The sequence below is a fragment of the Aphelocoma coerulescens genome, chromosome 1A (genome assembly GCF_041296385.1).
Source record: "Aphelocoma coerulescens isolate FSJ_1873_10779 chromosome 1A, UR_Acoe_1.0, whole genome shotgun sequence".
Lineage (NCBI taxonomy): Eukaryota > Metazoa > Chordata > Aves > Passeriformes > Corvidae > Aphelocoma > Aphelocoma coerulescens.
This window is the reverse complement of record NC_091014.1, coordinates 4,563,808-4,635,896: the sequence shown is the minus strand read 5'-3', so window position 1 is coordinate 4,635,896 and position 72,089 is coordinate 4,563,808. Positions and strand designations below refer to the sequence as shown.

Genomic DNA, 72,089 nt, shown 5'->3' with positions numbered 1-72,089 from the left:
GAAGGGCAGTGCATAGATGCTCTCCAAAGCCGGCTGGGCACCTGCCTTACCACAATATATACTGTCCTATATACATATATGGGACACTGTGTCCCAGTGGGAAAAAAAATTCACATTTTCACTCCTTTTTACTTGTCCTTTACTTTTTATGCTAAGTATAGATCAACACCTTGGCCTAAAGTGTATGAGCTTTCCTAAAGAATGGACGTTTATATCAAAAAAGCACTACCAAAACCATCCAGTTACAGCTGTTTCTCCAGAAGATGCTATAGGAATTGGTGGATTATAAACTGGACCAATCTGCAAAGGTCTGGAATTTAGCTTTTCCATGGTACAACCAAGAAATTGTGGTTTACCACCTCAGGTTCCCTATACATTAAATTTAAGATCACAAAACCTCTTTGAACAGTGCTAGGGGATCTATAGAAAGTCTGTTGTTGTTGTTGTCATTATTATTTTATTATTACTGTTATTGTTATTATTACTGCTATTGTTATTATTACTGTTATATGAATAATGCAGTAACCATGTAGTGCATGAAACCACAAGCTGTGGATGGTGGAGACAGAATATTTTCCTGATCTTCCCAGTCCCATTAAACACAAAACATGACACCAGACCTAGCAACCTCCTCCATGGTGGATGACAACATGGACGACTTGGATGAAGAGAAACAGCTTCCACCCCTGTGAAGCATCACACAAGAACAAAAATAATGACAACTGCTGAAAAATTCCTTTGGCTGGGAACAGCTGAGATGTGGCTTTGTCCAGTTCTCATTTCAAGGATAGTGACCATTTCTCTCCTCTCTTTCCCATAGTCACATTCTTAGTTTGAAAAAGTATCTCAAGAAATAAACATGGGGAGGAGATGGAGGTGTGGCATGCAGAGGAGGGGAACATTCAGCATTCTTTGTCTCAGCCCCAGCTGGATAAATGACATTAACACATCTGGAACAGCAGAGAGAAAATCAGCATTACCAGGGAGGCTTTGCTGGTTAAGAAACAGGAAGCAGCCCCGGAGAAGATGTATGGAGCAATAAGAGATTATTTACTTGCACAGCTTTTATTGTTTGAATACGCACACTCCCCCCATCTATTCTCGTTTGCCCCAGCACGCGTGGCTGTCCTCCCCGGTGGAGGATGACAGTGTTGCATTTGTCGGCATTCCCACCAATATATCACGAGGAAAAGCTGCTCCTGGGCCTGGATGGAGAAAAGCAATCCACTCCCCATGCTAGGCCTGGTAATGGGAGCTCTCCATCATGCTGCCAGCTCAGGAACGGGGTGCAAGGCTTGCAGAGCAGGAGCTCATTCGAAGCGGTTTTGCTACGAATGTCATCATAAAGCCCAAAACAAACAAACGCTTCCCAAATAACTCTGTTCTCCTTGTGTGCTCTCATATCGTGCCACGAGCAGCCTCATTCTGAGGAAAACAAGCAGAGAAAAACACACAGGATCTGTGATGAGCAGTGGTGTCGCCAAGATTTTGGTACGATGTGGACGACTCAGAGGGTGGCCATGGCTGGGGATGTGATTCTCCTTTTCTGAGAAGAATCTTCCATTGATGAGTCTGGCTTGGTATTTAGTGAACCAGGGGTTAACCTCAGCTTAGTCCTACTCAGGCAGGTGCTGGGAGAGAAGAGGACCCAAGTGTGGCTGATGACTTTAATGGGGAGAGCCTGAGATCATTAATGGCTTTTAGGTGAGAGAGGGTAGGGTTAGATAAGATATTGGGAAGAAAATCTTGGCTGTGAAGGTGGTAAGGCCCTGGCACAGGTTGCCCAGAGAAGCTGTAGCAGCCCCATTCCTGGAAATGTTCAAGGTCAGGATGGATGGGACTTGGAGCAGCCCAGGATAGTGGAAGGTGTCCCTGCTCATCAAAATGGGGGTGGAGCGAGATGATCTTTAAGGTCCTTTCCAACCCAAAGCATTCTATGATTGCATGACTACATTTTAAAACCCAAATGATACTTTAAAAGCTCTAAATCATTAATTAGGGAGCCATGAACTTGGCACACCTTCCTACAGCCGAGCTATATGTGAAATAAGTGACATAAATGCTTATACAGATCGTGTGTGAGAGATCCCACCTGGTGTGTGCTATGGAGCAAGTGCCAGCACAGGGCTCTTTTAAATCTGGTCATCCTCTCCAATGCAGGAGTTGTTTGCAACTGCACTTTGCTCCACAGTGGGATCCAGACCATGCCAGGATAATCAGATGCCGTGGAGAAATGCAGATGGGGATGGGTGAGAAGGGAAGTGTTTGTATGACTGAAGAGGACTCTGATTTTGGAAAAGTGGGGGCAGTAAGGTGAGATGCAGGGAGTTGATGTTGGACCCGGGGGCTGGATGAAGCTGAGGTCCAGAGTGTCAGGTAGGGGTATAAATTAATCTTCTTAAAAACAAAATGCAAAACCCACCAGAGTTTCTATATATTTTCTTTGGAGTTTTCAGGCTTGAACTCTTGCTAGGAAGATAAAACTGAATTAAGTCCCACAAAAAGGCCTTGAATCTAATTTGAAGTCCATTACAATGACTTTGGATTAGGATTTTTATGGGTTTTTTACATGATTTTACCTCCATAGTACAAACAGGCTCGGCAAGAAGAAATATTGCAAACTGTAATGGTGTGACTGATGGGTTTATTTTTTTCAGTTGTTTTATTGCCTTCCCCTAAAGGTATGTTTATATACATTAAGTTTTGAGGGGAGTCCTAAGTTATACAAACATCCTAGTACATTAATCTATGATCACAAAGGCAAGTTATGTAAAGAGAGGAAATAGCTGGGATTAGGAAGATAATGGAACAGCCAATTGGCTGTTGGGAAAATTATGCCTTTCCCTGCAATCCAAATAAAACACTCCTCACAGCTTTGGGGCCTAATTAGTTAATTATTATTTTAAATTATTTAAATTACTATTTAACTTTGAGAAGTTAAGTAACTTTTAGCTCATTACTGAACATGTGCAGAGGTTTCCTTCCTTTGCTTTGAAACTGTTCAGCCCATTCCACTGCTCTGATAGTGGCCACATGACATGATCCACTTTGAAAATGCTGAACCTCAGTGACACAAGGATGCAGAGAGTCTTGGGAATTATCCTGAGGAGTATTGAGATAAGCATAATAAAAATTCTGATGGCAACATCAATAACTGCTTCAGTGCTTAAAATACCTAGGAAAAAATACCCAGTGCTGAAAATCTACTCTAGAATTTTCTAGAAAGGAGAAAGGACTTCCTGGAGGCAAAGGGAAGGTGTGACTGCTCTCCCTGGCACATTATCTCTTTCAGGCTATATTCCCTTCCAAGAATTTTTTTACTGACTTTGCTTTTTACCATTAGTTGGCCAAATCTGTGAACAGTATAATTATGTCTTTGAAGAGATGTTTTGTTCTGTCATGGTGATGGCTTGGTCACAAAATCTTGCCTAGGGTTTGGTGAACCTCATTAATATCCTATTTAGCGCAAGGCATTTTCATCATCTATGCAAAATGGCAGAATTATTTTCCATTTGAGGTTGTGTCTCTGGTTTCAGTAAAGCTTCAGTTAGCCGCAGTTGCATTCCCTTTAGAAGTCCACAATCTTTCCAAACACTCTTTAAGCTTTCCAGGAGTCTTTCCAAAGGACCAGTCTCCAAGATGTTTAAAGTGTCAACCTTGCAAGGAGAGGCCCTAAAGCTGCAGTCAAGACAAAGTTCTTGGCCCATCCTGCCCAAAAGCCTGAAAGAGTTCAATTAAAAATGTTAGTTTGGTTCAGTCTTCTCAGATTGACAAAAAAAAGGATGATTCATCAACTGTTCATTTTTCCACCCAATTTGTTCCTTGTTATTTTTAATAAGCTTTTGAAAGCAAGCAAAAACATCAAGAGGAGATTAATTTCTGTATGACAAGAAAACATAACAAAACTCCAAGCACAAGAGCTGAAAGTTTACAGATTTTTGTAGCTAACAGAAAAAATAGAATGAAGAAACACTGAATCATCTTAAAAAGCAGTGGAAGGGAATTGTTGTTTTAGAAAAGCAACAGTCCCCTTGAAGTTGTTACAGCCAAGGCTCTGAAAGGATAAAATCACTTTTCCTCACCTCTACTCAAGGCTGTGCACTCATAAACCATTCCAGCAGATGCTTGTGCTGTTCTGCATGGGTTTGTCCTTGCAACCCTTCTGCATGACAAGGTGACAGCTCCAGCTGCTGCACAAAATTGTTTAGAAGAAGTTGTCACATTTAGAAGCCTTTCCTGGACTCCATGAAAAAATCTGCTCCTGGCCTCAGCAACCCCTTTATTTAGCTCAAGATTCAAGAAGGCCACCTGATTCCACCAAAAATTGGTATGATTTTTTTCATGGATCTCCATGTTTGGGAAGAAGTACCAGTGCTGGAAATCTTGAGTGGATGAAGTCTGGGGACACGTGAGGTTTTGTCTGGACTTTGTCTATTATAAAATTAGAGGTATGTAGCCAGTAGGAAGACTTCTGTGATACAAAATATCATTTCTCTTTCCTATCCTACACCTGCCTTGGAGTTTCCAGTTCTCAGATACAGATCTTCTAACCCCTTATTCTCTAATCATTTTTTCAGTGCACGTGAACAATTCAGTCTGTCTGAAAGACAAGGCACCCCAAATCAATAATTAATAGTTTTCCAAGTATCAAAATGGAGACATGGGAGTTGGTTTATATAAATTCTTCCCTGTGAGGATGGTGAGGCCCTGGCACAGGTTTCCCAAAGAAGCTGTGGCTGCCCCTGGATCCCTGGAAGTGTCCAAGGCCAGGTTGGTTGGGGCTTGGAGCAACCTGGGATGGTGGAAGGTGTCCCTGCCCATGGCAGGGGTTTGGAATGAGGTGATTTTAAAGACCCCTTCCAACCCAAACTAGTCCATGACTCTAGAAAATCATGGCTAACCTGGAAGGACCTGACTGACAAATTGGGGCCAGGTAATTCCTGCTAGAATGGCAATATTATTCTTGTAAGTGTATTTGTAGGCATTCAGAACTCCACAGAATGAAAGAACAGGAGGAAAAGTTGTGTTTGCCTACATTAAATACTGGGGTTTTTTGGTGTATTAGCCCATTTATTCTATCTGAAAGCAAAGTTAATGGTAGTGACATTATAATAATGTGCTGAGGGAGTAATATGGGAATCTGTGGCCACCCTATAATCACCTCATACAAAAACCTAAAAAGAAAATACTCTACTCAATCACTCCAGCTCACAAGCATCGTGGTGAGAAAAAGTGGCTTTGATAAGCCTGTCCCAAATTTGGTGCAAATCACCATAGTTACTGTAGTTTCAGTGAAAATTCCCTTATTTTACATCACTGGCAACATATTTCAGAGTGGAAACCCTAATACCCAAGGATCAAGACATCCAAGAGGAGTTTCCTCACCATGTCAGGATCTAGACAACCAAGAGCTTCAGTGAGGCTTGTGAGATTCGACGGCTCACTCAGAACATGCACTGTAATAGCCATGTAATTACAGGTATTTGTGCAGCATCTTATTCCTCTGCTTGTCAGTGGGAAAGAGAAGCTGCTAGGAAAATGGAATTTGTTTGTATTTATCTTTTCAGTGGGTGTCTTCTCTTTTCTGCCTCACTCCCGTTCTTTTCTTTCCAGGAAAAATGTAATTTATGGGATCATAACACAGAAAATTACTCACTGTAATTACATTACATTTTACTGTAAGTTAGTAGGTGAACCTTCAAGGATGTGTGTTCTTACATCATCACATTCACTCACTCGGTTGTCCTCTGTTGTTACCTGTAGCCCTTAATTCTATATATGTCATGAATAAATCCCTAAATAAATTTTATGTGCGTCCAATGCCTTGGGTTTCCCCCAACTCCTACGCATTTCTTTCCCTTTTCGACTTCTTGTTCTATGCCCCACCTAAACATTCACCTGTCCTTTGGAGAGCACCAACACAAAGAAAGGATATCTGCTTTCTCCTTGTACAGCAGCTGTGTTCTGGGTGTGATTTTACATTCCTGTTTATTTGTTTTATATTTACGTGTGTCTCACATTAACTCATGCAGCCTCCACAAGTGGATTGAACTGGTTTAACAGAGGAAAGGAAAGGGAAACAGATATTTCACCATCTCTTTTGACTGCCAGTTTTCCATTTGCCTTCCTGAAATTCCCTGGAAGGAGCATTTCTCTCATGCTGGATCCAGAACTGTGGTGCTCCCATTGCTTCCAGATTTGGGACCTAAAATCTTGATGCTAATTGTATTTCCTATTATCCATTCATCATCTTCCACCCAGAAGCCCTTAAAGCAGGGAATAAATGTTCCTAGGAGAAGGTGGGAAATGAGGTTCTGGATCATTCCACTATCTCCAAGTGGTGTTTGGAAATCAAGGGGCTTTTTATGGGCATCTGAGTCCTCTTACAGGGTTAGGTGTTCTCGGGATTTTAGAGGGCTTTTGAGGTCCTGTTGCAGCTCAGAGAATGTTTCCAGAGTAGGTCAGTGTCATAGATGGGGCTAACTCTAGACCCTAGTTAGGATTCCTAGATCCCAACTAATGGATTTTATCCATGGATTGTGTCCCTGCTGCTAGAGTAGTAATTGTACTCACAAATAAAATCATCCCCAAAAAATCCAGTGAGTGTCTTTGCTGATGCAGAGTGGCTGTTACCTTCCACCCCAATATCTGGTGAAGGATCTCTTTATTTACAGCTGAGGAAGCAGCTGGGAGTTTTTGCAGATGACTGACACCTCACAAATGTACATTATAATCATTGTCATTCAGACTGCTATCAGCTCTGTGGTGCTTTATGGTTTAGGGGTTTTTTTTAATATTATTTTTCTGTGTAGGAGGGCTGTTAAATAGTATATTCCATCATGTGGCTAAGTTAAAATTTTTTATTTTTTCTTTTTATTTTTTGTTGTCTGTCACCCTTAAAGCACTTCTTCTCCTGAAAACACTGAGCTTTATTCTACATGTCAGTTGTGAGGGCTGTGGCTTACCAGGATGGGGCCCAACATTTCTAATGACAGGTGAACAAGACCTTTCCAGTCTGAAAACTTTTCTATATATACCTAAATTTTTAAGGAAACATTTTGGGAGTTTTTTGAAATATTTCTATTTTCCTTTTGGGCTGCTCATAATGTGCTTCTTTTGGAAACAACTTAGCAAAGTGTTAAACTGCATTTTCCTGATGCTGTACAGCCTGATGGGACTGGTAGTTTTAGCCCCATTTTCACCAATAAAATAATCTCCTCAGAGGATTCTGCTTCCACTCAGGAACTGTGCTGACTTCCCACCAGCCAAGCAATGTGGTTTGTCATGGACATTACATTAACTTGTAATTAGCATGTAATTATCATGAGCAGGAAGCCTGCTCTAGGAGAGTGGGGGGAAATGTGACTGTTTCTGTTTTAACTACAGTTCCCACAAGACCACGTGCTGCTGTGAGAAAACAAAGTTGAATGTTGACATGACTCAAAACAAAACCCTTCAGCAACCCAAATGGAAAGGTTTTGATTTCAGGCATGTCGAAACGTTTCTCTTCAGCTGAAAATGTCAAAAAGAGCATTTGACATCTGTTGTGTTTTGACCTTTCCAAATTGAATTTCTTTGTCTCTCCCTCATCCATTCTGTAAAAAAGAAAACCACACATTTCTTTTGTTCTGGTGTGGGGGAAAACGCAGACCAGAAATATCTGGGGCATTTGCCATGAAGGGACATTTTTCAGTTTCACTTTTCTCTTCGTAAGAAAGCTTAGGCTGAAACAAAATACCCGTTTCTCCAATACCTGCAGAGGACTGGCACTGAGATGAGCCCTGCAGCACAGAGCAGGGCATAGAGCAGCAAGTGTGACCCTGGGGGGCTGTGATTCCTTCCTGGGCCCCCTTCCTCCCTGGGTGCACGATGCAGAGGTAAATAACTCTGCTCCCACCCTGTATGTTCCTGCAGCAGCTGTACAGATTCCATATATTCCTTCTTTTCAGTCTTTCCCTTGCTGCTATCTCCTGTGACACCCTGTCTGGTTTATTCTTTGTACATCTAGTATGAAATCGAATAAATGTCCTATAAGTTACTTTCATCTCAGCATCTTCATTATTTTCATGTCAGAAGTGTCTCAGCGAGGGAAATTCAAGTTTGGGTGAGCTCACAGACGTTTCTTTTCACTTGTAAGACGTGAACAAACCATCTGGCACAGTTAAGCCACTCAGCATGATCCTAAAACAAAGACAAATGCTGCTGCTGTTGTTTCATTGTTTAAAATAGACATTTTTGGAGCATGGATTATTTGAGTCCAAACCTTCCAGCTCCTTTCTGTTAAACCCATACGTGTTGGTACAGGCCCCTGTGTGTCTCCATATAGCCTTAAGGAATTGTCTCTTTATAAATGATGCAGATTAAATATATACAGCAACCATTTCCGTGGTGTGTATCTTAATTCTAAAATCCATTTAAAATAGTGAAATTAAATGGGGACCTCAGCACCCCATGGTTTTCTACTGCAGACTCAAGACAAGTGCTAAAGAATCATGAAATAATTGGGATTTCAAGGGACCCTAAAGATTATTTAGTTCCAACCCCCCTGCCGTAGGCAAGGACACCTTCCATGAGACCAAGTTGCCCAAGCCCCATCCAGCCTGGCCTTGAACAATTCCAGGGATGAGGTGTCACATTCCTACACCTCCTTGGGTTGAACACAACTGTTTGAGACTTTGTTTATGAACCATAAAGACACCCATGGAGGGAAAGAGGTCTGAGCCATCCTGAGGAGGAAACAGTCAAAGAACCAATATTCTGGGGAAAAGCTTGAGCTCAGTTTTCTCTTGGACTTCTTTTAATGCAGGAATTTTCAGCACTTTGTGTTCTCCAGAGGTGTACATAAGGACTGGGACAAAATATCCTGCTTTTGACTCCTTCTAGGAAGCCATTTCCAAATGTATAAAGACAATGAAGCACTTGAGAGAAGTCAGCATGGATTCATGAAGGTGAAACTGTGTCTGATCAAAGCTTTCTACAAGGAAATAATTAGTCAATGGGTGAGAGAAGAGCAGGGACTATTTCCATAATTTAACAAGGATTTTGATGCTGTTTGCCACAACATCCTCATTTCCAAGCTGGTGAAATACAGATTAGACAAGTGGACAGTGAGTTGGATTGAAAACTGAGTGAATTGCTGGACTCAGATGGTCTCAACTGGTGAGGATCAGCTGGAGATCAGGCAGGAGGGGTGAGCAGCAGAGGAGACCAACAAAGTTACATCCTTCTCAACGACCTGGTTGATAGGACAGGGACCTCTTTCAGCAAGTTTGTGGGTGATGCAAAACTTTGAAGAGTGATTAATACATAGAATGGTTGTGTTGCTTTCTAAAGTATCTTGATAGGCTGGAAAAATGGTCAGAGGGGCAAGCTGTGAAATTCAACAGAAATAAACGTGGAGTCCTGCATCTGGGAAGGAACAGCCCCACAGCCACTGAAGGGCCAGGCAGATGATTTAAGAATTTGCAGCATCTGTCAAAAAAGAAGCCGACAGAAGAGTGACTGTTCAGCCTGGAGGAGAGAAGTCTCAGGGGGATCTCAGCAGTATGTATAAATATGTGAAGGAGGGAAAGAAGAGGTTGGAGCTCAGTTTTCCTCAGAGCTGCCCAGTGACTGGACAAGAGACAAGGGGCACAAACTGGAAAACATGAAGTTGTTTGAACATAAGAAAAGTTTTTTGTTGTGAGGGTGATTAAAGACTGAAGCACGTTGTCCAGAGAGGTTGAGTCTCCATCTTCAGGGATATTCAAAGAACTACTGGATCTGGTGTGGGGCAAACCTGTGGAGGCTGACTCGGCTCTGAACAGGGCAGGTGGAATGGATGTCATCTTCTAGCCTCAATGGTTCTGTGATTATGAGGGTTGCAGAGCTTATCCCAAATGGACTGCACTGCTACCAAAACAGACCATTTTCTGGCATTGATAGACTTTTCCTTCAGCATAGAAAAGTTCTCTTCAATAATATTATCTCTCTGGGGACTCAGAAGAAAGTTTTGGCCATTTAAAATGTGCTTACAGGAAATGGAGCGATGCTTAAGGATTCTGTTGCCATCAGCTTTGTGTGTGCTGCAGTTCCACTTGCCTTCTTTGGGCATCTGCTCCTGTGTGATTGCATTTTTATTCTTTTTCAGAAGGGCAGATGGTATTTTTTTTTTCCCTGTGTGCATAATTAAACAAACACACAACAAACTCATCTAAAGATACTAATTAATTCCTTTTCCTAATAGATTTCAGGCAGTCTATTAATATTATTCACTCCTGGGACTGAGAGTCTGTTAGCAAGAGCTTCCTCATCTTGCTGCTTTTCCTTCTCCCATGGTGAGACTGGTGAATTGATCCACCACATCCCTTTAAACACAGCCAAGCTGGAAGGAGCTGTAGCTAATCCTGGGCTGGTCTTGCTGATAGGCTGAACACTTGATTTGTTAAATATTGTTCAACTTGAGCCCCCTCATCTTCCTTTCTTTGATGATCTGTGTCTGAGTGGCCGTGATGCTGCTTGGGTTCAGTGTCGGCTGAGGACTGGGTCATTCCTAGCTCTGCACAAATCCAGGGATTTTGGGCTCCCTGGTATTCTTGGAAAGGGTGTGACAAAGAAAAATAAGTTTAATTGTTCTTCTCTTAATATATAACTATATATACACATTTAAAAAAAAAAGGTGAGATCAAAAATGCCGTTGGATGGCACCAAGTGATTGTCAGCTCTATTATAATTACCCAATTAAAGAGGTGATAATGAACCCAGACTTGAAATGCTGGAGGGAGAAAAGGAGGGTGTCACCGGCAACTCAACATTTGTTTTATCCTAAATCTTTATTGTAAAGTAATCACCTGTCAGGAAGTCTGCTGAGGAGAGAGCAGCTACTCTGTGCAGTGCTGTGATCACAGAAACAGGGTGGGAACAAAAGCATCAGTGACAGATTCAGGTAAGGCAGCCTCCAGCCCAGGAAACCTGAGCAGCCCAAGGCTTTTTGAGGAACCCACCCATCCTGGGGACAAGGAGGTGCAGCCTGAGCTGAGGACATTAAGCAGAAGCTGTGCTCTCTCCAGGTGGTTTTAGTGCTTAGAGAGTTTGTCATAGTTTTATTAGCTCGGATAAAATAATCCAGGAGCTGTGTATTCATATCTTCAGTCTTAGCTACTCTGCTGAAAAAACTGTGCCAATCTACACTTGGTTCTGAAAAGAACCTGGGGTAGATGGTCACCTCCACAGCCTAAAGTGTGAATGGGATACTGGTTCATACTGCCATAAATACAGCCAGAAGTCCACAGGAAATAATCTCCTCTTTTTACTTGGCATTTGTTAGACCAAATCTGGATCCATGGCCCTGTTGATGAGGGTCATGGAGATTCTCTGAGGGATGGAACGAACACTCCCCCTGTGAAGACAGACTGAGAGAGCTGGGGGTGTTCAGGCTGGAGAAGAGAAGGCTCCAGGGAGAACTTAGGGCCCCTTCCAGGGCCTAAAGGGGCTCCAGGAGAGCTGGAGAGGGACTTGGAACAAGGACCTGGAGTGACAGGACAAGGGGGAACGGCTTCAAACTGACAGAGGGCAGGGTTAGATTTGTTATTAGGAAGAAATTCTTGGCTGTGAGGATGATGAAGCCCTGGTACAGGTTACCCAGAGAAGCTGTGGCTGCCCCATCCAGTAGCCAGCCTTTCATCTTCCCCCAGACTGATCCTTCCAGTTTATTTCTGTGATATTCTGCTTTCAGGACTACAAATCCCATCAGTCTTCATTGTTGCCCCAGTTTTGAGTGTGGTTGTGCTAGACTTCAGTGGCCCACATGAACAGCTAGACAAACCAGGTGAATGCTCCCTTCTGAGAGACAGAGGAAGGCATTTCATTAAATTCTTTCAGCTTTTAATGTGTGCAAAAATGTGTTTCTTTTCATATGATCCTCATTGCTGGATTTCAGTCGTGTTCAAAGATGACAAAATGAAAAAGATCAAATGATAAATCAAAACAAGAGTAACACAAAAGCCTGAGGGATACAGAGCTGACAACATGATCACAGAAGAAAGTGATAAAATTCTTGCTTATTACAGAAAACCCGTCCTTAACTAAACAATATTTCCTAGATATGTGTGTAAATGTCGCAAAAATTTTGGATCGATCATTTCTACCAGATATTGTATGACCAAAATTTCAGTTTATTAGAATTCTAACCAGCCAGTTCATCATTTTCAAGGCTGATTAGTACTAATATTCATATATAAATATTTTAAAATGCATCGAACAAGGCAAAGACCCAGCAACTAACAAATCAATTTCTTATGAGGTTACACCGGAAAATAGAGTGTCCAGAAGTGTGAGCCATTTGTAAATATTAGGTGCATCAATCTTGGTTCCTCCAAAGAATCAATTTCCCCGTGAAAGGAAGACAAACATTGACAAGAAACAGGAAAAAAGAAAAGAAAAAAAACCCAAACCTGAATCCAGCAATACCATAGCAGTCTAAATCTAAACCAGTGCTGTTTTACTGTGAAGAATACAGATACTCCCTTTTTTATTTCTATTTATGTTTGTTTGTTTGGTTGGTTTGTTTGTTTTTTTTTTTTTCCCCCTAACTTTTCGGGGGTCTTTTGTGCTGCTCTTGTAGCTCATTATAATGACAACTGGCTTAAAAGTGTTGAGAGGAAAAGACAAATCACTTCTGAAATGTTTTTTGTAGGGGGTTAGTTAATCCGAGGAGGCTTGCCACACTCACTGCAGTTATTTCCTGTGTGATGGATTGGTTCCAGCTCCTCTCTGGTATCCTGAGGGTACCAGATGAATATCCTGCTTCATGGCAGGTACCACCTGGAGTAGAACTCTAGTCTGTGCATATGAGGACAGATGGGCACTTTGCAGTTTTGTGTGGGCCAAGAGCACCTGATTTGGGTGCTGTGTCCACAGGGCTAAGAAGCACCACCTTAGGGCCACCCTACAGCCGTCACCTCAGCATGATGCTCTTCCTTTGTTGTTGAGTCCCATCTTAGCCTGAGGTATCTCTGTGTGCAGGTTAATATAGGTGCACTGTCTCCAGCTATGAATCCATTAAATTCTTTGGGATCTTCACACCCAGCTTTGTCTGGACACACTGTGCCCTTGAGTTCCCTTTATGACTCTGACACCTCATCCAAGGACCAGTCTGAGGTCCTCAGGCCAACTGGTAATGACTGGGTTGCGTCCTTGCTACTGAGGGAATACAAATGCTCGAGTTTTCTCCTTTTTATTTAGCACAGTAGACCTTCCCCACCACTGGGGTCCCTCCTGGCCTAAAAGGAAAGGTCTTTGTAACCAGCCTCTGAGATCTGTGAGGTCTTCAGACACCCCAGGGATGCTGCTGTGGGAAAGCCTATAGGATTACAGGGGGTTGCCTAAAGGTGCATCACAGATATGTTTTGCTTTCACAAGACTTTTATCATATTACTCCATTGCTGTTCAACTTTTATCCATTCCTTTTGCAAATACAGTCGTGAAAGTCATGTGTAGAGCACGGCAGAAACTCTGGGGTCTTCAAAATGCCCATGGTACATGGAGAGATTAAACTAGGATTATAAGAAGCCAAAGCAGGGAGGATTAAGAGACAGAGAAAGGCAGGGCTGCTGACTGTGGCACTGTGATCATTATAGCTGGAAAAGACCTCCAAGATCATCAAGTCCAACCTTGGCTTCTTGCATTTGCCAGCTTGTGAGGTGGTATTGGTACCTTGCTTATTTTAGTGCCCACTTCTCCAAATGTCCACTCAGGGTAAGAGTTGTGGCTGCTCAGCTTGACAAGCACAGTGTGGTTTATTCATGTCGATGTTATTTTTCCCCTCAGCTGCTGCAGCAAGCGCTCTCACGGGTCTCTGATGTAAATGCAGCAGAAATGTCATTGTGCAGTGGTCAGAGGTGAGTTTAAATAGCCAGGCTGTGCTCGCTTGTGTCAGGAAACAAAAGCTTCTTCCAGCTTTAACTGAAAACATACACTGGGCTTTCTTGGAGGGCTCGCCATGAAGGTGAAGGAAAAGGTGTACAAGGCACAATGGCCACTGGTGGGACAACCCTTCTCCTTTGCCCTCATTAAAAAGCACTGATTTGATTTCATGATTTTGCCACTCAGCCATTCATCTGGGATTTAGACATCCCCCCTGTCAGTGTGATGGAAGTCAGACTCCTGGGTATTGATTTAAAAAATGAGTTTAATCCAGATCCTCACACAAATTTGGGCATGATGACTGAATTTGAAGGACTTCCAAGTAACAACCTCCTGGCACACAACCACAGCTCTAAGTGATGCCTATATTTTTTTTAAACCCTGAAGAGGAACAGCTGGGAACCCAAAGAGGGGATTCCCAACTGATATGTATCCACTTAAACACAAAAAATATTCATTATTTTCAACAAAAACTACAGTCCATCCACATGGACACACACAGTACTTTACTTTTTATCCAATGTAGTGCATAATTTATTAAAAGGGTATATATTAAAGAGTTCTGCTTTCCGTGAGGGTTCAGGAAAGGGCAAATGTTATTGCTTGTCTTTAGTGAAATAAATTAAATTGAACACTACAGTTAAGCAAGACCATCACTTAAGAGCAGGTATGTACCACTGCAGTGATGAATAGCTTAATATAAATGACAGAGGTGTGCTAAGCCAGGGATAAAGCCCAAACAGGAGATCAGTAATTGCATCTCTCCATTAAAACTGAATTATCCCTGAGCTGCAGCTCCTACTGCTCTTGTCTAGTTGAGTCTAAAAATCCTCACTCTGGGGCCCTCACAAACTAATGCAGCTGCTGGGGCTGAAGGTGCTGTAGAGAAAAGCAGCAGAGCTCAGTGCCCAGGGCCAGAAATCCAGAGGGAATGAGGAGGGCCATAACACTCTATGAGGGACAGCTATGAGTCCAAAGGATGGGTGATCCCAATGTAGCTATGACCAAGAAGAGCTGATGTCTTTTCTCTCTTGGTCTTGGTATTCCTGCAAGAGGTTTGCTGGAATTTAGACCTGTTTTGCTTTGTAGTCTGCTCTTGCCTTGGTGCAGCATCTGAAATCCCCTTTGTGAGGGTGAGTGAGGGAGAGCTGAAGTGCCCTCTACGCTGGGAGTGAAACACTGGCCCTGTAGTTTAAATCCTTTGGTAAAGTTGTGGTTGTCCCTTCTCCTATTTCTTATATTCTCCACTTCTCTGAGACAAGTAATGCACGAATTTCCAAGTCTTTCTTTTCTCACCAACCCAGCCAGTTTCCAGGCCATTCCTCCACCTTCTTGGACCCTCTCCTTTTCATACCATGCATATCAGAGCACATCATGCATCCCATTCGTATGCCCCATTCCAGTGTTAAACCTCGCTGATGGGGTCCCAGATTTCCTTCCCACGTTGTTCTTCTTCAGTCTTTGTTTCCAGCTGATATTCCTAACATACTCCCTTCTTTTTACTTCTCTGCCCTCACTGCTGCTCCTCACTTTGGATATTAGCAGCACCTGTTATTTTCTTCAGTATTAACACAACAGAGACCAAATCTGCTGCTCTCCACCCCAATATCATCTCCTTTTAACTCCAGTCTTTGGTGACAAACATCGCCTTTTGTTTACAGACCTACAGCCAGAACTGTGCCTCCTCCTGAATTAATTCCAGTGAGTTTTGTTACAAGTAAGATTTCCCAGGAGATGCTGGGAAGTGCCTCTGGAACTGTGTCAGTATGTTGCAGTGAACGTGGCAGTGGCCACTGCAGCAGAGCATTCAGAGGACTGGCGGACAGGCCTCCAGAACACCAAGGTCTAATCCTCACCCCTTGGTTATGAGTTCCCATGTTCCTACTGGGTCCTAGTTTACATGTTTTAAGTTTATTAGTTTAGGAGTTCTCCACCCAGTTTTATGTATAAGCTCATGTTTATGTATTTCCCTTAATTGCTTATGTATTAGTTCAGGAAAGTTCTTCCTCCCTCAATGCCCCATTGGTTGACTCATCTAATTTCCTCCCTTAAGTTATCCCTATTGGCTATTCCTCTGTTGTCTCCTCCTCCTCAGTCAATCCCCATTGGTTGTTTCCCTTTGTACCACCCCTGTATAAAATACTGTGTTCTCCCTTATCCCTGGTCTTTATCCCTGGACTCTCCCCTGGCAATAAACCAGCTGGAACCTGTACAAAGACCTTTCTCTCATCCTTTGCCTCCACCGATGCTTTTCCATCATCTTTGTTTGGGACTCTCTCCTTGCAAAGGAGCCAGCTTTCCCTGCTTGCTGCAGCTGACACCAAGGACGTCTGCAGCTGGACACTGCTGCCTCAGGCAGCCTCAGCAGTGTCATCAGTGTGAAGAGATGCCCGTTCATCCAGGCACACACTGTGCTGTAACAACCACGGGCATCTCGTACTGTCTTGAGGGAAAATGTGTCTGCTGCAGCTTGAATGGAGCTTCAGATGGAGCTGGGAAACTGTGCACTAATTATTTAATTGGCTGAAGAACCCTGTATTGTATTGGATGGATTCGGTTTAAAAGATGACACTAATTTTTTTGGGGGGGGGGAAATATAAAGGTTTGCAAAGTCATAGACCTTGTTAATTCCAATTTTGCCTTCACTCATCCCACCATTATATGGGCGAGGGGCTGACTGATGTTACTTTGTACTCAAGAATACTGTTCAAGCATAAAATCAGGAGTGAAGTCTGAATCACATCCCTTTTCCACGCTTTGCTGTGACTTCAGTTTGCTTTGTTGTGGAAAGACAGAATGAGTCACTGACTCAAACAGAGGCAGTACAAGCATCCTTTTTTTTTTTTTTTTAACACCAGAAAAGCACATGTTTTTGGAGAAAATTAGAGAAATCTACACACAACCAAGAGGCTTGTGACTGGCCTATACACCTGAATCCAAGCCCATCCAGAAACTGCTCCTGGATGGGAGGACAGTGACCCATCCACTTTGTGGAGAGCTGTTCCTTCAGTCAAGCACATCTCATCTCTTTCAACTGCATGAAGCTGTGCCAGGGGACGTTTAGGTTGAATATTAGGAAAAGGGTTTTCACCCAGAGGGTGGCTGGGCACTGGAACAGGCTCCCCAGGGAATGGTCATAGCACCAAACCTGCCAGAGTTCAAAGACTGTTTGGACAATGCTCTCAAGCACAGGGTGGGATTGTTGGGGAGTCCTGTGCAGAACCAGTAGTTGGACTTGCTGATCCTTGTAGGTCCCTTCCAACTCAGGACATTCTATGATTCTATGATTCTTCTTGGCTTTACTCCCCCTACAACACACACACACACACATATTTCCCATAAAAAACTTCTCAGCGTAATCAAGACATATTCAAAGTTATTACTGTTTAGCTCTGAACTTTTGGGTAAAAATAAATAATTCTTGACATATGGGAAGAAAAACTTAGGAGCTGTTCTGGCATTTGGGGTTTTGAGATGTTTTCTGATAGCATGGTGCAGAGTGGAGGGGGGCTTCTGTGGTGTGAAGCAGAATAAAGATCACAATAATGAGGGCATGAAATTAGCTTTGCAGTATGAACTCCATGATACTGCGTAGGATTTTCAATTAGGATGAATTAAATTGTTGACAAAGTCAGAATGGATATAAGGATTGAGTAGGGTAGGAGGGAGGAAAAGGTGAGCCTTAAAGATAATGGCTCAGAGAATCTTCTGTACTTAGAGAATAGATCATTCATCTGAAAATGTGTAGAGAGAATCATGAAAATTACCTAGGAAATAAAATATGTGTATATATAGTAAGAGCAAGAATCTGAATTGATGTCAGGGAAATCGCAGCAGAAGAATAAGTGATGATTAGAGCCTCTCTCATTCTGCAGACCTGCCAATGCTGCGTCTTCCAAGAGCACAGCAATAATTTACACCATTGAAAAATATAAAGGACCAGATTTCTTCTGTGCATAATGCCAAGAAGGGTCAAACATGCCTAGGTATTAATGCTCTTCCGAGCAGCTCAGTCTCTGTGGTTCCGTACACAAAATGTCTGTAGGATTTAATCAGAGCAGAGGAGCAAGCTCATTATGTCTCATTTTATTTATGGCAAATTTCAGAGCCATTCAAGCAGTGCTTTGAGTTTTTGTGAAGAGTAAAAAAGCAACCATTTACCCAGAATGTTCTTCTGTTCAGTAAGAGTCTGATTTTTGAAGACACAGTCTTTCAAGAATGACAAACATTGAGCATCTTCCAACAACTGAGGTTCCAAAAGATCCCACATTGCAAATCCCAGCCATCCGTCTTTTTCTGTCTTCAGATGTAAAACATAGAGAAGTGCTTGAAAAGCTTCACAAGAAGTGCTAAGGCACCTGATTCCCACAGAAACACATTTGATGTTGAGTGCCACTCCCCTTCTGCATTTGCCCACTTTATCCTTCCTAAATAGATTATAATGAGCGATTTTAATATTCCAATCATGCAAATCTTCCCCCAAGATTTCAATAATGCCAACGAAGTCTGATGTATACTCATAAATGAGCTCCTCCAATTCCAGTTCTTGTTTATTACTCAGACTCCCAGCATTAGAGTATAGGCAATTAAAGAATTTCTTCTCTTCACGTCCCTTGGTGCCTTGATTAATTTTGTTCTTGACATCTTAATTTCGAGCTAAATGAATGCTCATTCATTCCTCCCTCTCTGCCTTCCATATTTCCCAGTTTAACACTCTCCTGACTACTCAGCCTGGCACCTTGAAGACTCTTCTGTGAAGATGTAGAGTGTTGGAACACTGTGGCTTTGTCTTCTCACCAAACAGGTCATTGTATTTCTTGCAGAACAAATATCTGCCTCACTCTACTTAAAACTAGAAGTCTCTCTTTTCCTGAGGTTTTTGCCTATGTCTCCTTGTTGGAAATAAGACTTCTGGATGGAATATCCATCTTTAGTATCCAGGAACTCTTCAGCCACCTTCAATCCTTCATATAAATCATAAAGAATGTCCACCACCATCAGTGGGAACCTTGGGCATCGTACGCATGTTCACCCTGGCTGTAGTAACCATGATGGGTTTTGGAAGAAAATGTCAAATGACTTCTTTGTCTCTGGGAAATTTAATTCCATTCTGAACACAGTGTCTTTGCCACAGTTGATGTGACCAAATGCTGACACGTAAGAGGTAAAATTCTCCATTTCCACCTTTATAGTCAGAGGAGAAAAATAGGGCTTTCTGGGGAGAAATTGGTCTGAACCAGTGCAGATGAATCATGCCTGGGAAATGTCCATTGCTCTCTATGGACTAGGAAAAGTACTTCATGATGTAGTTTTCTGTAATTGAGACCTGTAAAGCATTCCTGGGGTCATTTCTACTCCATGACACAGCATCAGAAACAGCATGCCAGGCTCTTGTAGTTTCACTTGGGACTCTCTGCTCTGTGTCCAGGGTTGTGGATGTGCATTCAGAGAGTGTATTATGTCAGGAACCATACAGAGACACGGTCAGAGGCAGACTGTTCTCTAGGGAAACGGTAATCTAAATGAAATCGTCTATTCCTGTCCCTCTCCTGGCCTGGCAAGTTGCAGGGTAACTTTTAAAACATTTAAACCTTTTCTTCAGGGGTTTTTGCAGATCGTGACTATTTCTCTGCCTGAGCATTTCAGATACTGAAAAACCGATGATATGCCATAAGGACATGCTGAGTTCAAAACAGACCATATTCCACAGCTGGCATGTAACAGCTTCACCTGTGTCCTTGTGCCAAATCAAGTCATGCTCCTGCAGCATCTCCAAGCCAGGCATTTGGAGTACAATTGGTAAAAAAATCTGTGGGGGAATGTGGGTGTTGCCTTTGGAGCTAATAAGTCTCTAGAGAAATACAGCTGGTAGAAGCAAAAGTTTTAAACTGCTTCAGCTGTGGACATACAAACATGTCCATAATAATTTGCTCTTTGGACTTAACCTTTTCTATTTTATCCTAATCCAATGCTCAGACTTCTATAGGTGAAGTTCAAACTGGAACCTGTCATTTTTGCTCCAAGGAGCACGGACTTGCAGATGAGTCTCTGGAGACTGAAGCAGAGCTCAGCTCATGGTGTTTCTTGCTCACGTTCCTGGAAATGCTGAGCTTGTTCCCGTGAGGTGGGATTCATCTCCTGTAGCTTTCAGTGGAGGCCTTACACTGCAAGTGTGCTAGTTTGAAAACAAACCAGTGGGAGGCACCAAGTCAGAGTAACAATTTAATGGAAATTAAAGGAAAGGAAAAGAAAGTAAAAGAAAACACTGACAGAGTCAAGATACAACCTGAGTCCCTGTTAGGCAGGGTGGTGGTAGCAGTCTGGTAGAATGGTGGCTGCAGTCCTCTGAAGTGATCCTGTAGTAGAAGGGGTCTGCTCTTCCTCAGAAAGTCCAGCGGTGGCTGTGTAGCTCCTGTCCTCTGGAAATCCAGTGGAAAGAGTGTCTCTGGTGCTCAGAGTCCCAGATTATATCCATGATGGGACATTTGGTTCCTCCCTCTGGGTGGAGCATCTCACAATGGGGTAATGAGTCATGAGGTCAAGTGTTGATTAGGCTCATTAACAGAAGATAGTCCGGAGGGAGTTATCTCTGAGTCATGGGGCAGGACAATGATGGGCCATTAACAGCAAGAGAGTCTGGGGGGAGGAGGCAAGGAAACACTGCCCCACCTGATTTCCACAGCTCATGAGGATGGTAATAGAATACACTTCAACCCAGGACAGCAAGTTAACACATCTGAGTCTCAGAGTCTCCATGGATGTGTTTCTTTTTAAGTTCTGATTGTAAATTCCCAAGATAATCAATGCAAATGTGTGATGGCATCCAGTTGTCTGAGCATGGGGTCTAATGGTGGTTTTGGTGGTCTAGGGTATCCTCCAGGCCTCCAGCAACACTCTGAGGGTGGGCACCTCCCCTAAATCTCAGCTTCATCTCTCAGTCTGACTCGGACACCTCTGATTCCCAGTAACATTTCAAATGGCACTGCATATCCATGGTTTGTGGTTAAATTAAGATTCAACAATTATCTAGAAAAATAGCTCTTTTGTTAGCTGTATGTTTTTACAAAAAGGGCAATGTTTGTTTTTTTTCCTGTTCCTTCTGTGTCTTGTTCCTCTTGTTGCATGGGGCTCATTAGAGTATTGGCATTCCCAGTGTGCTCAGATCTCACCCAGGGTCTGATCCTGGCTGGATCTATAAAGCACAAAGTTATTAGCAAGCCCTGTTATATCTGCATCTGTGTTCAGGGAAGAAAATCCTCTTGGGACCGGGCATGCAGCAGTTCTGCAACAGCTGAGAGAGATTATCATAAACACCGAGCAAAATCAGTGTGGGCAAAGGGAACATCTGAACCTTTCCTAAACCTGTTCCTCCACCTTCACCAGTTAGAACTGCTTTGACAGTGTAACACTGGTGCCTTGCAGTGGCTACCTGAAAACAGAGACTAGACAAGAATAAGAGAATTGTTGCAGTGGCCCAGCCCATCAATGGGCTGTGGCAATCAAATGCCCACAAGACTCTAGCCCTCCAATGGCAGGATGAGGGCAGACCTGAGGACGGATCTGAGGGTGGATCTGAGGTCTGAGGACGCCACCCCTTTTCTAGGACGTTCTGTAAGTTTGACACCCCATTGGGTCCCTGACATAACTTCCACTGATGCCTTTTCCTGGTCTTAAAATCAAGAGTCACACACGGTTAGAAGGGGAAAAGGGATTTTACCTTGGTGTTTATTTAAGGATCCTTAGGTGCACACATCCAGGTCATGTGCATCGAGATGCACCCCGCCGAGTCCCTCTGTCTCTCCCCCCCTCCCCAACACTGGGTATAACATTATAGGTCTTACTAATTAGCAGATCTATCAAAGATTCCCCAATGAGAGGCTCAAGTGAGCCCCCCTCCCCAAGGAACCTTCCCCTGGATGGTTCTATCTTGGTTTACAGAATGTGTTCTGGAGAGGACCTTGGGCTCTGGGGCACACTGATCCCTGGCTACGAAGCTTCTAAAATGTTGAGTCTCTTAGCTTAACAAACAAGTCTAAGAATGTGGTCAAAAAGCACTAGGAATACAGAAGTTGTAAAAAGGTATAACAGGGGTATAAAAGAAAAGGCAAAAATCTTCATGGCATCACCACCTCCATGTTATCCCCACTGGTTGTTGTTCAAAACATTCCATCCCTCTTGCTGTACCCCATTGGTTATTTCCCTTTTCCCCCTCCCTTATCTCCCTTAGTATAAGAACCCTGGACCCTTCCACTTTCAGGGTTTTTGTCCCTGGACCCTTCAGAAGAATAAAGCTCCTGGAGCCCACACAAAGACCCCTCTCTCCTTCTTTGCCCCCAGGTGACACCAGCTCATCCACTTAGCAGGTCTGGATGTGCTCCCTCCTACAAGGAGCCAGCATTGAACCTTTTACCAGCAGCTGCATTGCAGCAACGCCTGCAGAAGGACACTGTGTCCCCTCAGGCCAAGGGCACGCTCTGATGGCATCAGAGAATAAAAGCAGGCATTTATTTGAAGGGCCTTCTAAGGTACACCCTGGGCAGTCAAAGCCTATGAGATGGTCCAAGATGGACACTGGGTCATGGGTTCTTTGCAATGTTATGAGTTTGGTCCATTTGCATATCAGGATTAATTTTCCAGTTATAATTTCAGTTAATGATGTAATTACCTCAAGTTTGCTCCTCCTCTTGAAAGGCTTTTAGTTTACACATTTTGGGGCCTGGGACAATTAGGGTGTCCTTGAAGAGCAAACCTAGAGAGGGTTTATTAAGTCTAACCAGTGTGAGAGAACAGCAGCTGACAGGCCACATGAAACTTCAGGGTACATATTAGGCAGTACAGGATTTGAAAAATATAAAAGGTAAAACCTAAGGCATCAACACTGGAGAAAAGAAGTTTGTACCCTGGAAAACTCAATTTTTAAATTAAGCCAAACTGTGCTACATGATGTTAATATAGAATTTCAATTAGTGTGTACAATTTCCTGTCATCTCTGGCCAAGCCGTTTTCTCAAACCAAAGCTGCTCCTTGCTTGCCTGTTTGCTTGAAGAATATGAAGATGGAAGCAATTTGTTTACATAATTTGGTTTAATATGATGACTAATGGTCTTCAGAAGATATGGATTGGGTTTGTCAGGCTGATTATATCTGAAGCATGACTGAGGAGGGGCTCTTCCAACTGGCTTGATCAACACAGATCTGCAGGACCTGAGATGGTCCTGGGCTTTTCCAGGGTAAATTCCAGGTAGCTTCACTTTGCTAATTAAGTGTAGGATGGGTTTGTTTAGTTGTCTAGGGCAGTTTGAGTTCCCTCCTCCCAGGATCCTGTTCCTATTTGTACAAGGCAGCAATGACTGCCTGGTTCTGTTTCCATGAAAATTGCAACCCCCCAACCCCACCCTATGCCCCGTTGAGGTATTCACACCCTGCATCCAATTCATCTTGCTTTGCCCTCTTAGGAGAACTGCTGGCTGTGCAAATCAACTCACCCAGAGACTGGGGCTTTTCAGTGGTGGGTGGTTTTGGTTCAGCATTGCAGAATTTCACTACATCTGTGGCTCTTGCCTTGGTTACTGTGGATGGCTGACCCCACACCCTGCAGTGCCAAAAGAAAGCTTGTGCATGGTGGCCAGAGGGTCACTTTTCTGAATACCCTTCCGTTCTCTACCCCTTGGCCAGTAGTTTTGCTGTGACTCATGTAAATATTGACATATGCTACGGACTTGCCTTTGTGCTTTCATTCCCTGCTGAAAAGACTTGATGTTTTTCTTCTAAGTTCTCCCAGTCTTTTTCCTCGCTCTTTTCTTTTACACAGCCTTTCTCTGAAGAGCCTGGAAGAAAGAACCTCTTTCGTAAAGGCTGTTTGGCTTTCTGGTTGTTTTTTTTTTCCTGGAAATGTTAACTCCCTGCACAGATATTCTGGGAACTTTTCACTGTTCTTTTACTGCGTGACACAAGAAACTAAAAGAGGAACATTATCTCTTCGAGGCAGCAAGTCATTGTACTTGCTTCTAAAAGCTGATCTTGTTTTGTTTGACTCACTAGCTGTTTTATTCTGGCAGTGATGCACTAAAATATCCTTGAGCTAGCTCAGTTGCGCTTGCTTTCCTTTCTTTTAGTGCCACATCTCTTGCAGTCACACTGCCCTCACCATGAACAAACCTATCAGCATCTGGCCCATTAATAACAGCTTGTTATGAAATAAAAATTAATCAAGCACTGCGATTATTGTGCAGCATTTCCCAGGACTTATTACCCAGAGTGATTGTGCAGACATCTTGTTGCATGGGGGTAAATTGTAGTTTGGTCGGAATTAACTCACAACAGCTGCTTTATTGCTGTGATGTATTATTATTTATGTAGGATGAAAGATGTGAATAGCACTTGAGCACAACAGAGCTGTGCACAGAGGAGTTTACAGGCTAAGGGAGAGGCAAGGCTGGAGCAGAGGATGATAAAAAAGGGACTGGGGTGTGTGCTGCTGCAATTCATAAACTTCAGCAGAGCCTGTGTTTTTCTGAGCTTCTTGTTCTTCCTTACATAAGGCACAGTTATAAGCAGCATTAATCAAGGAGGTGAAGAGTCCACAGCTTTGTCTTTAATAACATTGAAGAGTTTCTTGTTTAACTTTTTCCCTGTGGACCCACTACTCAGATCTGGCCAAGTTTCACCCTGTTGAGGAGCCAAACAAAGCAGATAAAAGAGGGATTTATGTCAGAGGAACAGCAAGTATATTTTCTTCTCAGAGACACAATGATTTGGTACAAGAGTGCATATTAAGCATCTTAAAATAGCGTTAAGCTGTGTGCTGATCTTTACTCTGAAGCCACATTGCTCAGCTACTTGTACAAATCCTGCAAGATAACAGAAGGTGCTAAACAAGTCACTGGGGAAAAAAAAAAAAGATAGAAAAGTGACATATCTTTTAAAACATAAGTAAGACCAAATTGATTTGCAAAGGAAGAATACAACTAATTACACAGTCAGAGCTTTGCAAAGTGTCTGTGTACCAGAGTATGGAAAAGTTTGGGAGCAAGAGTTATAATCCCTGAATGGGGAAATGCTGAATGCCAGAGTGATTCAGACCAAGGTGGACTTGTGTGAAATAGACCCTCGAAGTCCCACAGTCTGTTAAATATTCTTCTCACCCTTCTAAATCTTCTCACCCACTACATCACTCTCCAATATATTCACCACAGCCCCCTGCCAGTTTCAGTGTATACTCTGCTGCAATGCCTTAATTTTTCTGAATGTGTTTCATGATGTGTTTTTGCCCAAAGAAGTGCCCACGGATCTGCCATCAGGTGCACTTTGCCTTTCCTCAGCAGAGTTTTTAGCTTTTAAGAACACTTCAAACCTGCCAGGAACAAAATGGGATATGAAGAACCAATTTCAATTACAGTGTGTGAGGCGGTTTCCCGGCAACAAGAGTATTTAAGAGCAACAAAAATTAACATACCTTCAAAGAAAAAGCAGCAGCAACAGCCACTGTTTTTCACGGTGTAATACTTTGTATTCATTAAAACGTAGTTTCTGAGCATTGTTTCTGCCTCAAGGCTCAACCCCAACTCATCTTAAAATCGTGTTTCTCCTTTCTTCACTGAAAAGTACTTAGAACTTCATAAAGAGACACAGGGAAAGGATGGAAAGAAAGAGACAGGCTGGACTGGTAATATAATTCCTTGGAGCTAAGGTACTGACTTCAATCTTGCAGGAATAGCAAAACTCAGATGCTCTCTCAAGGAATAATCCCTTCTCCTTTAGAATCCAACTCCTGTTTTGAGCGACAGAAAGAAATACTCCACCTTAAAATTGCCTTTTTTAAAGCCTTCTACCCCTTTTGTCAGTGTACATCCATCCATACCTATTCTCCCTGGAAAATAATTGCTCTCCAAAGCCTCTGGTTTGAGTGATAAATCCAGGAGAATCTGTGCTCTGAGAAAGAGCTGTTTCCAAACAGAGTTAATAAATCAAAAATATTGTGGTCCTGAGCAGGTAACACAGATTTTACCTGCAAGGGAGGGAGGAATGGTACTAGTATAGACCAGTAAGACCCACAGCATCCCAATAAGCTCCAGTGCAAGAGGAAACTGGGACAGGAGGGTGATTTTCAAATGGTTCTTTTCCCTTGAAGGAGTTACAGTGTTTGAGTTGCTCCTGTCTTTTAACACCTCATACTTGACAGCAAATATGTGTGGCAGTGATATCCCTGTCTGGGGTGGTACCACTCAGGTATAAATAAAAAAGTTAAGTTTAACATTAGACTGCTTAAAACGAAGAGTTTCTGGCTTGTTCAAAACCAACTGAAACCATTCAACCTCTTCAGCTTATTTCACAGTCCTTTTTATTCCCCCAAAGAATTCTTTCTCAGAGAAACATTTGAATTTTCAGCTCAAGTTGGACCAGAAGAACAAACCATGCACTTGTATGGCATCAGTTTGCATTTTCCAAGAGTGGGGACCAAGGTCATCTGTTGCATTGCACAAAATCAGCAGGACACAGATCACTTGCACTGCAGCTACTGCCCTGACAACATCAATCTTTGGCATTTTGGGATGTGCAGAGGTAATTTTGGTTAATCTGCTGTGTCTGGATTGCTAGATATCCAAAAACCCTGGCCAAATTACTAAATTCCATTCTTCCTCCCGTGTGAACAGCATTTCTGAACAAATAAGGGAAGATATATCAAGAAAATCTGTGGGAGAACAAATGTCATTTTAGGAGTAGGGACAATAAACATTTTGTTTCTTGGAATGCTGCTGATTGACTGATGAAAAGCTCAAGGGGAACAGATTTATCTACCTGCATCAGTTCCAGTAGAAGGACAAAATCTTGCGCCACATGGTCCAGTGTTGAGCAAACCCACTGGCTTGGGCCTTCTCAAATAAAGACGATTTTAAGCAGTCACAGATTGCTCTAATTACAATAATCCAACAAGGATTTGAGCCACTTGCCTGTAGGCAGGAGCTTTGTTGCAGACAAAATGCTGCTGCAGAAATCCCTGTAGGTTTGGCAAGTGCCACTTTGGAGCTGCAGGAGCCCTGGGCTTTCTGGAAGTTGGGGGCTCAGTAGAACCCCCCAGTTTCACCCTGTGCTAGGACAACTGGATTGAATCCCCCAAGGTGAGACTCTGGAACTTTCCCCAGGCTTCTGTGTTCACTGCAGAAGTCACCTTGGAGCAGTTGAAGTGGCAGCTAAAGAAGCTACAAAGCATAATGAAATTATGGAGATAAGAGTGGATGTAGCTGCCATTTCCCCTTCCCTCAGGAGAGCAGAGAGGAGACCCCAGAAAGACCCAGGAGCTCAGATTCCCAATAGGTGAGCTGTCAGCAAAAAGCCTCTGGGAGTAAGATATTTGCAATTTAAATAGATTGAATAAAAGGCAAAGGGCATGAGGAATTGGTCAGCAAGGAGATAATTTGTTAAGTTCCTTCTTAAAAAAAAAAAAAGGTTACTTGACCTAAATTCTGCAATCCCTTAATTCAACATGTCCTCTTCACAATATCCCTTCCACACAAAGCCACAAATATATTTAATTTACTCTGCTGAGTGGCAAAAATCCCTCCAAAAATTTTTTTCTTCCCTCACCTCACCTTCCTCACTTGCTCATGGCTCTTTGCAATATCTCTATGTCCCTGCAGCTGCAGTGGAAGTGAGATGGAGCAGTTTCCCTCCCCATCAGTGTTTATTCACCATCACCTCCTAGGCCATCACTGAAACTGAATTCCTTCACAGCTCCAGCCATCCAAACCTGGAAATGGATTCTCACCAGGATTTTCAATCCAGAAGGGAAGAAAACTGATGTAAAGCAGGAGGGTGAGTTTACTCAGGGCCATGGCATTTGTGTGAAGCAAGATTTGGTTGAGTGATGGAGGCTCTTAGTTCTCTTGAGGGGCTGTCTTGAGGCTGATGCACCAAATCCACAGGAACCAAGAACTGTGACCACCAAGAAATGTACAACCAGCATTAGAACCCCTTGTACCAGACATTTTTTCCTGAAATAGGGGTGTGTACCTAGCTTTAATAAAGGTGGCTCCCAGCTTCCACAATTTACAGTGAAGTAGATGCTGTGCACAGAAGATAAAATGGTTTCTGAAATGGGTCAGCTTGTGGGCAGTCAACACATGGTGAGAAGGTGTAGTAGTTTGAAAACAAACCAGTGGGAGGCACCAAGTCAGAATAGCAATTTAACAGGGAAATTAAAAAAAAAAAAAAAATAAAGGCAGAAAACACTGGTTTAAACTGACAGAGTCAGGATACAACCTGACACCCTGTTAGTCAGGGTGGTGGTAGCAGTCTGATAAAATGGTGGCTGCAGTCCTCCTGAAGGGATGGATGTGGTTCTGTTGAAGCGGTGATCCTGTAGAAGGGTCTGTTCTTCCTTAGAAGGTCCAGTGGTGGCTGTGTAGCTCTCATCTGTCAAAGAATGGTTAGAGGATCAGGGACATGGATCATTGATAAAGCCAGATCAATAACAGAGCTGTACGAGCAAAGGCCTGCATGAGCAAAGGCCTGCATGAGAAACAGGCCTGAGAACACCAAGGTCTAATCCTCATCCCTTTGTTACAACGAGTTCCCATGTTCCTACATGTTTACATGTTTTAAGTTTATTAGGAGTTCTCCACCCAGTTTTATGTATAAGCTCATGTTTATGTATTTCCCTTAATTGCTTATGTATTAGTTCAGGAAAGTTCTTCCTTCCTCGATGCCCCATTGGTTGACTCATGTAATTCCCTCCCTTAAGTTATCCCTATTGGCTATTCCTCTGTTGTCTCCTCCTCCTCAGTCAATCCCCATTGGTTGTTTCCCTTTGTACCACCCCTGTAGAGGAGTGGAGTTTTAAGGAGGTACAGTGCTGTGCTGATAAGATGTACCTAAGAGAGAGGAGGGAGAACTTTGATTTTTCAAGTCAAAACATAAATAATAGAAGCTTGCCAAATGTGTCTTTTATCTAACCCAATTATGTAGAAGTAAGAATGAGCCTTTGTAAGTTTAAACTAATTAAAGAACTGATAAGCTTGTACTCAATACTATATAAGTGCCTCTGTATTGCCAATAAACGAAGCTTGCTTTATCAATCACATTGATTGGCTGCATGTCTTCCCCCCGCCAAAGTCAGCACTCATCCTCTGGAAATCCAGTGGAAAAGGGGGGATGGTGGTGTTTGGAATCTCAGATTATATCCACGATGAGATGCTTGGTTCCTCCCTCTGGGTGGAGCATCTCACAATGGGGTAATGAGTCATGAGGCCAGGTGTTGATTAGGCTCATTAACAGAAGATAGTCCGGAGGGAGTTATCTCTGAGTCATGGGGCAGGACAATGATGGGCCATTAACAGCAAGATAGTCTGGGGGGAGGAGGCAGGGAAACACTGCCCCACCTGCTTTCCACTGCTCATGAGGATGGTAATAGAATACACCTCAACCCAGGACAGAAGGGAATGAGGACAGCACAGGCAGCAGTGGAAATTAGGATAGTGGGGGAAGAAAAGCTGCTGGGATGCAGAGGAAGCAAATGGGAAAAAGACTGTCTGAGCTACTACATTTGTAGTTGGCTAAGTTACATATATACATGTGCAATTGGTGGAAATTTTACAAAGTACTGTGAATTCAATTACTTCTGAGATGTTTTAGACACGATACGGAATGACTTTAGGATGGAACATTTAAAATCTAAAGGTAACAGTGGTGTGAGGAAGACGTAATGCTTCCTTTTTAACCATTGGTCTGCCAGTCAGTGTGGAAAAGGCTTCCTTACATGTAAAAAATATTGTGGTTCTTGTGGATCTTAATGAAAAATAATAGAAATTAAAAGCAGCAAAGCACAAACACAGCATGTGCTGATTTCTCACTCTGAAATTGTCTCACGGGCATATCTGTGGAGAAGGAGAGTCAGAGCCAGCTCTTGGACATGGAGGCTGCTGGAATTGGACCCAGAGCCCTGCCTGTGATACCCCAGGGGTGCAGAATTACCTTTTGGTGGGGAGTATGTCACCTTGTGGGGACACAGAAGGGACCTGTGCTCAGGGAGTGAGCATGGTGAAAAGACCAGCAGCTGGGAAAAGAGGAATATTCCCACTTTAAGACCAGGACAGGATAACTTATTTTACCCTCATTCTCCAAACAGTAAACTTTCTGTTTGCCTACAGTGCTGAGAAGGATTTAAAAATATTGCAAAGCTGACAAAAAAAAGACAACCTGGGGATGATGTTCCTGTTGTATCATCTTGCTGTTTGGGTGGGGATCCAGGTGAGTTTTGATTTCCTGGTGTAACCGAGACAAATTAATCTTATCTGTTGAGGTTGATGGTACAGGGGAGAAAAATACACATCAGCTGCCTCAACTGAGCAACTGGAAGATGTGGAGTTAGATACACTCACATTTACAGCCCTGACTTCATTAGTAAATTACTGTATAATGAACTGGTACATAGTAACCTTCCTATACTCTTCCATGGCTAATGCCCTGCTAGTATCTCATCCATAGGCTTATTTACAGTGCAGCCAACCTATTCCTACAACAGGCAGCAGCCTGGTCCTTCTTGGCTTCAATGTGAGCTGGCCTGAACCCTGAAAGTGGAGCTGGAGAGAAACACAGTGATGGTTGGGCGGGAGGGAAGCATTCGACCATTTCATTAACCCTGCTAATGGTTCAAAGGAAGACCTTAATGGCACAATCAATAACGCAGCCTGTGATCAGTTTGTTAGCCAGCCTGCAATGCTTTGCTTTTAATAGGGGACTCCCAGAAGGATCATGAACTGTTACTCGCAAGCAGTAATTCAGGGTGCATGGAAAGTATGACTTTGGGTCTTATTTTGAGTCTTTCTGACAAGCACAGCCACTTCCCTGTCTCCTTAGAGTGTTGCTGGATAACTCTCTCCAGCAGTCCCGAAGTTCTCTGTACCTCATCAGCCTGGCATTTCTGAACAAATTATTTGAATATTCATTTCTGTCCTTAATGCTTTTGCAGGAAAAGTGAGTCTCTGGGCTTGTCCACACTTAAAGCAGACCTGATGGTAAAGGACAATCCTTTATCAAATAATTACTAAAGAGGAAAGGAGCTCTTTTCTGTGAGGGAACAGGTTGCCCAGAGAAGGTGTGGATGCCCCATTCCTGGAGATTTTAGAGTCCAGGGGGAGAAACCTGGTCTAGTGGGTGTCATCCCTGTCCATGGCAGTGGGGTTGGAACTGGATGATCTTTAAGGTCCCTTCCAATCCAAACCACTCTGTGACTCTGTGGTTCTATGATGGGACCCCACATTCAGTGCTGGTGTTTTTTCACAGGTTCTCCAAACACTGCCTCTGCTTCAGCTCCAAATCTGAGGCTGTGCAGGTCTAATGTGATGGCACCAAGCACAACCTTCCATGGCCTTCATGGAGCTCATCAGCTCAGATCAGCTGCATCTCTTCAGTCCAGGTTCCCATCTGCCTGGAAAACCCCATGAAGACACGTCCAAAACAGGCTCTGCCTCTTTGTTTCTCTTCTTCTCCTTTTTCCTTCCTTTCCTCCCCTTACTCTCTTCAGCAAAGGTTTCTCACTTAACTGAAAAAAAGCTGCCAGACACCTGCTTGGGTGCGAAGGCACTCTTGAAACTGGTCCAAATCCTTCAGGCACAGAGCAGTGCTTCCCTCTTTGGAGGCACTCTGCCCAAAGGAAGGTGAGCAAGGAGAACCCACATGGGAATATTCAATATTTTAGGTGGATGCAAAACAGCAGAACAATTTTTTTGTGTGTGTGATCTTTCATTTGTAAGAAATAGGGATGCCCCCTTTCTGCTTTACTGGTTAGAATTTTATCTTCTGGTGTTGACACTCAATAACTTTACACTTATTAGCTGCCTGTGAGATTTTTCATTGTTGAGGGGTTTTTTATCATTATTTAAAAGATCAGAGTGTGTGGAGTTTTCATTGTCACATTAAACACACTGAGTAAATACAGTCCCTGAAACAGGAGATTTTATCTGGGAAGCTTTGTGGGGATCTGTTAATCCATTGCTTTTCCTGTTTCACATGTTCCCTCTGTTCCCTGCCCTAGCCTTGGCCACTCCCTTGGTTTCTCCCTATTTGCTCCTGTACCCCAACCCTGCCCAGGGATCGCCCCTGGGCCCCTGACAAAACCACCCCACACCCAGACCTCATTGTCTCTCTCTGAACATCGTGGGGACAAGATGTGATTAAAGCCATCTCAAACCCTCATGGGAGACCCTTCTCTACCTCTTTTACCAGCACTGCCCTGTAACGCTGCTGGCTGCCGGAGCCAGATCCGAAATGGACTCCGGGATGTGCCTGATCGCACGGCCCGAGGAAAGCCTCGCTGAGCTCTCAGGGAGCTGCAGCCTGCTAGGCAGAGTCCAGCGGTTACAACAAAGCTCAGATGAAATTCCCATGGCTGGCAGTTGTTCAGGTGAGCCCTCTCTGCCAGAGTACAATAGCAAAGGATATTCTTCCTTCCTTTACCCTTCTCTTCATTATGCATGGGAAGGAGGGGAGCGGGAGCAAGGCAGGGTCATCGTGGCATTGCATTTTTTCCTCTGCAATGACTTCACTGAGCACGAGTAGCAAAGCATTCCCTGTGAGCACAGCACTCAGCACTGATATTACTCCTCCAGAACGATATCGTACGTGACCTGCTCCAGGATGCAGCCACTTGCTAAGACAGCTAATTTCTTTCCCTTGCCCTCACACAGCAGAAGAGTGTGTAAGAAGTGGATGGAGATTATGCAGCTTCCAACCCAGAAGTTGTCATTCCTGCTGGCATCAGCTGAGAGAGCCTGCAGTTAATGTACCCGAGCAGTGGGGCAGCTCTCTAAAGGACGTGCTCTGTTCTATGGGGCAGAAGTTGTATCAGAAGGGGAAAAGCAGATTCAGACTTGTCTGTCAGTGCAGCCTTCATGTGGTTCCTGATGAAAACAACCACGTTGTTTTCAGGAAGAACTGAAGTATGAAGAACTGTGGGTGGTCGGGGCAGAGTGGGGATAATGCACTCAGCACTTCCTGAGGGCATGGAAAGGAGTCTGACATCCCATGGAAGAGCATCAGGTTTGGGAGAAGGGAATCAGTGAGAGGGATTAAACACAGGGTGTGTCTGGGCGTGGGGATGGCTCAGGGTTACACTTGCTCAGCATCGCTGTAACTGCTGTGCTCAATTCCAGTAAGAGATGGGGCTCCACGTGCAATGGCAGAGAGGTGGGAGGTACAGCTCAGGCACTCACCTGGAGCAGGCTGTCCGGGGAAGCAGTGGAGTCAGTATCCCTGGAAGTGTTCAAAAGGTGTGTGGATGTGATGGATCTGGCACCTTTCGCGGTTGGACTTGATGATCTTAGAGAGCTTTTCCAAACTTAGTGATTCTATTCTATTCTATTCTATTCTATTCTATTCTATTCTATTCTATTCTATTCTATTCTATTCTATTCCCATCCATAATCTTAATTCTTTATTACAGACAGGTCTCTTAGTCTTCAGAACATGTCAGGGCTTCGAAGCAAGGTACATGGTTCTGACTCCTCCCTCAAGGCCCCCTCCCTGACAGTGCTAAATGGCTTTCACATGAAAGAAAACAGGGCTTTGCCAGACTCCCAACCCTTTCCTTTTGTGTTTTGCCAAAACCCACAACCATGCAGCCAAACGGATGGAAACTGAACTGGTTCCATGACCCCTACCTGAATTCAACAAAATGTGAAATAATTTGGATGAGAAATAATGTCTGTGTGATGGATCACAAAGAATGTCATCAGATGAATGAGATGGTGGTAGAGACAGGGAAAGGTGTCAAACATTTTGCTTCCTTGTTCTCATTTCTCACTGAACACTCTCTGGTTGTTTTCTTAACAGGAACTGGTGAAGTTCAACTCATTAATGCCTTAACTAGGATTGTAATCCAGAGGTTCTTTATAATGATAGGTAGGAGTGGAGCCAGAGGAAGCCATGAAGGTGGTGGGAGTGATGAAATGTCTTCTCTATGAGGACAGAGTTGGGATTGTTCAGGCTGGAGAAGAAAAGGTTTCAGAGAGACCTAGAACATCTTTCAGTGCCCAAAGAAGGCTTAGACAGATGGGGACAGACCTTTTAGCAGGGGCTGTTGTGACAGGGCAAGGAATAATGGTTTTACACTGAAGGAGAGTTGATTTAGGTTAGATAAAAGGAAGAAGTTTTTTACAATGAGGGTGGTAAAACACTGGCACAGGTTTTGTGTGAATGCCCCATTCCTGGAAGTGTTCAAGGCCAGGTTGGACAGGGCTCTGAGCAACCTGATGTAGTTGAAGGTGCCTTATTTGATCTTTGCCCCACATGTCATTCAGCAGGGACATCTCTCTGCAGCTGGGACATGAATCTGCAAACCCTTCTGCACCTGCTTGGGGCAGTTCTGTCACTCTTAAAGCTTTTTACTCCTGCATCTGTGCTGAAGATGTCTGCATCACATGTTATTTTAATTCAGTGCTCAGGCAGGGTGGGAGACAGTTCTGAGGAAGAGACACTTTGTGACAATACTATTATAATTTTACTTGAGCACATTTTCCTCTTCTGCTAGACTGGTTTTCACTCCAGCTATATTTCTTTGAATGTGACAGATTTTTTTTCTCTGTGTTTTCTTTTTGGTCCTATCCTCTGTTTAAAAACAAGGTCATCAATAATTTTAGATGAAATGCATTTGCTGTAACACTTCAGGATAACATGGTTTGAATATTTTGATTGATTTATATCTATAAAAAACAAACTGCATCAGCTGTTTGTCTGTAGAAACCTTTGTTTTCTTTAAAGGTACGAGCCTTGTGCCTCATTAGTCTTCCTGAGCTCTCCTTTTGGTATCTGTTGTGTTTCACACATTTTTATAAGCTGTCTGCCTCTAATAAATGAAATTATACTTCAGCTGTAAAGTGTTCCCATAAGCAATCAAAGAAATGCTGCCTTGTAGTCTCTGAGAATAAGCACCATCAGTACCATTGTCACATCATCAGGACGTAGCTCAGCCTGGTTATTAGTTCTGTGCTGCTCTGACAGCTCTGGTGGTGCAGCATCTCTCAAAAACCAGTGCTGGAGGAATCAAAGAACAGAGGATCAGCCTAAGGTGTCTGGCACTGCAATATCTTGGCTGATTATTAGAAGGGTATCTTGGTTCTGCATAAGCTCTTGACTGATTTTGTTCAAGGATCAGAAGCCAAAATTAAATGAGTTAGAAGAGGAAATCACACACAGGTTTGTTATCATGACTGGGAACTCTCAGTGTGAGTTACAAGGTCTGTGACAGCATCTTCGGGGAGCTCCAGAGAAGTTCAGCTAAACCTCCACAGGCAGAAATCGTCTGCTTTTGCTCTCGTTTCTTGTTACAAGGAGAGAGAATTGAAAGGATTGGGTTTTTTCCTGGGACATCCTCAGGTCAAATGGGAAGATGAACAACGCTGTGCACGTGTTCTGGTGTGCTCCTTTATTGCACTTATGATACAAACCAGAGGAAGAAGATGGGCCAGCTTGTGACATACATCATCATTTTATTTCAAATGAAAGCTGGCTGGCAGCTCCCTGTTTTTCTAGCACTGATGGCAGTTTTGAATCCCTGTGGTTTTTACGCAGCTCTCCCAAGTTCATGGCAACGTTCAGCAAAGTTTGGGATCTGGCACCCTTTGCTTCCAACACCTTTCCCTGACACTGCATGTCCAATGCTGTATGTGTAAATGAAGCCCTCTGCAGTTAACATGGAATTGTTTAGGTTGGAAAATACCTCCAGGACCACTGAGTCAGACCATTGACCCAGCACTGCCAGGTACACGACAAAACCATGTCCTGAAGTGCCACATTCACACTTTTTTTGAACACTTCCAGGGACAGTGATTCCACCACCTCCCTGGGAAGCCTGTTCCAAGGCTTGACAACTCTTTCAGTGAATTTTAATATCCAGCCTAAACTTCCCCTGGTGCAACTTGAGGCCATTTCTTCTTGCCTTATCACCTATTCCTCTTGTCCTATCCGTGTTCCAGCCCCTGCAGCTGTGAGGGTGAGATATCCATGACAGACACATTCCAGCTCAGAGCTGAGGGCACACCTGGGTGTGAGTGGAATCGGCCCTGTGAGACCCAAAAAGCAGCACAAGAGGTAAGGACAGAGCAAGGATGTTGCTCAGGGCAAGACTAAGAACAGCACAAAGTTGTCTTTAATATTTCAATAACTTCTCAGCTTTTCGTTCACTTCAGCTGGGGGATCCTTAATTATAGACAGTATTTTTGCCTTTTCCTTTTCAAATGGGGATGAGGCAGAAAGGAAATCAGCATTCAGAACTCCTCTCTACTTACGTGCACATCGCATTGCAAAAATGAACATTGTGTCTGGTTCAGTTGAATCAACTTTGTAGGCAGATTATGTAGTAATTAAACCACAGATAGATCTTGGAGGCAAAAGAGAAAATCCCACTGACTCCAGTTTACCCTTTTGTAACCCATCCTGGGAAGCAGCAAAGCATCAGAAAGCTCTCTTTATTTATGGATGTATATGTGTGTATATATATATATATATATGGAAAGCAGATAGCAATTCCTTCATTTCCCCACTCTCCCTTTCTGCTTGGAAGCCTGTTTACAGACACAGTCAAAATCCTGTTCTGAAATAGGTGATTGTGTTCATTGTTCCAGAACACATAATAGCAGAGGTAAACGGGAACGCTGAGGCAGAAACAGTTTAAGTTGTTCAAACAGGAGGAACAGGGAAAGCAGCAAATAATTGTCACAACCTAAAGGCTGCAGAGTCCCTGAAACCACCAAGTCCTGCACTCTGCGAGTCTCCCACACTTGTTGAGCTACTGTAATGTCTTGGCTGAGTCATCAGGACCTGAGGTTTAGCCACAATTCCTAATACCTGGTCTAGATCCATCTAAATTCTGCATCAAAATTCATCAAATACTGGTTTTATGGTGACTGAATTAAGTTTCCTAGGGCCACAGAAATCATTCTAAAATCACAGTTCCCTCCATGTTTGTGTACAGTGGTCAGCTGGGGTTATCTCTTGGATTCCTTTTGGGAAAGAAAATCCAAGGCTTGGTGAACTGGCTTCAGGGAACAGGTATTTACTATGTCCTTCCTGCAGGGACTGTGACAAGCCAGGACAGGGTGGAAAAGCCAGGCAGAATGGGCAAAATACCAGTTCTTGCAGGGCTTGGTCAGGAGCAGAGTTACCAGAGGATGAGACAGGAAAGGAAATAAATGTCCAGATCACTGCTAAGACACAAATGGATGGTGATATCCCCACCCAGGAGCCCCGGGGCTGGCAGTCCAACCTCCAGTGTTGGAGGAGTAGAGGACAAAAATTTGGCCCAATTTCCTCAACAGAACCATCCAGAGTCCTTTATTTTGGTGTCCAGCCTGGTTCCCAGGAGTGCACAGTCTCCCAGAGGTCCTCCCCACACCAGACCTGTCAGAATACTTCAGATGCCTCCAAGATATCTTGAGTGATGTCAGATGAGCCTTTTTTCCATCTAATATCCCTTTTTCTCCTCATTTTGTTTTCCCCATATCAGTGGAATGAGCTCAGGTCTCTCAGAGCTGCCTGGTCAAACCCACTCATGTGTTTTGGCTTCCTGGAGTTATTCAGAGTTTTCTGCACAAAGGAAAACCATCAGCACACAAATTTTGTGCTGACCCACCTGCCCCAGCAGAGCAATTAAAACCAGAATTGTGAAAGAGCAGTATTATTGTAAAAACACAGCACAACCTCTGATATGAAACAGCACCAAGAATGGACTTGTCAAGCACTGTTAGTTTTCCATTTTATTTTTCCATAAAAGAGGGAAAGAAGGAGTGTTTACAAGCAAAGCAGTCTGTTCTAAAGTCAAAATACTCTGTCTGATTATGCTCAGGGACCAAGCAATTAACAATGATCAAAGAGGGTAATTGTTGTTAAAAAGTTAATAGGGATAAAAATATCACTATATTAATTTTTTTTTGGCATTTTCTCCCCTCCAGAAATAAAATCATAATTTGTCAGCATCTGAAAATATGATCCTCATCACTGATTGCCTTTCTTTGGGGGCAGAAACAAACAAAAAAAAAACCACAAAAAACCCCAAGAAACAAAACAAAATAAGATGAAATAAGAAAAATTCTTCAATTAATCCCATTTTTGCCAAAACATACCTTATTGGGTCAGATTTACAGATTGCACAAGGTGGTTGGCTCAATTACTGCAGGAAAAGAGTAATTCTGAGAACTAATTAAATATGCTGGTATGCAGATGGTTAATTGGATTAATAATTACCTTGCATATGTAAAAAGAGGTTTTATGTTTGCACAGGCAATTTTTTATCAGGATTCTCCTGGGATTAAAAAAAAATCATGCTAATAAATGATTTTTTCAAACAGTAAGATAATGTTGCCTTGGTTTTGACTAAACTTTAGAGTAAAAAGCTTTCTTCTCCCATCAGAAGGTAATTTAAATTTAAAAAAAAATTCACTTCCTTTTTTTTTTTTATGTACACTCACCTAGAGCCACTCTAGGGAAGAGAGAAAAGCAAAGCATGTTGTAATCTGCAGAAATCAGAAGACAATGGAAAAATCTGTTTTTAAGCATTTTTGGGGGGTGGGAACAAATTGCCATGGCAACTCTCTAAACGGATATGTCTTCAAGGAAATCATGCTGTTCTCTTGAAAAGTGAGATGCATAATACAACGGGCACTTGAAAGTTATCTTTGGAAGGCATGTGTACAGGAAAATGAGAAATATTTTATAAATTCAAACTTATGAAACATTCATGCTGATTCACTAATGTTTCACACGGCAATTATTCCACCCAAAGGCAGGAGCTGAATAACCTTGCCATGTATATGTGCATTTTTAGGAGTGTTTTGTGGCTGGGCTGATCTGGTCTATCAGCACCTTCCCTCTGCTTTGCAAGCACTCAGAGTTCCTTGCCATCAATATATAAGTTGCTGCTAACTCAGATGGTCGTTAAATCAGAGCCTGAAATATTTAACCCATTTCTTAAACCCTTTCTTTTCCTGACAGGCTGTGTCAGTCAACATTTTCTTACCAGAAGCATCAGTGACTGGTACCAGCATGCTGCAGAGTGGGATGAGAGGGGAGGATTTGACCTAATAACTTTTCTTGGAAAAGCTGTTCTTCCTGTTTTAAGCCAGTCAGATGGTTTGAGGCATTTGGTCACACTCAAGATTATATTTTGCTCACAGAATTGAAGGATTCTCATCCTGGCAGAACAACTTAAGAGTCTTACCTCAAGATTGAGACTAAATAATCTTTAAGGTGCCTTCCAACCCTAACTATGATTCCCTGCCCCTATTGAAAACAAGAGCAGTATTTTCTTTGCTATGGGTTATTTAGTTCCTAAGCTTCTGGCCTGAAGCAGTAATAAAATAAATGAGACATTAACTAATAGAAAGTGAAAAACAAATCATGAGCATTTATTTACATCCTTGAGATGGAGCTGCCTTCGTGCTTGTTGGTTCCTTCTGACAACTCCTGGGCTTTTCTTCCACAAGGCTGAACCATTTTAATTAATGCAACCCAAACAGCTTGCTTTATATAAACCAGATAGAATAACAAAATATGTCCTGACTAAAACCAAAATCAGCATCTTGCCCACAGCCACGTGCACCAGTTTAAGTGAGGTAATTTTAAAATGTCACCTCAGACTCACATTTTACAAAGAGGAGCTCTGAGGGTGGCAGTCACATTGCCAGTGCTTGGTGCTTAAATTTAAGGTGTCAGAACAACTATCACGTCTAAAAAGCAGCAAATGGATGGAACAATTCACTAATGTGTCCCTGAGGGTCTTCTCCACATGTCACTCTCCTGTACTTCAGGGAGCTGTGGCAGAGGCCACTGTGCCAAGTCAGGGCAATTAGCTGCGATTTCAAATACGGGGAGCAGATTTGTGAACAACTCACTGATCTTCTCTCCCACGTGTCTCTGCCTGGTACCCTTCAGTGAGTCAGTTGTCTGTTCAGCAGTTGTTCTTGGAAGGAGAATGACCACAGCAGCCAGGAGAAGGAATCCCATTTGGCAGGTGGATCACTTGGTGTGGGAATGGCTGGGATGGAGAGGGCTGGCTGCAGAACAGGGACACAGCTCATCTTGGCTAAGCTCTCTCATGATACTTTCTCTTTTTTTTCTTCTTTTATTTTTTTTTAGAAAATATTTTGACAATTTCTAGCACAAGTTGGCCCTAAGGAGACATCAAAGTAGAAAAAATTACTGCTGATGACAGACAAAAAGACCAGAATACTTATCAGGGATAATAATTGCTGTATCTGAAGAACGCCTAAAGCCAGATCTGGAATTCACAGCTTGAACAAGGGCTCAGAAAGGAATCTGGTTTGAAAACTCATCACCCAGTGATGTGGAATATCCCTGTGGTCAGTTGGGGTCACCTGTCCCAGCTATGCTGCCTCCTAGTTTCTTTTGTGAGCCTCCTCACTGGCAGAGTGTGAGACAAGGATAAAAAAAGTCCTTGACTTAGGATAAACACAACTTAGTAAAAACCCAAACCATCAGTGTGTCATCAACACCATTCCCATTCTGAATCCAAAACACAGCACTGGAACAGCTGCTGAGAAGCAATTAACTCTACCTGAGCTGAAAACAGGACAGTGACATTTAAACTAACCCAAACTATTCTGTGATTCTATGATTTTTTTTATATGCCTGGGGAGGTTAAGGTTGTTGTTTAAAGCTGTGGAATAGCAAAGCCAGGCCTAGGTCAGGGCAGCCCCCTGCTGCTCCTCCTGCCGTGTCTCAGGACGATGCTTTCTAAGCGGATTTCATTTGCTGTGGTCACGCTGTGAGCTGGCCAGAAGCTGTGCAGCTGATCTGGCACAGCCTGCTCCCAGCAGAGCCTGTCACCTTCTGTCACCCCTCTCAGGTGGGGCTGTCCAGGGCTGAAATGACCCTACATGCATCTATGGCCCTGTGCTGTGACCCCAAAGTATTGCTGAAGTCCCTCCAGCGATGGAGAGTCACTCTGTGCACGTGTGTGAACAGCAAAAAACACCCTGGGTGAGGGGGGGAGATGCTCTGAGTGCTCTGGACCATTCAGATGGGCTTTGGTTTCCCTTTACCTGGTCCTAGGTGACACCTTCATCAAGGTTAATGCTTCCAGCAAGAGGGCATCAGCTCCAAGGGGCAACTGTCAGGTGGGTTTACATGAACAAGGGTCTCACCCCACTTGTGTTTAATGGGAAAGAAATCAGCAAGATTCAGGAAGTTTGCCCAATCCATGAGATTTTTTTTTAATTTAAAAAATTATGGCATTTCAAAGATGAAAAGCTCATTTGTACCAGCCCACAGTTTTCTGCAACTAAAACATGGCTTTTGTGTACATGCTAAAGGAGTGTTAAAAATACTCCCCAGGAAGTCCTCCTACATATATTTTAAGAGTATTCTAGGATAGCAGGGACAGGGCAAATCTGTGTCAGTAATCCTGGCAGAGGCAAGGCAGAGATAAAGGTGTTAAATGGCCAAAGAAATTGTATAATTCAGTGGCGTTTCTTCTGATAAAGCAGTGTTTAATCTGACAGCCACAGGAACTGGGCTGTGACATGAGCGTGAGGCCAGGAAATGTAAAATGAAGTAATCACCCTGAAGAAGGAAATGCTTTGAATAACACATGATGCTGGAAATCTTCATTGCAGCATCGAATTCTGTTGTTCAGTGCCTCGTCCCAGCCATTTGCCATTAATTTAAATATTATTGAGAGAATTTAGGGCAAAAAAATATTTCAACAGTGCCTGCAGCACCATGATTATTCTTGCTAGAGAGTCTCACCGTCAGCCTCAAGAGTTATGGAATTTGATGTGACACATTTTTAACAGGGATGATTTTAAAATGATGGGAGAGGAAAGCTGAGATGAGGTGAAAGGTTTTGTGTAGGTCAGTGTCATGAATGGGATCAAAACAGACCAAGAGTTCTTAAAAAGGGGCCCTGGATTAAAATGAGTCACTGGAGGGAGGACTCTGAGACAGTCAAAAGAAAGACAGTATCTTGAAATGTGGGGAGGGAGGATTTTGGCCCTGCAGATGCTTGAAAATAAATTATTTTGCAACAAATAAAAGCAAGGCAAGGTAATAAGTGCAAGACTCAAAACCCAGGGGCTTTAAGTTTAATTTCTGAAAATGCATCTGGAATATGTAAACAACGTCTTCCACCTGTCCCACTGAAAGTGTCCCAGGGACAACCTTCAGCATGGATAAGAGGAGGTTTGATAAGCAGGACATCATATCAACATTAATGTATCTTTATCCTTATTCCACAAGGACCGAGTTGAAGCAGAGAGAAGAGCATAGTAAATAAAAATAATAAAGACAGGCTGCTGCTCCCTTTTGAGCTGGACTTCCTCTATCTAACATTAGCCATCTGAAAATGAAGCATCTGGCCTAGTGCAGACATCTGGACTCTCTCAATAGTCAGTAGAGAGAAGCAGCTCCAGAGGTGATCCATCACAGCTCTTTACAGGATGTGAATTGCCCTGGGAAGCTCCACCAGCTGCAGAAGGAACCTGGATAACAAGCTTAGCACGGAGACCCACCTGTTCACCAGCAGGAACCAGCCAGGAAAAATCCCATCCTTGCTTGCTATCATTAAAAATGGTCCTGGGTGGTATTGTTCCATTGCATGATCTGTCCAGAGCTGAAATAAGGTGCTTGCTGTTGATCACAGACAAGGAGATGTAGAGTTATTACAGAATAGGTGAAAGTCAGAAGGATGCTCATACTAAAGGCGATGCCATCTTTTCATTCCTCACTAAACTTCCCAATGCCCTAGGAAGGCCAGAACTCCAGCATCTGGTGCCTAAACCCCAACATCTGGATCCTCAGCTGAATTCCCTGTCCTTACTGGGGAGCTGGCATTGAAACCCTCAGGAAAACTCTTCATCCCTAGTGTGCAGTGAGAGGAAGGAAGGAAGGAAAGGAAGGAAAGGAAAGAAAGGAAGGAAAGGAAAGAAAGGAAGGAAAGGAAGGGCAAAACGTGTCACTGTGGGTGTGACAAAAGTGCCTTCCTTCCCCTGGGGATGCAGGGCAAATGCAAAGTCCCTTGCAAGGGAAGTTCCTCCCTAAAGTCATCGGGCTTTGAATTAAGGCCTTCATCCTCCAAAATGTCTCCTCCCTCCAACTGAGCACACTTATCCTGATTTCCAACTGAGACAGATTACAATGCCTTTTTTTTTTTTTAATTTATTTTTTCCATGGACAGGTGCAAGGGTGTCCCTCCAGGAGAAAGTGTGCTTCTCTTTATGCCCCATTAAGACTCCAAACCTGCCAGGCTATTTAAAAAGAAGCAGAGGCAAAAGAAAAAAAATGCAGAGGTAGACTTTATACCCCTGATCTCAGCTATTTTTCCTTGCAGAAGACCATCTTTGAGTACTATGTTATTGAACCTCCCTGTTTAATGACCCTTCTAATGCACTGCTATCAGGTAGTGCCATCTGTATTTGGGCAAATGTGCTCACTCGTCTGTTTACTCAGCATAAATTATCTTTATTTAAAGTTTAATGGAAGTTACATCTATTTGGACATCTGTACTTAACTGATTACTGGCCACGTTGGGCCGCCTGGTGGTTCTGCATGAACTTGCCAGCTGCTCTGAAATGATAAGGGGCTGACATATGTTAAGAGCCAGCAACAATCACAGTCAGGATGTACTTTTTTTTTTTTTTTTTTCTTTTCCTTTTCCTATTTTTGAGCTGGCAGTTAATAGCAGCAAAAAGAAATCCACCCACTCCCCCAACTGCCTCCTCCACCCCCATGTGTGTCTCGGCTGTCAATCCAAACCTTTTCAGAAGCACATAAGAAAAATATTCCCCCTCCATCCCGCCTGAGGAGTGAGTGAAGTTCTTTGTACTTTCCATTAAATCCACGTACAGTTTGTTACCTGTTCCATGCAGTGAAACACTTCTGGCTGTGGGAAGCCGGAGCCCATCTCGGTTCATCAGCATCTGCAGCTGATTTGGAAAGTTGCTGCCATCTATAGATAGGTATGAGGATTTGCTGGCACGGTTCGGGAAAAGGGTTGAGACGGCAGCAGGATTCGGGAAAAACAATCATGGAATCACAGAATAATTAGGGTTGGGAAAGACCTCTAAGATCATCGAGTCCAGCCATTGACACTGCCAGGTCCAGCCAGTGGTGAGCTGCACAAACACCAACAATCCTGGACCTCTGCTTCTGGTCTTCTCTGCGCCTTCCTCCCGTTACCCACTGTTTGCCACACTGCCAGATGGACTTGGTCTTGAAAGATACAGTTTATCTGGGAAGCCCATGGCCTGGAAATGCTAGTTTTTTACTAATTAAAAGCTTATTTGTGAGCGCAGACGTGAACCTGATGTCAGCTGCTACAGTGGATCTACTCTGGTTATGCCTTGTTACAGGTAGTCGAGATTATTGTGAAGACCAATTGACTTGGCCCTTGTGATCCACAAAATGCTGATTGTAGTTAGGTTTCCATTGTAGGAAGAGTGTTGGAGACCTCTCAGTTTCCATCCCATCCCAACCTGGGGTTGATACAATAGTGCAGATTGCCCTAAATTCAGCTCCCTGTACAGAGGGATGAGATACCACTATTGTTTGGGGGTTCCAACACTCATATGCCATACTCTACTGAGTATCAAAAAAAGATGGTTTATGAAAAGCTTCTTCACTTTTCCTCTGAGTTTTCAGGGTTGCTTTAATCCTTTAATACTTAGCTCATTTCTCTCGGGGTTAGGTGATTTCTACCTAAACCTTTTTTGGTACAAATTCAGCCCTGGAGAAAACATCTATCAGCTCCAATTTGTTGTGGGTATCTGCTGGCCTTCATGACTGGATTTTACTTAGACCCCAAAGATGGTCCTATTTAAATGATGGTCCATGGAGCTCCCTGGAAGCAGAACTGGATTTCTGAATATAAACTCCTAAAATCCCATTGTAAAGCTTCATAATTAATCAAAGTTGATTGAGTCTCAGTGAAAACTAAAAGCAATCTACTCTCAAAAATCAGGACTGTCATATGTATAGTCAGAGTGGGTTTAGAGTTTAATATCAGACACCCATTTCTGGAAATCTTGGCGGAGTGGAAAAGACACAAAACCAGCCTGTGCCTGCTGGAAGCAAAGAGGGCAATGGTTTTCAGCTGCAAAATAGTTGTAGGTTGAAAAGCCTTGTGCTTCTGAGGTCAAACCAAACTCTGCTTCATGGGCTCTCACCTGTAGGATGTGGGCTGGGACTGAAGACCAGATGTGGTCTTTGGAGCTTCTGAGAAGAAGAGATGGAACATCACAGATTGATGGAAGAGGTGTCATGGTTTTTTTCTCAGGGCTCAAAGGCTCTTCCCCTCTTGCTCAACCCCATGTGGAGTGGTGGGACTTGGGACAATTTCCATCACACGCCTTCAAAAATCCTGCTCCTTGGCTCCCACAGGGAAATGAGGAATTTTTCTCATCCACAGCCACATAAAGACTCTGGTCTGAGACAGAAAAGATCAGAAAAGCTGCCCATTCTTCTTCTGTGTCTTAAATGGAAGAAGAAGATTTGTCACTGGAGCCTCTTAGTCCATCACTTCCCATTGCAGCTGCCTTTGTCTTCTTTAGCCTTTCTGGTGGGAGACAGATACAGATGACGTGTTGTGGTTCCTCTCCTGCTGCTGACACAGAGAATTACTTTTATTTACTGTCATGATTACATTGCCATATGTTGTGTTTTCACCACATGGCTCCGTGTAGTGATAGATATGTTTGCAACCTAAAGACTGGATGTCTGTAAATGGACCTTTTTATTCCATGTTTGTGTATGGAGGTCTGATGTCTCTTCCCTTATTTTTCATCACCACAGCAGAGCTGGTGCCATCCAAGCACAGCCAGCCTGGCTGCACAGGTAAATACAAAACAGACCTAGAAAAATATGGGGGGTGTGAGACCTGCAGTTTCTAGAAGGAATAGAAAATAATTTGGTTCACATAGTTTAGAGCACCTGAAGTTCTGGGCATTTGTTGGAGGCAGTTTCAGGTCCTGTGCTTTGCATGGGGTGGTTTGGTTAATTGTTGGCATCTTGAGTGCTGCTCTGCTGGCAGCAATTCTTCTGCATTACAGCAGGAGGAATTAGATGTAAATCAAGCTGTTAGTGTTTTTTTTTCCCCTAAACTGAACATAGGGGATTAAATTAGCTGTAGCCCCAAACTCCAAACGACTTACACCTCTGTTTTGGTTTTAGTGTTTTAGTTGACATGACAACTCATTCTTAAAGAGCTTGAATGAAAATTTTTTGTCTCTCTGAATTTAACATTTGCTTATTTAAAAAATTAATTAAACAGTGATCTCTTCCCCCAGCAATAAATCACACAGAGCTTAGAGGCTCAAGGAGAAAAACCTTACAGTTTGGAGCTACTGTGAAACCACCCTACAAATAAATCTGCACTTTAAGCCAGGGATATTTGCCAGGGAGAAAATATTTTTGCTATCACAGAAAAGAATTTCTTAATGTATTCAAAACTTATGAGCTCCTATGTTACATTAATAGCTAAACAGTTATGAGAGTTTTCCATTTTAAGTGTTATTATGTTCTTATTTACCCTCTTATTTTTGCTTCTAATGCTCCTGCTCTTTCACTTCTTTTCTCTAGCTATAGACTTGTCTATTATAACAAGTAGCCCAAGTCTCTCACACACTCAGTTGTCTCCAGGGAACTGGAGGTCTCAGACCAAATTACCCTTTTATCACCACCAGAGTCATCCTCCTGTCTCCTGAGAATTGCAACAACAGCTCAGGAAATGACAGCCAGAGTTTCTTGGCCATGGATTAGGAATAATCTGCTCCTGAGATGTGCTGCAGGGGTCACCACACCGACTGCCACTGACTGTCAGGGTCCTGGGCGGCTGTGAGGATCAGTCACTAACAGGGCCTTTGACCCACAGTGACTTTCTCCAACCCCTGTTTCTGCTGTGGATCTGCTCTGTGGTCTCCTGCAAGCCTCTTCTTGTGCTTTGCACTGGTCTCCTTCTTTGCTCAGTGGAGGGAAGGATATGAACTTTTTGAGATCCTAGCAGGGAACTGGCAAAGTAAAATCCCCATGAGTGAATAACCAAAAATACAAACTTGCCCCATTAGGATCAGATTCAAGAAAACCCCTTAAAAACAAGTTGGAAAACCCCTCAATTTTACATTTGCATTTTACATTATTATTGCATTTACATTTGCATACAAAAGGTTGAGGTCACAAACACTTAACTGGGTAGGTGATTTTTTTTTTCCACACAGATTTCTCAGCCTGAGTTCAGATGTCTCAGAAGCACTTGGAAAAAAATGCCTTAAGGATGTAGCCTGACATGACAGTACGTGGAATTAGGGAATTAAAGTTTACAAAACATTTTGAGGTCTTGAGAAGTGTGCCACATCTAGCCAAAAAGGTATTATAGTGTGTCACATGAAGAGCAGCTAAGCATTCCTGTAAAATACAGAATGCACAGCAATAGAGAAAGAAAAGCACCAGATTGTTGACAGTGCAACAAATATTGAATTTGTTGACAATAAAAGGTGTGGGGGGGAGGAAGATTAGAAACATTTAAAAATGTCTAAATCATGAAAAGCTCTAATTTATTGCTGGTAGCCTCTTTGAGAAGGAATGTTGCCAAACAATCCAGCAGCAGCGTGAATCATGTGGAGCACAACTCCCTGGGAAATGGCAGGTGCTCACGTAGCTAACAAACACACTGCATAAAAACAAACCTCTGGCTGACTCTTATTAGACTTTTGAAGATTAGAAAAGCAAGTACTTGGCCCAGAATGTTAACTTGATAAGGAGTCTTTATGTGGTTTACCTGTCATATAAATAATGGATAGTTTCCCTTTACATGGCTCTTTTGGTTTATTAGTGGCTTCCATTAGACAACAGCTATGTTCCCAGGGATCTGCAGGGATTTGCTTTTAATAATAGCACAGCCTTCATCTTTTTCCCTTTTAAATTAGATTTTGATCCAGGTTCACTCTCTTCTGGCAGCATGAAGGAGAAAGGATCTGTCGCTGTGGGAACAAACCTGTCTCCCATGGGAAAATCACCTCACAGCACTCAGCTCTGCCCTGATTTAGCAACTCATGGAGCACATAAAGCTGCAAAGTCACCAGCCCCAAGCAAACTGCAAAGGGATGGGAGGTGGGTGGGGAAGCTGCACAGTTACCTGTACAGAGTGGGTAGGATGAGGTATTTCCATACAAGCAATGACTTTCTAGTCATATTCCTTTTCCTGGTTTGTCCACACCTAGACTCAGAAGATCTTCAGCAGCTTTGGAGTACATTCCCATTGTCCCTCCTGAAATCTGGGCTTCAGTGAAATGTGAACATAGGGAAGACAAACCTCAGCTACCCAGTTAAAACAAGGCAGTTGAATGGGAATTGGTTTTAGTCAACAGCAAAGTGATACATTGTGGTAAACCTCACAGAGGTGATTTCTGCAGCCACACAGTGCTATTTTAATGACTTACCCAATGCAGTTAAGAAATACTTAGAAAATTAATGTGTGAAGTAGCTAAACTGTGATACAAAGCACATGTTTAACAGGGTGATTATCTGGTACTTTCCTCAGGGTAATGTTTTTGTGATTTTTTCATCCAAATTTTGCTCAGTGCCATTGCAAGAGGACAGTAAACTTCCACTATAACAGTGGAGAATTTTAACTCTATTTAATAGGATCTCTGTAATTTTTCCATAAACATTTCAGCATGCCAAGTCAGTAAGAAACTTGGCAAGGACTGTCTTAGTTGGGCTTCGCTTTATCTTAGTCATACATGGGATTCTGCAGTCCTTAACCAGGATAGAGCCTTAAACACCGTCAAATGGAAGTCACATCACATCATTTTACACCAAGTGAGAGTCCATTCCTGGTCTTGACTCCAGGTATCTTTTACTCTTGTCCTTCTCTAATTGAAACCAATTTACTTGAAGATCTAGTCCAGGTCACAAATCAGACCTAGTCCAGGTTACAATTAGAAGCCAATTTACTGGTAAACCTAGTCCAGGTTACAAACCTTCACAGCAGTAATGGAAGCAGAGTTACACACATTGGTGCTGAAGCCATCTGGCCTTGCTCCTCAGCTTGCTGGAAGGGGAAGAGCCTTGTCCATCACCAGCAAGTGGGGACCATAATCAGAGTCATTAGACTCAAATGACATGTTCCACTGGAAAGGAACAGAAAGGCTGTTCTTTGTGTTAAATTAATGGCTGCATCTACAGTTAAAAGCCCCTCGTCTCCACGGCAGACAGGAACAATCATCTCACAATGGGGATAATGAAACCCTTGGCTGGGTGTCAAGGTTTTAAGTGCAGATCCACACTTACCCTTCATCGAGCCTGGATGTACCACCTCCTCCTGCTCTCATGTCTCTGACCCCCCAGCTGAAGCTTAGCAACAGCAGTGAGGGGAGCCATGTACATCCCCCAAGAATGATCATTTTCTTCCTCACCGTGGTTTGGGTGGTCCATCTGCAGGGTCAGTTGTCCTCTGGCAGATCACTCTGACCTACAGTTTATTACAAGTGGAGCAGATGTTGCAGCTGTGACTGGCAGTGGAACCAGAGATCTTCTTTCTCCAAGCCAGGAAGACTGGAGGGTGAAGAGCATAGTCACAGACAGGATTTAGTAGGACGGGTTCAGCCGCCTGATCCCACAATGGGAAAGTGTTAAATTTGGAGCAAAGGGATGCTGCTGCTTACATTATGCTGTTGGACTGACTGTGCTTGGTCAGGAGATATGTCTTAATTCCATGGTGGCCTTACCCCAGCTCCCAAGAAGTTCTGCTACAGGGATGGTCAGAGCAAGCTGACTATGTTGTGCCATCTATCTAATCTGTCCAAATCTCTTTGTTATTGAACATTCCCATGAGCTTTTTATCCCTCCTTCCCAGAAGACACAAAGCCAGCTCTATTTAATAGCAGCTAAACTCAGACCAGTGGTGGTCAGTGTGGAGGCAGGGAAGGCAGTAGAATTATGGAGCAAAGGCAAGGACTCTTAAGTGTTTGTTTGGGCTCTCACATCTTATGAGTATATTGCAACTGTTAATTCAACTTCCTTCACCACTCTGGTGTTGGAGGGAAATGCTGTAAAATATGCCCAGTTTACAGAGACCTGAAACTGTAGAGATCCCAAACCCCCTAAATCATGCAGATTTCTACATGTTTTCAAACTGGCACTCAGCTCTCTCATCCGGGGTGAAAGTAAGAGTCTTCGATGGCAGAGATGGGAAATGCAGCAATAGTTTTCTGGCTGCTCTGATGTTCAACATGGGCCACTGAAGCTTTAGCATCTAGGATGGTGTTTTTCCCACATGGAGAAGACCTGAAGGAAGGATTGTGCCCAGTCTCAGACTAAGTTCACATGAAAGTGCTATTGTCTTGCTCAGAGACCTCCACTTCCCTCCCAGCTCTTTGTCAGCCACCAAACCCATCTCCTGGAGAGACCGCAGGCGTCGCCTGCTTAAGAAAACACCCCCATAAATCATTTAGAAACTTATTACTAAGCTTATTATAAGGCATTATAACAAATCAGAACAAATAGTGTTGCTTAATAATAAGAGTTTTGTAACGAGATATTACGCCCATATATATCACCATGACGAGTTATGTGGCCGCTGTAGGATCAGGTGAGGATGATGGATCGACTTGCCTTTTTCCTCTTCTGATTATAAAGCCAGGCAGCTTGGATCCAGAATATTAAAGCACACTATAAAATACATTATTAATATGTACAACAACCCTCTTTTTACAGCCTTATGCCAGTTTATTGCTACAGTATCCTCCTGAATGTGACATTAATAAAACTGGTGCAGTAACACAGACTCTAAATTGGTAGTTATTGGTAATGAGGGTGCGATTTAGTAGCGGGGTTTGTTGGCAAAACTGAAGGCCCATTATTAGTCTGATGGCTGATTAATTAGTAATTATTCTCTGTCTGTTTTGTGACCCAGCCCACTGTTTTTAGAGATAGTCTCACAAATATGCAATTTTTAAGCTAATAGCCAAAACAGAAGTAAAATAACAGTCTGCTGCCTAAGCAAGGAGTGTAGGTTCTAAGACAAGCAGCAAGAATCCTCATCCTCCCTCCCATAATCCAGTGCTGTAAAATGCCAGGGATCTCCATATTCCTGACTGTGTGAGAGAACCAAGGCTGACAAATAAAAAGATTAATTTTTTGGGCACTTTGAAGTTGTCAGATGTGTGGATGAAGCTGCCTGAAGGATCTTCTAACATGGGGAGAGCGGAGAACTTCACTTCCCCCCAGGAATGTCATCTCCATTTTTAATACCATTAGATCTGAAAGCTGCTGCTTAAGAAAAAGAAGCCAGAGCAAATATGCTGGGGTTTTATGGGAAATTTTCATCCCATACAAAATCTGTTTTGATAAATCAAAAGAATATAATTAATGCCTCAATGGCATTTACATTGCATTTATGAACAGCCTATACAATCTGCATCCCATTTTTACAAAATATTTTCATCCATGATCCTTGTCCACAGAAGCAGCAGCAGCAGCACCAACAACTTCTGGACATCTTCCCAGGTTATTTTACCTGCTAAAATATAAACCATTTTCCTAAGTTGCCAAATGCCTTGCAGTTAATATATTCTTTTTTTAAAAAATGGGAAGGCCTGATCTTGTCAATACTTCTATGAATAAAATAACAAAACAATATTAACCTGAAAGCTTTTAAAATATTTTGAGTGCTTTGCCCAACAAAAAAGTAACACTCTTCTTTCCTTGTTATCACTAGAGACAGGATATCACCAAGGATATTTGGATGATCCTTCACCTGAGTAGGAGCTCTCCAAAAGATGCTAAATCCCTAATACTGCCTCTTCTCCCAGCTCATCAAGGTGATGTGATGGTTCCAGTCCCATCAAAAAAGGTGAAGAGCTGATGGCAAACAAGTAAAAGTGGTGTTTCCATGCTTATGTGTTCACTGCAGACAATTTTTTATGGAATTTGGTTTTGGAACATTCCAGCTGAAGTTTGCCATCATCTCTGAAGATATGACCAGGGTTGAGGTTCACTCTGAGGTTCACACTGTACAAAAAAAACCCCTGGAAATCTCAGGGATACATTTTTTTTTGAAGAGTAGTGACCATCTGAGGAAGTCAAGATCAAATAAGGCTCAGTGAAAAGCTGAGAGGATTTTTTTAGAGAGTTGGACATGAAGACAGAAAGCCACAGAATGTCTTCCTCCTGTGGCCAAGAGGATGTGTTCTCATGTGATAATCAAAGGAGGATTATTAGGAAGCCAAACTCCACTAATTGCTCCTTCCAAATCCACAACCCCTTTGCCATGACAGAAACAGAAAATGTTGAGAATTATCATCTTTTCAGAAGTTTCTCTTGACCATTCTTTCAAGTCCTATATTTTATCTATTCTACTGCTCATTTAATCATGGGCTACCTGTTAGCCTTCCTCACATTTCAAAAAGTGGGATTAATGAAAACTCATGTATTTTTCCTATTATTTCACACTGAAATTCAACTATTCTCTCTTGTAAGTGGTGGAGCTGAGGCTAAAGAACAGGCTGAGTTTGTCTTCACCAACATTTAGTGTTGCTCATATACCCTACATTGTATGTACACCCCAGGGTGAAGATAAACATCCCTGGATCCCGTGTTTAAAAATTAATTCATTTACATTTCAACCCCTTCCACAAGGACCTGACAAATCCAGGGAGACAGAAGAGTCACAGCCCATTAACATCTTGTCAAAACACATCTCACTGGTGCTCAGATGTCCATGCTGTGTGACAAAGGCTTTTGGGCCCAACAAATGAACAGCTGCCAGACTTAACTGCCTCGTTCAACCACTGCAAACACCCTAGATTTTCTTTATAAAGTTGTCATAGGTTTGTCATAGTCAAATCATTTCTCGTAACTTCCACTGCTGTGTGTCTTCCAGTAAACCTCCTGGCTGGCAAACCCAGATCCTTTCTCCCCATACAGCCATGAGAGGAAGCCTTGACGTGTGCTTGATGCATTGACACACAGCAATGATGTGTGTAATTTTTCAGTGTATCCTAAGACTTGGAATTGCTCACATTGGACTGTGAAATGATAGGAAGAGAAAAAATTTTCCCTGGATTGAAGGTGTTCAGTCCCATATGCTGAAGTGATACGACGTGGAGGACAATTCAATCAGGAATGTTTGGCACACTAAAGATATTACTGCTTCTCTGTTCTGTAACTAAACCAGTAACTCTGCTCCCTGTGCAAAACGTGTGTCAGACAAACAGAGGAGGGAAGAGGCCTCTAGCCCAGAGGGAGGGAAGAAGATGGCAAGGGTTAGGGAGAACTGCATGTTCACTGACTTTCAAAGGGTTCCCAAGTTAGCTGCAGGCTCAGGGAAGGGTGTTACTGTGATTGCACGTTGCTGTCAAAGGCAAGAGTGCCTGTTTTCAGGTTTTCAGGCTGTTTTCTGAAGACATTAACAGTTGCTGACTTGTCAGAAAAGTCCACGGTGCAGCCTGAAGGGGTTTTGAAATCTGAGATGAAAAAGACATGGAGGGGAGTTCAAAGTGATAAGACCCCAGCACTGCTATCTTGCTATCAGGCAGACACAGAGTGATCCACACTGGTGGGGACTGTCTGATCAACAAACCAAAGCAGGACTGGGCTGGAGCTGATGCAGGTTGTTTTAAATCCTTTTTCATCTCCTTCAAAGTAATGTTTTCCCTTTTCTCATTCCAACTCCTCATATCAGCGCTTGAAATAGAGTAGACAGGCATATGTCAGGAAGGAAGAAGGTGAAGTTCATACAGAATTGCTTTATAGAATGGACCGGATATCTCTACAAAAAATTGACAAACTCTTGTTTGGAATAAGTGAATAAATTTATTACTGCTTCAAAAAAGGAGCACTATGGAACAGGAGGATGGACAGGGCAGGGTGCCCTGACCTCTGGAGAGAAAAGAACCTTCATTTTACGTCTCAGGAATTCTACCAGTTATCAATTAAGGAGCTGGGCATGGTACAAAGTGGTCAGCTGTGAGGAATTTCTAACCAGAACAAAAGATTGAGTCAGTCCATGCAGCCACAGCAACCCCTGAAAATGCCAGGGCACCACGTCTGTGCAGCAGGATTTGTTCAGGAAAGCCACCACGTTCAGAAAATGCTCAGCTGCAAAGTGAGCACACACTGGAAGAAAAGAAGAACAAAAGGAGGTTGGATTCAGCAAATCACCAAAGAATAGCAAAACTGCAAAGGGCAGCTCAGCATCCCCCAGAAAGGACCCTATTGCGTTCAAAAAATACATCTCTCTGGCAGGGACTACAATGCAGTCTTTGGAGTAGCTACAGACTGAGACATGAATAATGGAATAAAGGGAAAAAATAAAAATGAGCCTTCAGGAAAGGAGTTGAAAATCCAAATTAGTCACTCTGGGCAGACTGCATCCTGCCTTCCCATAGTACAACACTCTTAGGGTGATCTGACTGAAGCCAACAGGGTGGTTGAGGAGCAACAGGACTTGAAAAATGAAAAAGGAATTTAGAATACAGTTTTTGTTTAAGAGAAATTATGGTAAGATGAACTGAAGAAAATCCAAGAAGTTTAAGAGTGATGAACACTCATCCAGTGAGAAATGTGTCAACAACTTTTATGCATCCTAAGCTCACTTTTTTCCCCTGCGGTTTGGTGCATTTCCAACATAAAATACAGTAAGAATGATTAATAAACAGGAAACCTCAACAACTAATTAGGGTAATTTTTTTGTGCTGTTTTAGTTATTGATGTTTTTACACCACAAATGTGAATCCAGTTTTTGGTGAGCCCAGCAGTTTAAGATGGGAGATACACATCTTTAAAATTAGCAAGGCTAAATTTTCAGAGGGTGGCATTTCAGTTAAGTCAATCAAAGCTATTTTTATCATTCAAATTCTACCTGCAGACCCCCTTCCTGTGTTTCATGAGCTGAAGGAAGGAACAAAAGTGTGGGATTTGTCTTCCATATCCCTAGTCACAATGTTGACGGACCCGTCTGAGCTGGTTGTCTAAGCTACATCATCAGTGGAAAGAGAAGAATACTTCTATAAATCTGATTCATGCAATTTATGTAAAAATCTCATTAGGATGAGATGAGTCACACCCTACAGATGACTACAAAGGGAGTCATGAGCCATGTGGGGACTGAGCTTTCAGACAGTCAGCATCAGATGAGGTAAAGTTCACATGTAGAGTACAAAAACATGGGGAGTTTTGTTTCCCAGATCTTTGGCTCACACGGCAGCAAAACTGGGTTTAGGGACTGCAAGGTTTCTGCAAGCCTTTGCAAGAAAGTGGCTGGAAATCTTGGGGTCTGATATCTTTCCATAAATTCTGACTCAGCTACTGCCCTAAACCACTAAACCAAGCCCATGGGGTACCAGCCATCCTCCCAGTCACGTCCAGCATCTCGCAGAATCAAGTCACAATCTGCTGGGGCTGGTTGGGGTGAAAAACTCTGTGATCCCAGTGAAACTTCCTGCGTGGTATAAAAATTTTCTGTCTAGTGTGTAGATTACAGAAATGCCTCAAAAGTCCATTCAAGCTTTAAATTACTCTGTATTTTCATTTTTTAAAAAATGAAGAGGAGAGGCCTGTGTTGCAAACCACCATGTTCTTGTGTTAGGAACAAGATCCATAAAGGAGAGCTAGGGGTTAATTTACATTGTGCTCTGATTCCCCATTGTTCAAAAGGTCATTTTGGCTACTGGATATGAAAGAAAACCCATGCCTGTGGCTCTAATAAGTTGGTTTGGTCCTGGACAGAAATTTCCGTATGACATTATATAAAAAATCTCAGTTAAAGCCGTTTAAAGTGTTGCTCTTCAATGCTCATCTGTTGTTCTGATGAATTTAAAATTTTTGGTACGGGTCTGTATTTTTCCAGCCTGATAAATGATGTGGAAGCAGGAGCATTTCTTTCTAACCCAGACAGGAACAATCTTGCTCTGTATGGAGGTGCCACTGGGTCACACTTCTCCCCAGCTCCCAAGAGCACTACACACACACTCATCCTGCTCCCTGGGAGGTTGCTTTGCCACTTGGGATTTCATCAGCTCCCAGGAACATCTCAGGACCAGAAGAAAGGGCAGCAAGCTCTGGCTTTGCCTTTGCAGCACAAAAGGAAGTTGGCAAATGGCCCAGACAATCTGAATCATAAAATAAAGTGGTAAATCCTCAGAGAGAGTTGAATATTCAGATTTTTTTCTATATTTGCTCTGCTCCATATGCAAGAGGAGTGAGGTTGGAGGGAATGGGCTTCCATGAACTGGTTTTTTTGTTGATCCTAAGTATCCCACATCTCCCTAGTCAGGAATTATTTGTGGAAAAGGTTTTAGTAATTTTTTCTCTGTTATGAATAATTGCTGCTTTTATTGGGTACTTGTACATGTTTTAAACAGTCACAGGCTTTCTAGGGGGAAAATCTCAGGACAAGTTCCAGTTTGGAAAGGCCCTCATGCTTGTTCAGAGTCAGACCAGGAAAGCTCCCATGCTCCATTTCCTGGAGTGGACATTCACTCCCTTTCCTGGAGGCTTCTAGTCTGCTACGATGTGAGACTGAAGGGAAAGAAGCAATCTTGATTTGCTTTTCATCATTTGTAAGATAAGCAAAATGTGTCCTATCTCACTGCACTGCTGATGTATTCTATCACAAATGAATGTGTGACAACCATTTAACAAAAGAAATATGTATGTTTTCCCTTTTTCATGTGTGCTTGAACAGTTCAGAGTACCTGAAGTTTAATTAAATAGTTGTTGCTTTTAATGTGAATGCCTGCCTCACAGCAGCAGTGTGATGACTCAGATCAGAAGGCAGTAAGAGGAGAGAACACTCATGAGAAATGAAACCCACTTCCCCCTTATCACCAAGCCACCATCCAGTCTCGCTGCAGGCACTGCAATGTTTTGTTCCTTACCTCGTGTTTGCTTCTAAGGATAAATATAACATGCAGGGTGTTGGTGTACTGGCTTGAAATTGTGAAGTACTAAGGATGTTTTTCTGTGTAGAAATGTATCTTGTGAATACACCGTTGAAAATACTCCTTAATAACCCCCTTTTGATCTGGTGTGACCTGCTGGACTTTCCACCTGCTCTCTGGCTCATCTCACACGCTCTTCTCTGGCTGGCAAGTGCATTGATACCATCTTAATCCCCCTGTTCCTGCCTTCCTTTCCTCATGGGACACAAGGAAATTGTTCATTGTGAGGGTGGTGAGGCACTGGAACAGGTTGCCAAGAGAAGTTGTGGATGCCCTGTCCTTGGAAGTGTTCAAGGCAAGGTCAGATGGGGCTTGGAGCAACCTGGGACAGTGGAAGGTGTCCCTGCCCATGGCAGGGGGAGTGGAACTGGATGATCTTTAAGGTCCCTTCCAACTCAGGCCATTCTAAGACTCCCTGATCCCAGAGCAGAAAGTACCCAAACCAGATATTGAGGCTTCAGACCTGCATTACAGACAAAAAATAACTCCAGGAGATTGGAAGTGGCAGCTCACCTTAGGACTTCCAGGAGCATTGTTCCAACAGGAGAGAAATGGGCTGGAAAACCTCTACATCTCTGGGTCTTGAGCAAAGACCAGTGGACTTGGGCTGAACTACAACAACACACAATATAATTAAGCAGATTTTCCAGGATTTCCTCTCCTTTGTGGGCCACTCCCTCAAGGGCAAGAGCAATGTCACTGCATCTCATCAAGGTCTTCACATGAGCAGGGTATTGTTTACAGCGACCAAGAGGGAAATAAGATCCTGGCAGCTGAATGCCATTCTCTTTCCATTCACAAGCAGCAGCAGTGCCCATGAAGACATCATTGTAAAGTCAGTTTTGATAATACATAATTCAGTGCCTTCAATTTGGCCCTCAAGGCAACTGTGGTATTTTATATAATGGCGTTACTCACGAGGGGGAAATTAATTGCATCTTCCTGGCTGGTTGCTCAGAGCTACAACTTCATGTGCACGAGGCAGACTCCCCTTAGGAGTCCGGATTTTTGTCAGAACAATCTGAAATTTTCTCCGTGTCATTTATTATTACAACAACAACAACTGAGCAGCCTATATAAAATACAAATCTAGGTCCATTTAAAACCCATGTGCTTTATTGCTGCTATGAACAGCATGTTTTAATGAAAGTCAAGGAAGAATAGATGTCTGTGAAATTTGCCTGGTGTAATTTTGAGACACTTGGCTATGGATAGGGAATGCTCCGAGGAAAACAATTGTGGACATATTGCAAATGGGTATCTTCTTCCTTATTCATTCACACTTTCATTTGGCCCTTGGGGCTTGTAGAGAAATTAAAATGGCAAAAGCAGAACAGGATGACTCCAGTAACCCCTGCTGCCCAAGCTGTCACGTATCAATAAAGCCACTCACCTAACAATGTATTGTTCACATCAATGTTCCCTGCTGTCCACACAAAGAATCATTCTCCAGCCTGTCTGGAAAGTTCAGTGAGCATCGATAGTCATGGGGATTTGAAATGCAACAGAAAAAAGCAGAAAGTTTCTAGAAATATGATTATATATTTATTATAGCATCATCTCACATTGGAGCCCTAATTACAGCCAGGCTCCCTTTGTGCTGGGCAAGCACAGAAAGAGTAAAAATTCTCTTTGCTTCAGACCTGTGACAAAGCTGTTGCAGCTGCCTGTTACTTCTTTGCAGAAGTTTAGGAGAGGTGTTGAACTGTGCCAAAACCATCCCTCACAGTTAACTCTGATCTGGGGTTTATGTGGAGGCTTGTCCATGCCTAGCATTGATGGAGCCTGGCCCAATCCTTTGTACCACTCACTACTAAATCACAATGATTTTCACCAAAAACTTCACCTCAGTGTTTCCCAGTCCTGAACAAACCTTTAGATCCCTTGAGTGGCTGCAAATTAATCTCCCATCCTGTGATTTTCTCATCTCTGAGGTTCCATGTTGAACATCTCACATGTTTAAGGCAATATTTCCTTGGGACATGTAAGGAACCTGTGCTACATCATGAGACACAAGAGTTTTGCTATTTTAGAGGCACTTTCTTGTGACAAAGTGTGTCTCTCTGCACTCCTGGCACAGATGCTCCAAATCTAAGTTGCAACAGTCCAGCACTGGAAACAGCCCAGCAAATCCAAAGGTTCCTGATGGGAGTCAAGTCTTTCAGGGCTTTCACAGAAGGAAAAGGAACAGAAGAGGCAGCCTAGAAATAGGAAGAAAGCTCAGTTTCCTACCAAGTTCAGCAGTGGAAGTGCCTTCATGAAACATTCATGCCCACTTTGAATATTATATAAGAACTGTTAGGGAATGATTCATGCCGTGTGTCATTTACTCACCAAGTGCACAGATTGTTTATAAATATGTTATAGTCTATCTTTGGAAATATAAACGACTGTAATTAAAGACTCCTGTTTTTAAGCCTGGTGAAGTCAGTTAACTGTGGATAATGGTTACTGAACGCTGTTTTAAAATACCATCTGAAAGGTCTTTACATATTCATGGGGCTGTTGCTCACACCTTGCTGTTGGGGACTGCAATTTGTTTTTCCAGATAGGGTGTTAGAGAAGAGCTTTAGATCAAGGGTACAGCTTAAAATGCTGGAAATCTTGACTTCAGTTTCTGTTTATTACAGTGGAGCAAATCCTCTGTTGGTGTAAATCTGCTTACTTAACTCTCTATATGTAAGAATTCATCCTGACCTTCCTGTTCCCATTTGGCTTTTGCTATTTAGCTGTGCACTCCAACAAACGAGCCCTAATGTTAAAGACATGGAAAAGTGCTTTTCTTCAACTTCTGTTTTCAGTTGCACCTAGATTTGACAATATTAGTTGTGAATGCTGGGATCATCCAGGTATCTCTGCTTCAGACAGAGTTATTTTGAAAAGTCTAAACAAATTTACCAAGGTTCTCTTCAGCAGAATGGAAAGAAAATTCACTGCTATTAATTTTTTCCAAGTGGTTCTGGTTGGAAATTGGATTTGAAAGGTGATAGAGGGAGAGCACTTGTCTTAGCAGAAGGCTCCAAACTTTGAGTATCATCTTCAGTGCACAGGCCCTGGACCAAACCCACCTTCCTGAAGGATACACAGGCAGGACCACAGATAAAAGAGACACCTTCCTCTTCCTTCATTGCAGGCACATCTCTCCCCCTGGATGATACTCAGTGTTTTGCATTTCATGGGATTCTCACTGTCATTCATGACAGTTCCCATGTCTTGGACCCAGTGGCAGAGCCATATGAACACTAAAAATCTGTTTCAAGTCCTGATGGCCCAAATAAGAAGTGGTTAGAGCTGCATGTAGCAGGTTTATTTTGGAATCCCCCTTTTTTTTGGCTTATTTTGGTTCTTTAAAGAAAAGGAAAGGAAAGTGTGAGGAATACTCAAGTAGAAGTCTAGCTTTGAAGTACAAAAGTTGAACAGCAAAACCAGGTAAATGGCAAAATTGTGCTTGGTCTCTGATGCAATAGATAAGTCAGGACAGCAGCTCTCCAGATTTAGGCCAAGACAAGTGGGAATGTAAAATCCCCACAGAAGAGGGGAGAGAGGACAAGTACTGCAAGGTCTGGCTGGTGAGTGGCACCAGTGGTGGACAGGGAGGCACGTTTCAACTTCTTGCCCTGAGCCCAAGCTGCAACATTGGAAGAGGAGTTTGCAGGAGGAAATTAAGGAGGTCAGAAATGCTTTCTGGCTTCCTCCCTGCCACAAGCCCAGCTACACTGGCAGCCACATCCAGGGGTGGAAATCCCCCAGCAGAACTTCCCTGCATCCCATTCCAACAGTCACAGTTTCCTGTGCTGGCCATCCCCTCTGGGCAGCTGAGGCCAAGGATGTGTGCACAATGGCAATCAGTCAAAGAGAAGAGACTGCAATTTAATTTCATTTCAACCTCTCACCCGAGCTGTTAACGCTTGGGAAAGGCTTTTAATAAAATGGGACAAGCGGTGATCTCATTTGCCGTAACTAACACTATCTTTACAGATGCACCATCTGATTCCAGGCACAGAAGAACAGAGGATTATTGGATTAATTCTAATCTCATAATTGATTCATTGTGGGTTTAGTCTGCTTGTAAAGCAAGATAAGATCTTAATATTGTGCATTCAGCACAACAACCACTTGCCTTTCAGAGCAGCCTCTAATTTCTGTGAGTGATTAGCTCACACCACATCCCTAGTTTGGCACAGACCCAAACTGTGGGGATATTTCGAGCAACATCCACACTTCACAGCTGGCTCTTATCTAAAGAAGGGGCCTGGCTATTTTCATTGGCATTTACCATTCAAGCAACATTAAACTCTAGAGCTGGACACAAGTATGAGTTTAATAATTTACAAAAAAAAGGAGAGATTGTCCCAATGAGGCTTGCAACTGCATAGCTGATTTGCCGCAGGGAAAGGGGGAAAACAATGCAGTCAAAGATGTGATGGGGAACAAAATACTTATATTCCATATCAATGCCAGGCCTGGAGTTAGACCATGAGAACAGCCACAGACACACTGATTGCTCTCAAGGTTAGGACCTGGACACAGTTAATGGTTATCTTGCTATTCCTGATGATGTGGAAAATGTTTCTGGCTGCTCAGAGAAGCTCTGCTGTCAGTGTGCACAGTCAGGGCATGGCCTCGGGGCATGCTGCTGTGAAGTGACTCCTGTCTCACCGTTCCACATCTACTATCCACCTGAGAACCTCTCATCTAACCAGCTCGACACATCTCAAGGGAAGGATGAGCAAGATCAGCTGTCAAAATCTATTCCTGTAAGACGTTTCAATCGGCCTGACATCCATGGCACTCTTTTCTCTGTCTGTAGCCTCTTGTTCTGCTGTGTTTCCATTAAGATTTTAAACCTTTTGAGAAAGGGAATACATATGTCAGTCTGTTTTTACAACACCACCCAAAGCCTTTCTCAGAGCTAAAATATCTTTCCAGCCACAGGTTTCAGCCTCAATGAGTGGAGAAGACTGAAGTTTGCTCAAGGCTAAGACCCAGTAAGACGTGCAGAGGGGAACAGTGTCTGTGTGCAGTGAGGCATTTGGGCTTTATCTTGGCAGACAGCAAAGTTTTCAATTGCCCCTACAGATGTGCTTGATATCACTGGCAGTGCCTTGTACCTTGTTCATGGAGTGGCATGTCCTGGATCCTCCAGTTTATACAAAGACATGGGAACTGGCACAACCTTTTGCCTGGATCAGCAGTGATTTCCCTGCTGGGAATAAAAGTTGAGAACTTGTGTAGGTGGTGCTGGTGGGAATGCCTGACTGGGTGAGATAATCAGGTAGGGCAAAAACTCTACTCTTGTTGATTCTTCAGCACACCTGATCATCCAGACTCAACACAGGCTGTCATTTACTCTGCCTCACTCATCATGTCCTCTCAAGCTTGATGCCTGAATTCATGAACTTGACCTCATCCTGAACTTCTGCAGCAGATCCTTGATTGCTGTTGTTGTGCATTCATGTAATCCTGTCAAGGGCTTTGCAGTAACAAGAGGCAGCAACTGCCACGGGGAATCTCAATTCCAACAGGAGTCATAGAGGGACCCCCAAAAAGGGCAAATAGTGCAAAAAGTTTCAGAATGAAAGTAATACCAGGGTGACAACAATGCTGTTGTCGTGTCTGCTGCCTGCTCCCAGGTCCTCTGCTCTGTGTCTCTCCAGAGCAGGGGTGATTTCTGACTGTTTTTTATGGATCCTTGTAAGAGACGGTCCAAAGATCCCTCATCTGCCTCACGATCATCGCCGAGAACAGAGACTGAACACAGGAGTCCTGGCCTGGCTGAGGTGGGATGTCTGCCGAGTGTTGCCTACGGGTGTGCCCGCTGGGAACTGGTACGCATTCCTGAGGAAAATTAGTGCAGGTAACAATGGACTGTGCTGTTCTTGCTGCCCAGGCGGGAAGGACTGCGCTGAAGCGGAAAGGAACGACCTGCCCTGCACACCTGTCCTGCACACCGGTCTTGTGCGTCTGTCCTGTACCTGTTTCCCAAAGCAACAGACTCCACAACAATGGCTGTAAATTTCCCAACCTCTTGGCCAGTTGCCCCTCGCTTCTGAAAAGGACTATAAAGGGACTTTCTGAAATAACCAAGTCGGAGAGATCTCCCCCACAGAAAGAAGACAAATCTATTGGCAGAAGACCACGAGGACTTCGTCTCATCCATTGGTAGCTATTGCCCCCCCCCCCCTCTTTTTCTTCCTCCCTACTTTGTGTCTCTCTCTCTCTCTCTCTCTTTCTCTCTTCTATTGCATTACTGTGTTGTGGGCACTTAATAAAGGTGCACTGTTTTGATTTAAACTGAAATTTCTTGTGTCCTTTTTACACTCTGAGATCTATAAACGAACCATCACGACCCCCGCTTGCATTAGCGGATCGTGACAATCCTACATCCAGAAATTAAGTGGGAACCACTACTCAACATCTCACCAGCAACCTCCTCCTTCTTCCCAGCTGGCTGCAGAACCACGCATCTGTGTGTTTTGTGTGAAGATGTCTTGGGCCTTGGAATGATCAGGGACGTGGAAGATGACAGTGAAGAGCCTAAACCTGGAAGGAGGAGGAAGGGAGTACACCCAAACCTCCACCAATGGTCTGTGCTGTTGTTTCTCTCATGAGAAGAGCCTTGGGAACTGGCCCTAGAGACACCAGCCTGTCTAGGACCTGGGGAACAGAACAGTGGAGAGACAAAAGAAGGGGCTTCCCTTGACCCATATCTCCTGAAAGCTCACTGCCAACAAGATCATGATACCCAAGAGCATCCAGAGGCTCTTCTTCCATCTCTCATTCTTACGAAATGGTATCTTTAAAGCCCAGCTGGGTTACACTGACCCCTGTGAAGGAACCAGTGTCACTGAGGCTCCATGGGCTAAGATCATCCCAAATGTCTGCTGTGGAATAAAGAGAATTATTTCAAATCTCCATCCACTTCCTGGCTGTGCCTGCACCATTCCTTTGTCTCCTCTTTGCCTGCATCCCTCCAAGCTGAATTACCTTTTCTCAGCTGTCCTTGGCACCAAGTTTTCCACCCCCTGCTTTAATAAAACCCTGCCCCCTGCTCCCCTTCCTCAAATAGATTACTCCAGTATTTCAATTATTGTGCTGGTAATTAGAAATGCTAGTGAATGAATAGTGGCTTCATTTAAATAGAGGCCAGAGAATATCTTCTCCCCCTGACACATCCCCAAGCACTTTAATTGCTCCTGAAATGCTGCTCAAGGCCAGCAAGAGGACCATCAGTTGCTGCGAGATGGCTTTTGAAAAGATGGAGCATACCTAGCACAGGTGAGGACTGGGTGACAGCAAATGTTATTTCTACTTTTTTTATACCCACATGAAAGGTGGAAATAGTGGTGACTGCACAGGGATCAGCCCTTCCCATACTCAACCTCTACACCCTCAAAAATAACACCTGAATTCAAGCAATGAGTCTTTTAAGGGCTTCGTTGTGGTTTTCACTTAATTTCTGACTGTAAGATTCATAAGCAGTATTCAGGAAAGAATTTGGAAACTGGAGACGAGTGTTTAGCATAAAACAATTGGGGTTAGAAGGCAGACACAGGATCTGTGTGCCTGTCTCAGTAAGTCTTATTGCCAGCTGTACCAACCATATCAAACCAGAGCACTCCCGTGGGCTTTGCTGCTCCCCTGTGGGCCATCCATCTACCTGGACACTTCACCTCGCTGGGTGGAAAGTTTTAAAGGCTTTGTCTTGTTAGAAACAGAATGTACATGAACCAGAGAGAGCTGCCAGCTTCCAAGGAATTTCAATTGTCAGGGGATGATCTAAAGCAAAAAGGAATCAGATGAAGTCTTTTACAAAAATGTTCTTTTGCTTTTCTTTCAACATGACATTTCCTTAAAAATGTGCTTTTTGGACAATTGTGCTAGAAGCTTCGGAAGTATTGCAGGTGGAATGAAGCATTGGAATACTATTAAAATTAATTCTTATTATTTGTCTTCAATATTACTCCAGCTGTGATTTGCTGTAGGAAACTTTTATGTGGGAGAGGTTGGCTCCAAATCACATCAATCCCTTTTCACTGCTGAGGGTTCGATGCAAAGTTTCAGTGGCATCTGCAGTGCTGATATCCTGGACCAGAACAACCTAATTCTTCTTGGCAGTAGTCTTGTGTTGCTCTTGGTGCTTTTGCAGGATGGCAGTGCATCCTTAGTGCTGGTAGGAGCAATGGGGTTTGATGTGTGTCCCCTTTGTACCTGCTCCTGGTCCAAGAGAGGAAGGACTTCGCTAGACAGGAACAAGGAGAAAAAAAAAATCAACCTGATTTTCATGGAGATACAAATTTTGGCCTCTAAGAAGACCCCAGTAATTTTCAGGCTGTCTCAGAGTAAACTCCTGGTCTCCATGAAGCTGTAGGATCTTTGTCAGGGATTGCAGGACACGTAAAGATGTGAAGGTGAGAGCTTCAACCTAAGAAACTCCCCACAGAGGTTTGACACAACTGCATAGACATAATCCCACTGTGCTCCAGCAGGAGAAAATGAATCATTTGAACTTTTAAAGTGTTCATGGAAACAGATTCATCCCAGCAAGCATCCACACAGAATGGATCCACTAAAGACACTGCCTTCAAATGACATAACTTTAACTCTTTGCCCAGCCCCAGATATGTCATTAACACATCTGCAAAGTTTTGTTGCTGTTGTCCTTTGATCAGGACAATTTTTATGAGTGTTCCTCCGTGGAGTCTGAACATCAGCCAAGTAGAAAACACTAAGCATGTGTGACTGCAACATGTCTTGATGTTTAGATGATGCTACTTCAGACACAAAGGCAAGAGCAAAGATAGGGAACATCTCCCAGATGGCAAATATTGGCAGAAACCTTGCAACTTGGACAAAGAGTATTGTCTTTTTGTTACTACCCATGCAGTGAATATAAAGGCCGTGGGGACAATACCAAGCCTTGATCTTACATAAACTTCTGAACATGAGTAATTGAATACACAAATACATCTTAATTAAGTTCAGGTTGTCCCATGATTACCTACAGCTCTCAGCTAACATCAGTCTCTTATGTTGGCTGTGTAGGTGCACCTCACAAAGCACAAGTGGATTAGGGATGAGAGACACGATGCTGCATCAGATCACATAGAAAATCAGTGCTCAAGCTTTGAGAATTCCCACATGGGTGGACTTGCTGGGAAAAGCTCTTTCTGGGAGGGCTCATATGCACTAACAAGAAATAAGATCTCTGCCATACAAGCTGCATCTGCCAATTTACATGAAACACACGTGCTTGTGTCCATCTGATCCAATGACTGGAGATGCTTCAAGGTCCCAACAACAGAGGACTGATGTCTGGGCAGGCTGGGGACCTATCTCAGTGCACAGGTGTTGAGTGTACAAATGTGTGGGGAGAAGTGATTCAAAAGGTCCCCACTGCAAAATGGGTCACCAGCCAGGCTTGGTTTCTGTCATAATTTCAAAGTTAGTTTGAATTTTTAGAGACAAAGATCAGGGTTTTAAGGGCAAATGGGTTCATTTGCAGGTTAGTCCTATCCCTCCAGGGCAGTGAGGATGTTCTGTTTCTACCATGGATGATGCAGTTGGGTAAAAAGTAAGGCATGGCATTACCATGACAGCTTGGCATTGGGATAGCCATCTTCAAATCCCTTCTTGACTATAGATGCCCTGGGAAATTCACTTTGTCTCACATCCACAGAGATATCCCTCATGCAGCTCCTGTAGAAACAACATGGACTGCAAGTAGGGATGCTTCTGTCTTGTCATCAAAGACTTGGATGTCTTTGTTGAGTGGAGCTTCAGACTTTGGAAGACAAATCCGTAATTTTAAAATGACCAACTTTTATGTAAATTGCAGAGCAAACATAAAAAAAAGGTGTTAGTGAGCATGGAGTGGCCAGGCTGAAGAATAATGGGAATTATTACAATAACCACTGCACAGAGCAGTTCCCGAAACAGGCTGAACCTCAGAATATCCAAAATGCTTTTAGGATTCTCTGTCAAATGTCTTTACTTTGTTGAGGAGATACCCTGTTTGCCTTCAAGTGACATAATTGATCTGGTTTAGTGAGAACAATATAGCCAGGCCTAGCAGAAACAGCACTTTGAGTCTTGAAATAAAATCTTTTCCCAATTTTTAACTGTTTTGGTGAGACCTCTCCCCAAAACTTTTACATTCCTCAGTTACCAAAGCTGTAAAAAACATACTGAATAATGAAAAACCCATGTAAGAGAAAGTCCATGTTTCTGCATTTTACATATCTTCATATAAGCAGTTGTTGGTACTTCTTCTGTGGCATTTTCTTCAGACAGAGGAAAACAGAAGTTTGGTTTTGTACAAGAAGTAAACTTTAGAGTTCTTTTATTGTGGTCAGTCCCTTTCTGTTGATGATTTTATTTACCCTTTTCTGAAGGCAGACTTCGTGTGTGGGGTAGAAGACAGAATTATGGGGAGCGTTTTGGGCTCTGCATTTAATGATGCGCCATTGGAGTCAGCAGCTCCTGCCTAGCTGGGTAGTAACTGAAATCCTCTGATTTTTAGTGAAAAGGATTTAGTGCATTGATCCAGTTTTCAGTGGACAAATGTCATTATTTCTGAATTAAAGACATCACAGCCGCTCTGTCTGCCAGTGGCCCGATACTGAGAGCTGCCGTTAAGTGACTGTGGAAACTGATTTGTCACTGCCACAGCTGGGTCAGAGCAACACTGAAGTCTGGATCTCTGTAAGGTGAGCAGAGGGACTTGAAAGCCCCATTTAAAGAGCATATTCCAAGCACAGTTATGGACTCAGATATGAATCAGAGCTACTTTGCAGTCGCAGAGAAAAGCATTTGTCTGAGCAGCTCAGTGTTCCCGTAGCTGTGGGAAGCTTCAAATCCTCAACTCAAGCCCATTTGATAAACGCTTTCTGCAGCAGTAATAAGATTTCTCACCTCACAAATACCATCATTGGTTAATCCTCACACATGTAAATATTAGATCTTTTTCTCCCAATTGAATGTCGGCTTTATGAGGAAGAAAAGCAAATTCATACCCACACGGCATCCAGCAAGAATCACTGCATGAATTATTAAAAGCCAGCATTGAAACCCTTCCCTTCCTGGGAGTAAAGGGTTGCTAAGGTGTACATTCCTCATAAAGCCCAATTTGAAATTAAAGAAAAGCTTATATCCATTTTGGCACTTATCTATCTACCTCTTCATTATCCATCTGGTTGGGACTCTTTCAGGCTTTTGAACTCAAGGTTAAATTCTAACCCCTCTAGAGATAATAGGGTTGAGCCATCAGAGCCAAAAGGATTAAAACTACAGCCTTAGTGATTTTCCTGAGAGTTTACATAGCTACCCAGGGCCCAGCACTTAGTAATAGCTCAGAAAATTCAGAGATTCTAGGAATTAGCATACCAAATTGTAAATGGTGGGATAGACAAGCTGTTCCATTTGCCTTCACTTTTTGGACAAATTCTGCTAGGATGTGTGTAGAAGTGGTCACACAGAACATACAGGTCCACTGTAACCCATGTGAGAAATCCTTTTTCTTTGTCATGTCACTCCAACCATTTGCAGGATGAAGAGAAAGGGATGGGTATTTTTTGGGTGGTGGCAGCCCTCCAGGTGTCTGCTGCCTGCTGTTGACTCTGTATCTGAAAAACATCAGGGAATGTTTGGCTGCTTTGGTCAACATTTAACTCAAAAAAAGAATCACAGATTTCATTGTAAGGCCATTGAAATCAGTGAAAAAAGGCACCTTCACTTTTTGGATTTTAGATAAGCTTCAGTTTTATTTCATCTGCACAGAAATGTTGAATCATTCTCCAGTCCAGGGCTGTGGTCTTTCACCACCCCATGAAGGGTGTGCGCTCAAAAAATTGCACACCTGAATCAAAAATATGCTGGAGTCCTTTCCTTTTTGCCTCGAGTGGACTCCAGAACAGTACCACAGGGAGATGTGTCATTTCTGTAGCTCTGTCTATGACCTAAGACCACATTGATTCTGTGTTGAAGCTGTCCTTTGTCAGGGATACCCAAGCAAGAAGGTCTGGCAGATACACACAGCTTAGCTTTGGAGACAGAATGAATGAAAAATGAGCCATTGAGTGTCTGGCTCATGGAAAGCAAACACACACCACTTCATCCTTTGGATTGGTGCCAAAATGGCATTTCAGCTGAGCCAAGAATGACACATTCAGATTCCAAATGGCAGAAAACCCCTTGTGTTGGTCACACTGCAAGACAGGAGTTCAAGGTCTTGGTATCTCCAGAAATACCAACGTACACTCATGCACATACACTGAGAATAGTTCTTACCCAAACTAGCTGTGGAAAACCTCAATAAAACTTATACCCAGAGTCTTTAATTCATCTAGAAATGGAAACCCACTCCCACATCCACCTCTTCTTAGATCAGCTCTCTCCCACCATGTGCTGTGCTCGTACTTTCTTTGGTCTCCTACTTCCATTCTCACTCTTTCCTCAAATTAGGACCCTTTCTACCTACTAGCTCTCCTCATCCCAAACATTTAGCCTTGTTTTCCCTAAAAACAAGTCCCTGGAAGGGCTGATGTCACCACAGAGCATGGAGCTGACACCCCTTTACATACTTTAATCAGACCAACCTACAGCCCTTGGCAAACTGTGGCCCATTTCCCCAGCACAGAGAATAATTAATGGCAGTATTGCTCTTCATTGCACTTCCCGGGATTCAGTTGGCATTCCAGAGCCTCTGTTATCAGACAATTACAATTTAATTGTCTCAGCACACACACTTTTATTTAAAAACCCTCTCTGATTATTGCATTTGCATGTTGTCTATAATTTGCTTTCAGAGAGGAAAAAAGACATCAAGAAAAACATTCAATCTAAAGGCACATTTCTAAGACATTTATAGCAGGCTACTAAGTGCCTAAAGAGGAGTTGAAATAACTAGTTTATTAGAACAGCTTAAATGATAGAGTCTGTAAAAAATGACTGAAACACTTTTTTTTTTTTTTTTTAACTAGATTATTTAAACAAGCTTTTCACAAAGGTAACATCCAGTTAATTTTTAATTATTTTCCATTGCATTGAAACGTACAAGAATACAAATTACCTTTTTCTCTTTTATTCTAAGAAATGCCCTGTGGGATATTTAGTGTAGCTGTCTCTACATTCTTGTCTGTGGATAAAAAAGACCTGGAGGGTTTTACATCTCCTGCAGCTTGTTAGGGCCGGGATTCTGTGGGATGCTTTTTATTCCCCAAGCGTTGTTCCTTCTCTGCTCTTCTGTAAGGAGACCTCATGTTGTATCCTGAGGCATAGAGGAGAGCAGGGAAACCTACTGAGTGGAAGCAAATAATGTTCTAGTTCACCCCCAAAGGCAGTGTTACAGCAATTAGGAACTGACTCTATTGCTTATTTGAAATGAAAATGGTATTGAAGTTTGCATGCATTTAACCATTTCTAGTCAAGAAGGTTATTCCAGCACCTTACACCCATCTGCAATATCTGCCACTTGCTTGTAACATCATCATTATACAACTAGAGCAGCACTTCAGACCTCTATCAGTTGGCCTCTTGAAAAGGCAACCTCCAGACCAAGTGTGACCAATAGGATTTAAAAAGAGACAAGGTAAGTTTTGGTCAAAATGCTTGCAGGATGTGCAGTAACAGACCCCTGAGAGTTGCCTGTGAGGTTTCTGTATCCAGTGCCTTTGGGTTTGTGCATTTGTTTCCCCTCTGTAAATCAATCCTCTGCCTCAGGGACATTATCATTCAGAGCTTGCCTGACCCTTGGGTTTTGAAGGGGTTTTTTTAGCAAGCACTGCAAAGTCAAGCTACGCTGTGGCAAGTTAAAAGAGATGCTATCGTGACTAATAGTTTGGATTTTCTAAAAATTGCTGGTCGTTCCATAGAGTTGTTCATGGATTCAGGCACTGCCTCCTCCCAGCATAGTTAGGAGGATGAGTTGGTTGGTGGGAGTGTGGGGGTGGGAATCCAAGGGTAGGAGAAGTTTAATCATCTTTCCCCAAATTTGTTTTCACTAGCCAGAGGATTTTGTAGATAGGAGATGATAAATCCCTAGCAACACAAACCCCTGACAGATGGTGTTAAATGGTTTTGAGAATATTTCAAAATCTGCCCTACTTTTTATTCCCCAAATGTTGTTCCCTCTCCGCTTTTTTTTTTTTTTAATACAGAATTTTCCTACACTGTCTCCCACATTCTCATTTGTGTTATAATTTATGCTTCCTTATGCTCCAAACCGGAATCCAAATCACCAATTTAAACGGAGAAACAACCTGCTGAATTTTCAAGCCAGTTCCTTTCCTCCTGTTGGGCTGGGGAACTTGAGGGGAAGGAGGGTGTATCAGGCTGATCAGAATTTACTTCTCATTCCTCAGGAAGGCTTGTCTGGGTACAGCACATGTGAATCAAGGGAGAGCTTGCAACCAGACCCATTCTGCAGAGAAACCAGCAAATTCTTCTGTAATACGAACTTTGTTGGGTGAAAACTTTGTCTCCTTGGTTTAGCAGGCTGGGCATCCTATGTGTAACTTCATGGAGCCTTGTAGGACTGGGAATGGGTCCTTAATGTCGTGCAAAGAAACAGAAAAATGTGAGGTTAAAAAACGTGGGAAGAATCAGCTTTTACAGCTTACTTTTAAAAGGCTGGTGTTTAGGAAATCTCTGGATCAGCCCTCTGAGAGGAACTTCATGGCTTCCAGCTTTCCCTGGGATCCAGATGCCCCCTCCTTTTTGTTGACAGGGCCCAAAGTCCAATCTCTGAGACAAGTGATGATGCATTAACAAAAAACAACCACAAAAAAACCCCAAACAAAAGCAAACAACCCCCTGACACACACTCATACAACGAAACACACACACACACACACACACAAAAACCCCAAAGCAAGCAGAAAAAAAAAAAAAGGTGCATCTTCTTTTGGTTGGTATGAATCATCAAGCCAGGACAAATCTTTTTTCCATGGAAGGATGGTGTTGTCCACATCTTCATCAGTGCTCATTAGTGACCTCATCCTAAAGCAGAGGAAGATCAGGCAGTAATTGCTGTCCTTTTGCTGAGGGCTCTGTTACCTTCTCCATGGAGATTTGTTCCAATTACTGCTCTGAGGGCAACTGCTTTTTCTAATCAGAACCTGCAGATGGAAAAGGCAAACCTCACCTTTTGTTCAAGGCTTCATCGTGTGCAAGTCAAGGAAGTCTCACAGCAGTAAATACACTTTCAGGAGAAGAAGTCCACTAATCAGAAGTTAAAATTGCACAGGA

The 72,089-nt window shown here is 43.0% G+C and overlaps 1 long non-coding RNA gene across 2 annotated transcripts; it reads right to left on the bottom strand.

The window, feature by feature from the left end:
• Positions 1 to 39,275: 39,275 nt before the first annotated feature.
• LOC138104525 (uncharacterized) lies at positions 39,276 to 43,824 on the bottom strand. Of its 2 annotated transcripts, none has more exons than XR_011148096.1 (3): positions 43,753 to 43,824; positions 42,420 to 42,537; positions 39,276 to 40,060 (listed from the first exon to the last, which is right to left on the bottom strand). It is a non-coding gene; the product is annotated as an uncharacterized lncRNA (long non-coding RNA). The 2 variants fall into 2 exon arrangements; XR_011148095.1 differs by having other exon boundaries at positions 43,763 to 43,821.
• Between the last annotated feature and the right edge of the window lie 28,265 nt (positions 43,825 to 72,089).